Source organism: Furipterus horrens, unplaced genomic scaffold, assembly GCF_987537825.1.
Source record: "Furipterus horrens unplaced genomic scaffold, mFurHor1.1.pri manual_scaffold_10, whole genome shotgun sequence".
Taxonomy (NCBI): Eukaryota; Metazoa; Chordata; class Mammalia; order Chiroptera; family Furipteridae; genus Furipterus; species Furipterus horrens.
The window spans coordinates 63103296-63174647 of NW_028327180.1; the positions used below are offsets into that span (position 1 = coordinate 63103296).

Consider the following 71352-nt stretch of genomic DNA (forward strand, 5'->3'; position numbering starts at 1 on the left):
ATGTTGGATAAATATATTGCTAAACTTAATTTTCCCTGTGTTAAACGTAGCTACTTGAGTAGTTACAATTACATGTGGCTCACATTATATTTTGATTGGACAGCATTGCTCTAAAAGGCAAAATAAAAGACAGAGAAAAATTGAAAGAAGAGGGCAAGCCAATAATTGATGACATTTTCCATACTCTTCTTGAATTTATCAAAAAAAATCTTCAGTTTCTCCCAAGACTGTCTTCTTCCATGGCACAGGAGGCCATGAGGATTCTGCCTGGCAGCTGCTCAGGGAGCTGAAGAGTAGCTTGCAACTATGGCTGAATGACAGAGTAATTTTCCTAAAACCTGAGTTAGTGATCACTATTTTTAAATGGGGAGATTTCACAGGCATATCCAAATTTGTAGGTGCTATCTAAAAATGAGAAGTTCTTACAATACTGGTCTTACAGGGAAGCCATCAGCTGCAGCTAAAAGCAGAAACCCCCTTTGAACAGGAAAGGGATTTTCAAGTTCGCCATTTTGTATGCCCTGCAGTGAGACAAATTCCTACAGTGGAGTGAAAAAAAAAAAAAGTAAAATATGTCTTGGAACTATGTCTTTACTAAAAGAAGAAAACAGAAATGTAGACCAAGAAGGTGTATCTATGCAGAAGTGAAAAACATCCAGTGGTGTTTACTATAATGAAGATGTTGAAAAAGTACACCTTAGTGGAGCGCGGAAGTCATGGCCAGCCATATCGTGCTCTCCAACGGCGCCAAGATGCCCCTCGTGGGCCTGGGCACCTGGAAGTCCCCTCCAGGCAAAGTGACGGAGGCTGTGAAGGCGGCCATTGGCCTTGGGTACCGCCACATTGACTGTGCGCACGTGTACCAGAATGAGAATGAGGTGGGGGTGGCCATCCAGGAGAAGCTCAAGGAGCAGGTGGTGAAGCGTGAGGACCTCTTCATTGTCAGCAAGCTGTGGTCCACGTACCACGAGAAAAACCTGGTGAAAGGAGCCTGCCAGAAGACGCTCAGCGACCTGAAGCTGAACTACCTGGACCTCTACCTTATTCACTGGCCCATCAGTTTCAAGCCAGGCAACGAATTTTTCCCGCTGGATGCGAAAGGCAACGTGATTCCCTCTGACGCCAACTTTTTGGACACGTGGGAGGTCATGGAAGAGCTGGTGGATGAAGGGCTTGTGAAAGCTATTGGAATCTCCAACTTCAACCACGTCCAAATCGAGAAGCTCTTAAACAAACCTGGCTTAAAATATAAGCCAGCAGTTAACCAGATCGAGTGCCACCCGTACCTCACTCAGGAGAAGCTGATCCAGTATTGCCACTCCAAGGGCATTGCGGTGACTGCCTACAGCCCCCTCGGCTCTCCTGACAGGCCCTGGGCCAATCCTGAGGACCCTTCCCTCCTGGAGGATCCCAGGATCAAAGCCATAGCTGACAGGTACAACAAAACCACAGCGCAGGTGCTGATCCGGTTCCCCATGCAGAGGAACTTGGTCGTGATCCCCAAGTCTGTGACACCTGAACGTATCGCCGAGAACTTTCAGGTCTTCGACTTTGAATTGAGCAGTGAGGATATGGCGACCTTACTCAGCTACAACAGGAACTGGAGGGTCTGTGCCTTGGTGAGCTGTGTCTCCCACAAGGATTATCCCTTCCATGAAGAGTTCTGAAGCTGCGGGTGCCTGCTCTTCACCAGAGACCTGCAGCCGTCCCCCCTTCCTCCTCCTCCCCGTGTGTAGTGTAGTGTGGCCCGTGGCCCGTGGCCCTCAGCGGCCGCGCAGCCACCTGCAGAGGATCCGGCGAGGGCCTGGCCGGCCTGGCCGTGGTGCCAAAGAACAGTCTGAGTAGACGTCTCTTTCAGTTTCCTTTGCCCTTCTTGTCCAGCGGGACTACCACCTCGATATCCTTTCCTAAGTTGAATTTACAAAGTGAAAAGATAGGGCCACTAACAATTGGGTTTTGGCTGCTTGGAACTAATCCTTGCAGCCAGGCTTCTCCTTGCCTCAAATATCAAGTACTTTTGTGAGCTTGAAAAAAAAAAAAAAAAAAAAGAAAAAGTACACCTTAAATCAGAATGGCGCAACAACCGCAGAGGGCATCTGACTTTGCCCTGCCTCACCTGGTTTGTCTGAGTCCAACATCATTGGATATGTTGAACAGTAACACGTCTCCCCTGAGCTTTGAGTCGATGTAATAAATTATTTTAAGTCACAGTTATTTACTTCCAATTTTACCTGAAAGGTGTAAGAAAAGTTTCAGGACATTGTTGTGAAGTTTGTACAGACCTGGTAATGAAACCAGAAAAGCTGGTGGTCATGCTGCCTGTCAACTTCCAGACCCAATAAGCAGAGACAGGGATTGAATCTTTATGGGCACTTTATTCAGATGGTTGGTGATCTGAGAAGACAGTGGGTTTGTACCCTAACAGACTGTCTCAAATTCCATTATAAATGGACCTTTTTTATAAGGAGAAGAAAAGTGTAGGTAAGGGGTTTGAAAGGCAGGGAAAAGGTTAATCAGATAAAAGCTGCAGCATTCCTTCATCTGTGTCCTGGGCAGTGGTCCTTGTGCCCTGGGTGGTGGTCGTCTCACCCTGGAGTACAATGGCTCAGATACCATCTTGATTGCCTGCAGTCCTCCTGAGCCACAAAGGTGGAACTGCTTATGGTCTCCTGGAGTGAAGGTGGGTCATACCTCCAGTTCCTGAAACGGTAGCTTTTTACAAACACTGATTACGAAGTTTATTATCTGTTACATGAAACTAAAATTTTCCATTTTAGGAAACTAAAATTTGAATCCCCCATCAGTAAGACCTGATACAGGCCTGAAAGGAAGAAGTAGCCCTAATGGAAATCCTTCCGTTCCTTAATGTACTTCTAACAGGATTTCAGCTTTCAAAGTACCTTCTGTCCTGTTTCATTCACCTGGTCACCCCTGTGAGGTGGGCATGTTACAGAGCAGGGTCCCCCAAAATCCCCAGAGCCTGTGGTTGGGGGATGGGGCAGGGAACAGCTTTCAAGATGAGTTTGCATATCTATGGCTGGTAGCTAGCATCTTAGTTATGCAAATGGTTTGGTTCTCCCAAGGCCCCAAGGAGATGGGAGGGGTTTTGACTATGTAATGGTTAGCAAAGATTGTACAGGGCCTGTGCAATCTGAATGGTCAGAACCGGTTACCACGCCCACTGTGTCATAGGCCATGGTCAGGGATTTAAAAATAAGGTGGCAGCCATTTTGAGAGAGGAGAGTTCCACACGGTTTACAAGGAGATAAATAGGGAGAACCACACAGTTTGCAAGGAGGTAGGAGATCCATGTGGCTTTGAAAGGGCAAAGAGAGAACCAGTGCAACAACGGCACATGTTTTCCTGGACTGTTGTATGGAGACTGATGACATCATACCCCAGATCCTGAAAGACAGAGCTGACAGATAAGGGATGGGGAACTTCTGGGAATGTTTTTGGCTTCTAGCCTTTTGGGGAGCAAGGGAAGTGCTGGGTCCTGTGGGAGAACAGGGCTCTGAGCTGAAGTGCTCACTGCCCTCCCAGGTTGGAATACTGTAAATAAAGACCTGTTTCCTCAACACTAGTTGTTGGGTTTTACACCAAGGCGCCACGTGAAAGAACCCCCTTTAGCTCTGTAACAGGCAGTGGTGGGATTCTGCAGAATGGGACAACACCGGGGCGTTGCTAGAAGAGTCACACGGGGAGTCTACGGAAGTGTGCACCAGAACCTGACCCCTCTGCCTCGCCAAGGTGGGGAGGTATCAGAGGACAGTGGCCAGAGGAGGCAGATGGAAGAAGACAAGACGTGGAAATGCAGAAAGGAGCTCTAAAGAGAGATAGCAGGTTGGAAGGAACAAGGACAGTGCAGAGGAAGGCAGACATTGACAGGTGGGGTTAAGGCCTCGCAAAGGGTTAAGGTCTGCATCCAATGAGAATGCACTGAGGCCGTATGTCAGGGCTACCAGGGAACTTGATTCCACCAATGGCAAAACGGAACCCAGAGAGAAGTCGGTTTGCCCTAGGATGTTCACTTCACCAGGTGGGCACTAGCACCTGAACGGGCCCCAGTCTTCTGATCTCAGTCCACGGATCTTCCCTTCAGTGGCCCAGTGGGCAGAAGACTGGAGGCTTAAGGCAGCAGGAGCTGAGTCACATGGGGTTGGACAGAAAGCTCTGCCCAAGGCTGGTAGCGCCATTAAACATCCAAGACCCTGGGAGCCAAGTCCAAACAATCCTAGCAAGCGACTTCAAAATGGATTTTCCCGTGGCCACAGCCTTCTGCAGCTTCCGGCTCGAAGGTTGCGTCCTAACGGCCCGACCAGTATTCGGAGACTTCAGGAACCTCTGAGGGATGGCCAGGATCTTTTGCAAATGTCAAAGCAGGAATCAAACATCAAACCGCCAATATTCCGTAAAGGCCACAATTTCCTAAGAAACATTCGGGAATATTATAGATCACCAGTGCAGGGTTAGGACACAGCGGAAAACAGCCGAGACGCTTTCGGGAATTTCTGGAGCTTCTCGATAGAATTCGGGACTGCTCGGCTCTTTGCGATCTCTTCAGTAGTCTTAGCTTCCTAGCAGATCCGTTCTTTGCCGAAATTGTCAGGCCGACTGGTACCTACAGGCCCTCGGCAATTTCCGAAAGTGTTCGGGACCTGCCCGAGAGTGGCGCCCTCTGGCGGCGCAAACAATCACCACTACCACCGACACTACTACAACCACCACCCCTGGCGGGGCCAGCACGCGCAGACGCAGTTGCGCGCCGGCGGCCGCTCCAACCGGATGTAGTAGCTGCTGAGATCAGTTCCGGCGGGTGACGGTGCGGACGGGTCAGGAGCGTACAGGCGGCGGCAAAATGGCGGCGCCGGAGGAACGGGATCTAACCCAGGAGCAGACAGAGAAGCTGCTGCAGTTTCAGGTAGCAGCGAGTACTCGGTGCAGCAAGTGCCTCCGCGGGCTGGGAAGTGGGCCCCCAGAGGACCACAGAACTCTCCTGAGATTGGGCCCAGGGTTCTCCTCAGACCATCCGGCGGCCCCCTCCCCCTCTCCCCCAGACGCCAACTGCCCTGCTGCCCCCGAGCTTGTCTGTCTCTGGCCTTTCGGTGGTGGCTGCTGCCAGACCCGCTTCCCCCTTTTCCGTCAGCGGTTCAGTCTCCCTGGTGTCCCTATGGGCACCCGTCTTCAGGCCTCCTTCCCAGGTCGGACCCTCCTCGCCCAGCGACTCTGGATTTTAAGTTCCCACCGCGGAGTTGGCTCATTCCGGGTCCCTGGAAAACCTATCAGCATCCCATGCCATTTCCATAAACATTTACTCAGGGCACCTTGAATGCCAGGTCTTGTGTTGGACGATCTGGTAAGAGAGGGCAGGCCTGGCCCCCGCCCTAAAGGCGTGGGAGGACACTCCACATAAGGAACCAAATGCAACATGATAAATGTCATCAGTGGCTTCTGGCGGGGTTTACGACCCTGGGCTTATTCCTGGACTCACGTGCTAGAGGAGGGTGGTGGTAACTTGCAGGAATCTCCAAGTAGGGTTAAGAACTTGAGGGATAAGCACTTATCTCTAGCTGGAGAATTGGGTAGGGGAGGCCACTAGGATGGGTAACCTTGACTCTTTGTTACCCTGATGGATACCAATTTCCTTATTTCTAAAATACGTATTTTTGAAATGTTTACCCCCTCTCCCCCCCAGGATACTGTGGAGATCAACTGAGTTTATGGATGGTCGAAGGGCTTTGTGAAATGTAAAATGCCCCGACAGTATTGCTGCTTATTAACTTCAGAGAGAATTAAACTTAGTGATACACTTATTTTCTAGTATAAAATATACTAATTATTAATTTCAGCAGTTATTTACCAAGAACTTTAGTGGTCAGGCACTCCTAGTTGATGTAAGTACTTTGCTAAACACATAGCATACATTATCATGTTTAATACAGCGCTGTGAGATACAGATGAAGGATATGAGGCTTAAGAAGTAAGGTGTTTAGGTTACACAGTGGTGGTGTCAGATTTAAAGCTGAGTCCATTGACTTGTATGCTATACAACCTGTGGATCTCTATGAGAGTGGAGTCCAAATGCTGTGATTTGTCTTGTTTTAGCAAGTTCTTGCTTTTCCATAATTTTCTTTATTAGATTTCACTGTAATTAATATTGGAGGGTCTTTTTCCTCTTAAATTTAGCAGTGTCACACCTGAAACGAATAGGCTCTTGTATGTTAAAAAAAATTGAGCAGTGGGTTGTAAGTGTTTAAAATGGAAAAATATTATATTAGAAGTTAGTTGACATTTGATTGGAGTTTTGAGTAGATAATTTGATGATACAGCAAATTAGAATCAGAATGAATGAACAGCTTCCACTTCTTGGTAGACCACTAATGTCAGAGTTTTGTTTAACTTTGACAGACCATTTTACCCCCTACAGCTCTTAAGGCTTTTACCGTGTTGTTGTTGTTGTTTTAAAATATACTTTATTGATTATGCTGTTACAGTTGTCCCAATTTCTTTCTCCTTTGTTCTCCTCCACCCAGTGACATCCTCGCCTCCGGTTGTCCCCCCCCCTAGTCCATGGCCATTGGTTGTGAATATAGTTCTTTTCAACATCTTCCTATCTACTCCACTCCCTCCTACTATGCTTCTTAATTCCTGCATCATTTCCCTCCCTTTTCCCCTTCCCCCTCCCACCTGACCTCCCCCCATAATGTTCCCCATACCTATAATTCTTTTCCCACTCTCATTGCCTACTTAGTTTGCCTTTGTTTCAGTTCCCTAGCTTTTGTTGTTGGTTGTTGTGATACAGTTTTCATTTTAATGTTCATAGTTTTGAACCTCTTTCTCCTAAACAAGTCCCTTCAACATCTCATATAACAGTGGTTTGAGTCTGATGAACTCCTTCAGTTTTACTTTTTCCTGGAAGCACTTTCTCTGCCCCTCTATTCTGCATATCCAGACTGCTTGATAGAGTAATCGTGGTCGTAGGTTTTTGCTTTTCATTACTTCGAATATTTCTTGCAAGACCCTTCTTGCCTGAAGAGTTTCCCCTGAGAAATCAGCTGACAGTCTTATTGGGACCCCCTTGGATGTAATTCTCTTCTTCTCTCTTGCTGCTTTTAAGATTCTCTCTTTATCCTTAATTTTTGACATTTTGATTATAATGTGTCTTGGTATGGTTCTCCCTGGGTCTAGTTGTTTTGGAACTCTCTGTGCTTCCTGGACCTGTAAGTCTTTCCTTCCCCAAGTTAGGGAAGTTCTGCTTCATTATTTTTTCACATAATTTTTCAATTTCTAATTCTTCTTCTTCACCTTCTGGCAACCCTATGATTCAGATGTTGGCCCGCTTATAGCTGTCCCATAGGTTTCTGAGCCTCTCCTCATTTTCCTCACTTTTCATTTCCTCTTTCTGCACTGGTTGACTATTCCTTCCCTATGTTCCAATTTGTTCATTTGATCCCTGGTTTTCTTTCCCTCACCACTAGTTTCATATGTGTTTTCGTTTATTTCAGCAGGACTAGCCTTCATTTTTCCCCATCTTGTTTAAGATCTGCTGTTAGGTCTGTAAGCTCCTGGTATCTCAGTGGAGAGTGAATGGCAGGAATCCATCTTGGACCCCCACCCCCACAGAGAAGGCCACAACTTGGTGAGAAGGGTCACCAGTTGTGACGAGTTCACGGGGCTCCACCCCCTATAGCGTAGGAGGTGTGACAGCCCCGCCCAGGAAGCAAAGGTAGACACGAAACTGTCAGGATGCCACAGATCGTGATAGAGATCCTGGTGACACAGCTGACCAGACAGCAAATATCTAATCTAACGAAGCAGCAGATAGGAAATCCATCTGAGGCACAGTTCAGAGCTTTGGTTATACGAATGCATAAGAACCCCTGTTTTTCTCTTTGTTGGACATCTATATCAGTAAGAGAGAAATGGCAGGTTAAAGTTGTATTAAGATCACTTTGTGAGATTGAATCAAATAGGGCAAATTAATTTTACATTGATGTGTTCTTTAAGCAGTTTCTGTATCAGGTTTATCATCCAGATTGCCATTATACATTCTTTGAACCTTACTGGGTGTCAAGTATTATGCCAGGTATTTAATGTACATGAACCCTTTTAAACTTCTTAATGATACTATGAGATGTTAACCTCCATTCAATTTATTAGTGGATAAACAGGTTCTGAGAGATCAAGTAAGATGCACAAGTAGTATATGGCCGAGATTTAGAAATACGTAACCATACCATCTTGTCTGTAATCTAATACACAGATGAATGAGTGTCCCACAGTTTGTTAGTACTCATAGTGTGGTATGGTATAAACCAAGTGCTATGGGAATTTAGGGGAGGAGAGGAGAGAGGGGAGAGGAATGCTAAGTAGTTACCATGAAGTATACTATGCCTTTTGCATGGTGCTAGTTTATAACCGTTATGTTTAATACTTGCAGTAGTAGCCTCACAGGGTGCCATAGGTAGTGTGCCTGCTCCTAGGTGAATAAAAATATCTATTGAAGTATTTGCATAAGTTCATGAAGCTGTTAAGTAGTGGAGATGGAATTAGAGTTAGAAACCAGTGGGTCTGGATCTGGACTTTCCAACTGGGCTCATTCCACTGTGCTTTGCTGCTTTGAAGAAGGAATAGAATTTCAACAGGTGGTGGGCAGGAGGGTGTTCAAAGCTGAGGAAATAGCTCAAGCAAGGGATGGAGTGTGGCATATGTGTTGTGGTGGATCTAGAGAACTGGAAGTGGAAAACAAGACTAGAAAGATAAATTAGAGCCAGGGCCTCCCAAAGCCTTTAAAAGCTGTGCACAGTATTTGAAATTTTAATCTGTAGGCATGGGGAGCCATCACAAGTTTTTTTTTCAACTAGGGGGTGACACAACACAAGGTTTCAGGTTTGCTGCACTGACCAACAGTATGGAGCATGTGCTGGAACTTCCACAGGGGTCAGGACAGAACAGGATAACACTGCTGGAGCTAGTTTTTTCCCCCTGCCTCAGGGGGAAATAGCACAGGAGGACACCAGCTTCATGCAGACAGCCAGCCCAGGGGCACACCAGTCCTTCTGTCCTCACATGACAGACGGAGGCCTTGATTGTGGATCCTTCGTGGGGGCCTGGGCACCTTTGGGAGCCTGAGCTGCAGCTGCAGCCTGTAACTTGGCTTGAGAGTTGGCCTTGGCCTTTTGCCAGCAAAGCCGGAAACCCTTGGTGATGCAGGCATGAGCTTGTTTCCCAAGCTTGGGATGAGTGATGTAGGCAAGTACGCTGAGCTTGCAGCTGCCAACCTTTGGGATCTTGGGCTTGACGTCTTTGGGCGTTATGAGGGCCTGAGAGCCTCAGCACAAGCGCTCATGGCGGTGGTGGTGTTGGCCTGCATCTTATTCAGGCCCTTCTTGTCGTGCTTCTTGGCAAAGTGCACGTTCCATGAGAACTTGGGGTTTACCCCCTTAAGAGATTCGTATCTTTGTGATCAGCGTTTCTTGATGCCATTTCTGTGCCATTTTCGCGACTAGTTGTGTGTGGTGGGGTTCTGGGACGTGGCCATCTCTGCACCCACCCCATGGCTCCTGAAGCACCTGGGACTGGAGGAGAAAGAGTGGAGCTGGTTCTCAGTATGTTGCTTTATTTGCTATGTTGAAATTAGCAGAAGTAAAATATTTAGAAATCTCAGGTTTTCTCTATTTCACTTTTTGTGACATGATTTGATTGGAACACACTAGCTGTATTTATCATGCTTCCTAGTCTGTTCACTGTCTTCTATAATTTTTGTAGTTATTCTTTCCTCCTATTTATTTTGGAGCCCACTGAGTTATGAATAACTAATACAGATATTTGCTTCAAGTTGTGTCAAATGAGCTAGAATAGGTTTTAAGAAGAGCTAATGTGGGTATGGGGAAAGGTTTCTTTTATTGAAGTCCAGTTTCCCAAATTTCCAAATATAGCAGGCTCCCCTAGGACCTTGGTTTGCTTCCTTTAGGTTGCTGTTTGGACACTTAGAGAAGGCTGACATGACAGAGAGAAGGGACTAAAGGAGCTCTATGTGTGGCCAGTGGAGGAAGAAATGATCTTTCTACTTGCACAGAAGAAAGAAATTTCTTTCCTTTTAAATGGATATTATGGTCTGACCTTTGTTCTCTTAAATTATAGAAAATTAAGCCTGAACTCCAGCCTGTAGAGTCAAACTCATTTCAAAAAATCTTACCTCTTGGCTTCATCACTCTTTATTACCTAAAGGAAAAAATACATGATGCTTTTTGTTCATGTGTATTTTTTTTAATGATTTTATTTTATTTATTTTTAGAGAGAAGGGAAGGGAGGGAGAAAGAGAGGCAGAGACATATCAATGCGCAAGAGATACATCAGTCAGCTTGCCTCTCGCGTGCCCCCATCCAGGCCCTGGCCCGCATCTAGGCATGTGCCCTGACCAGGAATTGAACTGGCAAACTTTTGGTTCTCAGGCCAGCACTCAGTCCACTGAGCCACACCAGCCAGAGTTGTTGATGTACTTTCTATCCTTTCTTTCTTTAAAAACTTTTTTAAATTTTATTTTATTGATTATGCTATTACAGTTATCCCAATTCTTCCCCTTTTGCCCTCTTTCACCCAGCAACTGCCACTCCCTCAGGCAGTCCTCTCACCATTGTTCATGTCCAGGGATCATGCATATAAATTCTTTGGCTGCTCCTTTTGGTATGCTGTGCTTTACGTCCCCATGGCTATTCTGTAACTACCTGTTTGTACTTCTTAGTCCCTTCACCTTTTCACCCATTCCCCCTTATCCTGCTACACGTCTGGCAACGATCAGAACACTCTGTATACATGAGTCTGTCTCTATTCTTGTTTGCTTAGTTTGTTTTTTAGATTCTGTTATTGATAAGTATTTTTTGCCATTTTATTGTTCATAGTTTTGATCTTTTTCTTAAATAAGTCCCTTTAACATTTCATATAATGAAGGCTTGATGATGATGAACTCCTTTTAGTTTTTTTCTTGTCTGGGAAGCACTTCATCTGCCCTGTTATTCTAAATGATAGCTTTGCTGGGCAGAGCAGTCTTGGCTATAGGTCCCTGCTGTTCATGACTTTGAATATTTCTTGCCAATCCCTTCTAGCCTGTAAAGTTTCTTTTGGGAAATAAGCTGACAGTCTATGGAAACTTCCCTGTAGGTAACTAACTTCTTTTCTCTTGCTGCTTTTAAGATTTTTATCTTTAACCTTTGGCATTTTAATCATGATGTGGGCCTCTTTACATCCATCTTGTTTGGAACTCTGTGCTTCTGGACTTGCATGTCTTATTTCCTTTGTCAAATTAGGGAAGTTTTCTTTCCTTATTTTTTTTTTCAAATAGATTTCCAATTTCTTGCTCTTTCTCTTTTCCTGACACCTCTATGGTGCGAATTTTGGACCTCTTGAAGTTGTCCCAGAGGCTGCTTATGCTATATTCTTTTCTTTATTTTTTTTATTTTTATTCTTTTATCTTTTTGTTGTTTTGATTGGTTGTTCTATTTGCTTTCTTATGTTCCAAGTCATTGATTTGATTCTTGGCTTCATCCACTCTAACGTTTTTCTGTAAACTGTTCTTTTTTTCAATTAGTGTACCCTTCATTTTTGACTGAATCTTTTTTATGCTGTTGAGGTCTTTACTAAGTTCCTTGAGGATCCTTATAACCCGTGTTTTGAACTCTGCGTCTGATAGGTTGCTTATCTCCATTTTGATTAGCTTTTTTTTAAAGACTATTTATTTTTAGAGAGGGGAAAGGAGAGAGAGGGAGAGAAATATCAATGTGTGTTTGCCTCTTGGGCACCCCGAACTGGTGACATGGCCCGCAATCCAGACATGTGCCCTGACTGGGAATCGAACCAGCAACCCTTTGGTTCACAGGCTGGCGCTCAATCCACTAAGCCACACCAGCCAAGGCTGAGTAACACTTTTTCTGGAGTTTTGAACTGTTTCATTTGGGCCATGTTTCTTTGTCTCCTCATTTTGGGCAGCCTTCCTGTGTTTATTTCTGTGTATTAGTAGAGCTGCTTTGACTCCCTGTCTCAGTAGCGTGGCCTAATGTCGTAGGTGTCCTGGAGGGTCCAGTAGCACAACCTCCCCTATCACCCGCACTAGTACTCCAGGTGCACCCTTCCTGTGTAGTTGAGCCTTCGTTGCTGTTGGCAGATCAATGGGAGGGATTTACCCAGGCCAGTCAGCTGCAAGGATCCTTCATGGAGGATCAGCTGTGCCAGGGCAGTGGGGAGGTGCTTCCACTGGGTGTGCTGGCCCTGGGGTTGCCCAGGGCCACCCTGCCTGAGCTATAAAGCAATCTGAGATGGCTGCTGCTAGTGCTGGGCCTGGGGCTCACTGACACCAGCTGTTGCTTGTTCGAGAGGATTTAGGAAGTTGTGTAGCATGAGCCAAGAGCAACCATGCATATGGAAAAGCAGCTTGGGTGGGCCGGTGAGTTGGGTGGGGCAGAGTCTCTGGGGATCTCCAAGACAGGTCAGACAGCTTTAGCCAGGTTGATGGAATGTCAGATGTGGTGCTAGCTTGCTGGCTCTGTTGGGGGAAGGTTTAGAAAAGAGACAATTGCCTCTGCTCACCTTGTTGCCAGACTCTTCAGTTCCTCCCTATATACCACTCGTGCCTTTCAAGCTGCTACCCTGGTGCTGGAGCTCAGAGGGAGTGAGTCTGAGTAGGTGAGTTCATGTGTGGGTTCTTTAAGATAAACTGTTTGGGGCTCCAGCAGTTTTTTCCACTGACTCAATACCCACTGGTTTTTGCAGCCAGAAGTGGTGGGGACTTATCTTCCCGGCACTGGAACCCTGGGCTGGGGGCCTGGTGTGGGGCTGGGACTCCTTGCTCCCGAGACATCCCTCTCAAATTTTTATGCACTATGCGTGGGTGAGAGACCAGCTCATCTGCATCTGCACCCCTCCTACCAGTCTGGATGGATATGATTTCTTTAATTCCGTAGTTGTCAGACTTCCATTCAACTCGATTTCTGATGGTTGTGAGTGATGGTTCTGTATTTAAGTTATAAGTTTGATGTGGTTGTGCAAGGAGGCAAACTGTGTTTACCTATGTTGCCATCTTGATCGAAGTCCTCTGAAATTTTTTGAATTGAGAATATATTGAAAATTTTGTTTTCTTTTTTTTAAATATGCTTTATTGATTATGCTGTTACAGTTGTTCCAATTATTTTTCCCTCTACTCCCCTCCATCCAGTTACCCCTCCCTCCAGATGTCCCCCCCCTTTTAGTCCATGTCCATTGGTTGTGCATATAGTTCTTGACCTCTTCCTGTCTGCTCCATTCCCTCCTACTATGTTTCTTTATTCCTGCATCATCTCCCTCCTTTCTCCCCTTTCCCCCTCCCCACTGACTTCCCCCCAATATGTTCCCCATACCTATAATTCTTTTTCCACTCTCATTGCCTACTTAGTTTGCCTTGTTTCGATTCCCTAGCTTCTGTTGTTGGTGGTTGCAATACAGTTTTCATTTTAATGTTCATAGTTTTGATCCTTCTTCTAAATCAGTCCCTTTAACATCTCATATAACAGTGGTTTGGATCTAATGAACTCCTTCAGTTTTACTTTGTCCTGGAAGCACTTTCTCTGCCCTTTTATTCTGAATGACAGTTTCGCTGAATAGAGTATTCGTGGCTGTAGGTTTTTGATTTTCATTACTTTGAATATTTCTGCCAGTCCCTTCTTGCCTTCAGAGTCTCCTTTGAGAAATCAGCTGATAGTATAATTGGGACCCCTTTGTACATGATTCTCTTCTTCTCTCTTGCTGCTTTTAAGATTCTCTCTTTATCTTTAATTTTTGACATTTTGATTATAATGTGTCTTGATGTGGTTCTCCCTGAGTCCAGTTTTTTTGGAACTTTCTGTGCTTCCTGGACCTGTAAGTCTATTTCCTTCCCCAAGTTAGGGAAGTTCTGCTTCATTATCTTTTCACATAATTTTTCAATTTCTAGTTCTTCACCTTCTGGCAACCCTATAATTTGAATATTCATTTGCTTATAGCTGTCCCAGAGGTTTCTGAGCCTCCTCATATTCCTCACTTTTTGTTTCCTCTTTCTGTACTGGTTGACTGTTTGTTCCTTCCCTATATTCTGATTTGTTTATTTGATCTCTGGATTTTATTTCCTCACCACTTGTCTCCTATGTATTTTTGTTCATTTCAGCAGGAGTAGCCTTCGTTCCTTTCCTGTCTTGATTAAGTCCCGCTGTTAGATCTGTAAGCTGCCTTTTGACTATAGCTCTGAACTGAGCTTCGGAAAGGTTTTCTATTTGTTCATTGCTTAGGTCCCGTATTTGCTGTTTGGTGAGCTGCATCACTGGGATCTCAATCACGATTGTGTCATTCTGACAGTTTGTGTTTACCTTTGCTTCCTGAGTGGGGCTGTCACACCTCCTACGCTATAGGAGGCAGAACCCGGTACACTTGTCATTGCCTGGCAACCCTTTTCATCTCACTGTGGCGCTTTGTGTGGGGGCAGGGATCCAAGATGGATTCCTGCCATTACTCTCCGCTGAGAGACTGGGATCCTCTTCCTCCGTCCCTGCGCCCTCTGGGCCTCACAGTCCCAGGCAGTGGGGGGTCTGCCTTCCTAAGCGTTGGAATCGCGAGCTGACTGGTCTCAACTGCTGCTGGGAGTGCTCCCCTGGCGTTTCCCACAGTCCCCGCCGCTGTCCCCGCTGCTGCCACCCACAGCACAGCCCTACCTCTCCGGTCCGATTTTGCCCCTCCTCCCCATCTGGAGGAGCACCACTGGTTTATAACTTCATACATTGGACTTCCATGTAATTTTATTTTCTGGAACCTCTGTTTGTTTTTAGTTTTGAGGTAGTTGTAGTCCTTCTTAGTTGTGGAGGGAAACAGCGTGTCAGTCTAAGCCTCCATTTTGGCCGAAAGTCCCGAAAACTTTGTTTTCTAATGTGAATTAATCAAATAACAACACAATATGGTGTGGTAGAGAAGGAGACAGCCTGGACTTTGGAGGTAGTATTCTAGGTTTCAGTGTCCATTATACCACTCATTATTCTAGACAGAGACATTCTTAGACAAAGTAGAAAACCTCTTGATTCCTTGGCTTTCTTTGTGGTGAAAATGAAGGCTTTATGGCTTACAGCAGCTATTACATAATAATGGTTGTTTAATGAACAGAAGCTGATAGTATTATATTGGTAAGTCTAGGAATTAAATGTGACTAGTTAAGATCTGAGTGTAAGAGTTTTAGTTACAAATCAGATCCTAGGTGTGACCCCTTGGCTTCCTGAAGGGACTTGAGATTTCATTTCTCTGCTAGTCCAGAGAGGGGGTGCTGCCTATTGCATAAAGCAGGCTACCTGCGTGGTGGGAAGGAGCAAGAAAAGATCCCTGGTTTTGCCAACTTTCTCTCTGGGAATAACTGAAAACAAGTTACAATATGCATTCTCAACAAGCTGGAGTCAACAAACCAGGTGGAACTTAGAGATTACTTAGATTTCAACTGATATTTCACAGCAAACTTCTACCGTGTTAGTGTAAATAGATGAGATGTGGAAGGAGAAACACTCCTTAGGAAAGCAGTTTAGTAATCACTTGAGTTATCACTTGAGCAGTTTAGTAATCACTTGAGTGAGTTACTCACTCTAAAGAGTTGAGTGAGACATCTGGTTTAAACATTATATCATTTATCATTTGTGACACCTTCCTTGAATCATACTCTAGCAACAGATCAATGGCAGGTGGCCAAATGGTGTGATATCCTCTGGTCATCTAACTTGGCAGAGGAGGCAATCAGACCAAGACTGGGGAGGGTATAGATAAGGTCATACATTTCTGCATTTCTCCCCTGTACATTTCACTAGTTAGAGATTGACTAGGATTCAGGCTGTTTTTTTGCCCTTAAGATAACTACTGCCCTTCTGCTAATGCTAGCAGTTACACTTTTGTGTTCATTGCTATAACTAAAGGCAGTATTATCCTAACCTCTCGGGAGAGCAGTTCATGGAAGATGAGTTAGCTCTGAGGGGAGAAGGAGGAGGGGAAGGATTATCTTAGAGCAAGTGATATTTCTCAGTACGACAGACCTGGATGGATGTGCCCAACAAGAGATTCACTAGTCTTGAGAGATTAGAGGAAGGAGGAGGTGCCGAAGTTCACCTTTCTGTCCATTGCAGCTATTTTGTGTAGTGCGATCTCAAGTGACCTCAGTGTCAGTAGACCTGAATGTAAAGGAGAGTTCCGAAGATCAAGCCAGATAAGAAAGATGGCAGTTTTAGCTAACCTTTATTGAGCACTTCCTGTGTGTTTCTGAACTGGTGTGGGGTCTTCCACAAAATTCTTTTTAAAGAGTTGCGATATTCTCCATTAATAATGGGTATCGTAGCATGTTCTCAGGATTGTTGGGGAAAAGGTGGTGAAGACAGCCAGCATAGTTCCTGACACAAAATAGGAATAAGGGCGTGATAATGAGAAGAACAGTGCTTAAAAACTAGAGTGTTAAAGAAACAAACATTTGTTCATTGGTGTGAGGTAGGACTCATTCATTTATTCAAACATTTTTTTAAAGATTTTATTTATGTAATTTTAGAGAGAGAAGGAGGGAGGGAGAAAGAAAGGGAGCGAAACATCAATGTGTGGTTGCCTCTCACGCGTCCCCAACTGGGGACCCAGCCCATAACCGAGGCATGTGCCCTGACTGGGAATCGAACCAGTGACCCTTTGGTTTGCAGGCCAGTGCTCTTATTGACTGAACCACATCGGCAGGGCAAACATTTTTCTATGGTATGCTAAGGCACTGCACTGGGTCTTGGGGATATAGAGATAAATGGGTCTCTCCTCAGAAGAAATGCCCTTTTAAAAGAGAATTAGCCCTGGCTGGTTAATATGTTATTGCTGAGGGAAAATTGGTAACAGAGCTAATGCAGTATCTCCAGCCAAAACTGCAATCTTCCTCTTGAACAAAACTGGCATTGCAAAACTCATTGGCACTGAGGTGGGAGTGGATATTGAGACATAATTCAACTTCTGAGTCACATTGAAACCAGCCCTATCCAGTATAAATTAGAATAGTCTTTTGAAGTACATTTTCTCAATGTGTATCAAGAACCAACTTATTGGCTCATAATTTTAAGTGGATCCTGAGTAGGAAAAATCCTAAATACAGAGAAATTTTATAAACAGAAATGTTCATCAAAGTGACATTTCAGTATGGGAAAATCAGAAGCAATTGTAACATATATAAATTGTTTTAGCCAATTGGAATATTATATAACCAGTAAGATGCTTATAAAGAACCAGTGTATAAGGGAATACTTGATATACTAAGAATGCTCAAAACTGTACATGTCCAGGAGAGAGGAGTCTCAGAAAAAATAAAGAAAGCTCCCCAAACTTTGACTCTGTAGTGATGTGGAGAGATGGGTTCCCAAGCTAGGACAGAAAACACCAGGAGAGTCCCACAAAGGCCTTGTCACAAACATAAAAAAGCAAAGGTAAATGGACCTGTAAGTCTTATTTCCTTCCCCAAGTTAGGGAAGTTCTGCTTTATTATCTCTTCACATAATTTTTCAATTTCTAGTTCTTCTTTACCTTCTGGCAGCCCTGTGATTCAGATGTTGGCCTGCTTATATCTGTCCGATAAGTTTCTGAGCCTCTCCTTATTTTCCTCAATTCTTGTTTCCTCTTTCTGCACTGGTTGACTGTTTGTTCCTTCTATATGTTCCGATTTGTTGATTTGATCTCTGATTTTCTTTCCCTCACCACAAGTTTCGTATGTGTTTTTGTTCATTTCAGGAGGACTAGCCTTCATTCCTTCCCGGTCTTGTTTAAGATCTGCTGTTAGGTCTGTAAGCATTTTTATAACCAAAGCTCTGAACTGAGCCTCAGAAAGATTTCCTATCTGCTGCTTTGTTAGATTAGATATTTGCTGTCTGGTCAGCTGTGTCACTGGGATCTCTATCATGGTCTGTGCCATTCTGACCATTTTGTGTTTACCTTTGCTTTCTGGGCAGGGCTGTCACACCTCCTATGCTATGGCGTGCAGAGCCCCATGTACTCGTCACAGTTGGGCTACCCGTCTTACCACGCTGTGGCATTTTCTGCGGGGGGGCGGGGTGTCCAAGATGGTTTCCTGCCGTTCACTCTCCGCAAAGAGACCAGGAGCCTACTCCTCCGTCCTCACCCACTCCGGGCCTCACAGTCCAAGGCAATGGGGGTCTGCCTTCCCTGGCTTTGGAATTGCAAGGTCTGGTCTGCAGCTAGGGGTTCTCCCCAGGCGCTTCTTGCCTCCCCCTAAATATGGGGGTGTCTGCTTATCACTGTCCTGCCTCGGTTGCTCCTGCTGCCGCTGCCAGCACAGCTTAAACTCTGCTCCCCTGCTTCGCCTCTCCTACCCTCTGGACGAGCACCACTTCTTCACAACTTCATACGCTGGACTTCCATTTATTTTCTGGAACTTCTGGTTATTGCTGGTTTTGCGGTAGTTGTATTCCTTCTTAGTTGTGGAGGGAGACGGAGTGTGTCAGTCTAGGCCAGAAGTCTCCTGTGTTTGTTTGCTTCTGTGTCCCAGGGAGAGCTGTTGCTCCTACTACGATGTAAGGGACGGAGCCTTAGGGATTCATCAGTAACGGGCGACCTGTTTCACCATGTTGTGGCACTGTCTGGATGAGTATTTGTTCTTTATAATTTGTTTGCTGGACTTCCATGTAGTTTGATTTTCTGGAACTTCTGGTTGTTTCTAGATTTGAGATAGTTGTATTCCTTCTTAGTTGTGGATGGAGACGCAGCATGTCTGTCTACCCCTCCATCTTGGCTGGAAGTCTGGAAAGAAGGTTTAATCCATACCCTAAATCCTTTTCTTGGAGTGTGGTGAGCGAGAAGGAAATACACTAAAATGTAAACCAGTTGGATTGGATAGGCCAAAAAGTCCATTTAATTTTTTCCATAAAATAAAAGACACATTTTCATTCTCACCATTAACTTTATTGATATGGGTATTTTGAGTACGTCAATAATCTATAACATTGATTGTTTTCAATTAATGTCTTGATTTGATCTCTCTCAACTTCAACTGGTCTACATGACTGCAGCATTGTCCAGCGAGAAATCTCTAGCATGAAACCTCGCAAACCTCTTTTGACACCTTCAACCAGTCACAGCATCTTTTCCACACACTGCACAAATCTTTTTTTGCGTTTCTGTTGTGTTTTTACCTTTCCTGAAATAATAAAGCTTAATGTGCTGAAAATGTGTATTTTCTTCCATCAATATTAAAGTGGCTGCACAAAAATTTACCAATTTTGGTAAGTTTATTTTAGTGCATGCTGATATGGACAGCTATCATAATACAATCTTAACAAAATTGTTTCGAATGAAGTTCAAGACAACTAAGCTTAGAAAAAAACCAAATGAAAATTTTGGCCAATCAGTAGTGTTTGGGACCACAGGGAAACCTCCCCTTTCCCCAGTCTTTCTGTTATATGTAAACTTTCTTTATCTAACTTATACTAGGTTTAAAAACAGAAAACGTAAAAATTTAAGAAAACCTAAGTAGACAGCCCTATCAAATTGAATGAGTGCAGCTCTTTTGAGACAGTGCCAAACGAGTTAAGTATGTTTTTCATTTGACCCTTTGATGAATCACTGGACATCCTGCTGGCTGGCATCAAGGTCAGGGAGCCCATTCCCACTCGTGCACACACACACACACACACACACACAATCTTTTAAAATCCTTTCTTTTACCAGAAATAAAATTTTCTCACGGAGATAAGCAAAATTATTTCAACAGTTTTTCTCATCCCATTTGCTTAAGCCCATGAGTCCATCATCATATTTCTCTTCCGCCCCCACATATTTAATTTGTCATCTGGTCCTGTTGACTCTCCTTTTAGAGTACACCCCAGATCTATCCTCGCCTTTCCCTTCCTCCCTGCTATCATCCTTCTCTACCACCATTCTCTTTCCCTTGCACTTCTGTGTAGTTCCCTTGCTCATGTCTTCCTCTCTTTCCTGCTAATTCTTCACACAGCAGCCACACTGACTTTTTAAAAAATCTCATCATGACATCTGTAATAGTGTCAAGGATAAAAATAAAGTAAAAACATAGGTAAAATAAAGTAAAACTGAAATGTGCACCAAAAAAAAAAAAAAAAAGTGCCATGATTGTGACACTTATGCTGAACTTAGAATTAAGGCTCTGGGTTAGTGAGTCTCAGTCCTGCCTGTACATTAGAGTATCTGGAAGCTCCCCATCCCCTAGGAGAAAATGACCTATGCCTACCCTGCATATTCAGAGAATTTGATTAAATTTCTTAGGGTGAGGGTCTAGACAGCTGTAGATTCCCTTCAGGTGGTTCTGATACACAATTAAGGTTGACAAACACTGTCCTCAGTAGACGTTTTCTTCCTTGCCTGCTGCTCAGCCTCATCGGTCAACTTGCCAAGCTTGTTCTCTCTCAGAAGTAGCTCCCCTCCCTCAAAGTTGTTTTTTTTTGTTTGTTTGTTTTTGTTTTTTTAAGATTTTATTTATTTGTTTTTAGAGAGAGGGGAAGTGAGGGGGAAAGAGAGGGAGAGAAACATCAATGTGTGGTTGCCTCTCCCATGTCCCCAACTGGGGACCTGGCCTGCAACCCAGGCATGTGCCCTGACTAGGAATTGAACTGGTGACCTTTTGGTTCGAGGCTGGGGCTCAATCCATCAAGCCACCCCAGCCAGGGCTTTTTTTTTTTTTTTTTTTGAGCAGCAAAGGGAGGCATTTTTTCACGAGTGCAGAGTTGGGTGCACAGCCAGCCAGGGCATGGGCTCACAAAGTAGACAAAGAAACCTGGTTTCTTCCCTCGAAGTTTTGTTTTCACTTTTTACGTAAACTTGTTATTTTAGAATAGATTCAGATTTACAGAAAAGTTATAAAAACAGTACACAGACTTCTCATAGACCCTGCACTCTGTTTCCTATTGACATATTACATTATTAGTTTGGTGCATTTGTCACAGTTAGTGAACCGGTATTACATTATTATTAACTAAAATTCATACTTTATTCAGATTTCCTTTGTGTTTACCTAGTGTCCTTTCTGTTCCAGGACACCAGATTGCTCTTTAGTTAGTCAAGTCTCCTTAGGCCTCCAGGTTATGACAGTTTCTTAGACCTTCTTTCCGAAGACCTCGATTCAGGAGAACAGGCCAGGGGTTTGTAGCATGCCCCTCAGCTGGGATTTGTGTAATGCTTTTCTCATGATTAGGCTGGGGTTACGGTTTTTGGGGAAGAGGACCTCAGAGGTAAATGCTTTTACATCTTATCGAAGAAGGGTACCTACCATCAGCATGATTTGTCACTGTTAATGTTGACTTGGGTCACTTGGCTGAGGTGTTTGTTAGGTCTCTGCACTATGAAGTTATATCACTATGGACCCATGGATGTTTGTTTTGTACTTTGGATTATTATTACTACCCTATTACTGTGGGGGTTTTTGAGCATTTTCTTACTTTTTGGCACTACAGGCTTCTCCACTCTCATCTTGTATAGTTCCTGCCCTCGTGCTACTTCTCCCAGGAACCTGGCTGCTTTTTTTTGGACAATGATATTAAAAACTGAGATCTAGGAATTATACAGGTTTGCTATGGGGTGCATGTTGTTTTATAAGCCCTCTCAAACAACAGAGCAAGGACAGAGGTGTTCATATACTAAGCTCACTAGTTTTGTATGTAACCTTTTATATTAAGCTAAACGTATTAATTCAGATGTCTCCAGCCCTAATCCATTATTACATGGATTGTTCTAGCCTTCTCCCCTTGGTTATCTGTAACTTCCCACAGTGAGAAAACTGGCCCCCACTATCTGTTTAATTGTTCAATTCTAGTAAATAGATAGATATTTACAGTGGCTTGCAAATTAGCACATGGGAAACAAATTTACAACTAGAGAACCGTGCTTATGTGGAGGTCCTTTGGCTTATAGTCTTAGCAACTCCACTCATTTCCAAAGTTTCTTGAGTCAGCAACCCCCCCTTTCCCCCGGGCCTTCAGTGAGTTTCTTTCTTGTGTTTGTAATATAATTAGTCTTTTGTAACAGCCTGCCTGGGGTCATATGAGTTCCCAAATGCTTTTTTTAATTTATGTACTTTAAAGTTCACTCTGCTCTCAGGTTCTGTGGGTTTTAACAAATGAATGGTGTTATATATCCATTTGCCTAGAGTCTTTGCATTTTTGTCCTGTCTAAAATATTCTTCCTGTATATTTTCCTGTGGCTGGACTCTTGTCTTTCATCAGCTAGATTTCTGCTGAAATGTTTTCTCCTTGGAGAGGCCTTCCTTGGGGCCCTGATCCAAAGGAATTTCTTAGCCTAAAATTTTGTTCATTTATTTGCTCCTGGGTGTGTGGTTTATTTTGGTCAGTCTCTCTCTAGTAGGATACAAACTTAATGAGAGCAGGGATTATATCTGTATCCTGGATATGTAGAATACTGGGTCAATGAATATTTGTTGATATATTTCTAGTGCATATTTTTAATAGTCCTTGGCCATGACTAAAAGCAGCCTTGTCCATTTGGGCTTCCAGCTCACCCTGATTCACTGCTTACAGCAGGGTTTTGCTTTCAAATTCAGGTAAGTATCTCAGTATATTGAAGATGTGCAGTTATCCTGATCTCTCCTACAATGTCTACAACTATTATTATTATTATTATTATTATTATTATTTGTAAAATAAGTGACTTATAATCTCTGGTCCTACTTAAAATTGTACAATACCATGGATTTCCCAGCCTGGTTGTACATTAAAATTAGCTGTGAAGCTTAAAATCAAAACAAAACACTAATTCCCCAGCTCCATCCCTGACTTACTGATTTCCAGGAAGATTGTGTAAACTTGTAATGTTTTTCATTTTTATTACATTTATTGGGCTGATTGATTAATAAATTTATATAGGTTTTCAGGTAGACAACTCTGTAATGCATCCTCTGTATATTGCATTGTGTGTTCACCACCCAAAGGCAATTCTTCCTTCACCATGTATTTGATTCACTTCACCCTTTACCACCCTACTCCCCTGCTTCCCTCTGGTAACCAACATACTGTTGTCTGTGTCTATCAGGTGTTTTTTTTTTTTTTAATAAACTTTTAAAAAAGATTTATATTTATTTTTAGAGAAGGGGAAGGGAGGGAGAAAGGGAGGGATAGAAACATCAATGTGTGGTTGCCTCTTGTGCGCTTGCAACTGGGGAGCTGGTACGCAACCCAGGCATGTGCCCTGACTGGGAATCGAACTGGCTACACTTCGGTTAGCAGGCTGGCGCTCAATCCACTGAGCCACATTAGGTTGGGCTCTGTCTATCAGTGTTTGTTTGTCTTGTTTGTTCATTTGCTACTTTTAGTTTTATATCCCACATATGGGTGAAGTCCTATGATTCTTGACTTTTTCTTTCTGGCTTATTTGGCTTAGCATGATGATCTCAAGATCCATCTATGTTGTCTCAAATGGCAGCATAGTGCTGAGTGGGATTCCATTGTGTGTGTGTGTGTGTGTGTGTGTGTACACACACACACACACCATATCTTTATCCAACCATTTTCAAAGGACACTATGGTTGTTTCAATGTCTTGGCCACTGTGAATAATGCTGCAGTGAACATATGGGTGCATATATCTTTGCAAATAAGTTGTTTTCAAATTTTGGGGGTAGATATCCAGAAGAGGGGTTGCTGGGTCATATGTTAACTGTTAATTATGGTAATTCTTAATTTTTTTGAGGAACCTCCATAGTGGCTGTACCAGTTTATATTCCCACCAGTAGTGAATGAGGGTTAATTTTAATTTATCTCAACAGCCTCTCCAACACTTGTTATTACCTCTTTTGTTGATAATAGTCATTCTAACAGGTGTGAGATGGTATCTCATTGTAGTTTTGATTTACGTTTCTCTGATAGCTAGTAAAATTGAGCATCTTTTCATATATCTGTTGGCCATTTGTATGTTTTCTTGGGAATAGTGTCTCTTCAGGTCCCCTGCCCATTTTTTAATTGGATTGTTTGGGGGGTTTTGTTGTTGAGGTGTATGAGTTCTTTATATATTTTGGATATTAACTCCTTATTGGAGGTATTGTTTGCAAACATTTTCTTCCATGAGGTTGGTTGCCTTTTTGTTTTGCTAACGGCTCTTTATTTGTCCGCGCCCCCCCCCCCCCCCAAGCTTTTTAGTTTGATATAGATCCATTCATTTATTTTTGCTTTTACTTCACTTGCCTTTAAGGTCAAATCCACAAAATCCTCTCTAAGATCAAGGTCTATAAGTTTAGTACTTATGTTTTCTTCTTACCAATTTTATTATTTCAGGTCTTATATTTAGGTCTTTGATCCATTTTGAGTTATTTTTCGTATATGGTGACAAATAGCAATCTAGTTTCATTTTTTTGCATGTGGCTTTCCAATTTTCCCAGCATCATTTATTGAAGAGGCTTTTTCCCCCATTGCATCTTTTTGGCTCCTTTGTCAAAAATTATTTGCCCATATACATGTGGGTTTATTTCTGGGTTCTCAGTTCTGTTCCATTGGTCTATGTGTGTGTTTTTCTGCCAATACCATGTTGTTTTGATTATTGATGCTTTGTAGCATAATTTGAAGTCAGGGAGTGTGATAGCTCTGTCTTCGTTCTGTTTTCTCAGGATTGCTTTGGCTATTAGCAGAGAGAGAGTGAGAGAGAGAGAGAGAGAGAGAGAGAGAGAGAGAGAGAGAGAGAGAGAGAGAGAGGGAGAGAGAGTGTGTGTGTGTGTGTGTGTGTGTGTGTGTGTGTGTGTGAAATTTGTTTTTAAGAACCAGCTTAGCATTAGTCATGGTATTAAATACAATGAGATTTGGTGAGAATGCCTTGAGGATTTCAGTTTATAGCTACAACATTTGAGGCTTGTACAGAAAAGTATATTTAACTTGGACTAACTTTTTGTGCAACTTTTTAAGCCCTTACTGTGTGCCAGGTTCTGGGGAGCATTATGTGGACAAGGCACAGACACTGCTCTCCAGGAGCCTGTGTCCTCTGTCTGGGAAGGCAGCAGAATGAGGCTAACAATCTTAGTAGAAGGTAGAAAATAATAGGTGCATAAGAAAGGTAGAAAACGATTTTGGTATTTAAAGACAGAATGCTTATTCACACTCTGAGAAGGTAAAAGTAGAGTCCAGTTCTTAAAGAGTGTTCAGACATCCAGTCCTCTGCAGTGGGCTGAAAGGAAATGGAAGTTAGGGGGAGCCCATTGCAAGCCAGAGGCAACAACCAAACTAGTAAGAGGCCTGGACTGTCAGAGCTAGCAAAGCTAGTGGTTCTCTTAACAGAGCTTGAGGGTTCTTTTTTTTTTTAAAGATTTTATTTATTTATTTTTAGAGAGAAGGGAAGAAAGAGAGAGAAACATCAATGTGTGGCTGCCTTTTGCACAGCCCCAGCTGGCAACCTGGCCCACAACCCAGGCATATGCCCTGACTGGGAATCAAACGGGCAACCTTCCGGTTCACAGGCTGACATTCAGTCCACTGAGCCACACCAGCCATGGCTTGAGGGTTCTTAACAGAACTTTGCAATTTCAGTATGAAATTTTTATAACATTTTAAACAACAACAAAAAATTATTAGCCAAGTTTATTAGCTCTGGTGTGATTTTAAAAAATAAACAATTGCATACCTAAGGAATTGAAACCTCAGTTTTTTGTTTTATTCTTTTAAGCTCTGGAAAGGATATCCAGTCCAAATTAAATTCCTCACGTTGCATGTAAGGGAAGCTAAAATCCAGAGGTTAACATGTCTGGTCCATGGTCACAGGCAAAAACCTCAGTCTACTGACTCCTCGGTGCATGTTGAAATCTTGTCAAGTTGAGATCAATTTCTTTCTCCTGTTGCTTCCTGGTTGTTAAGAGGAATTCTTGAGGATGGAGACTATTAGAGTATTCATCTCTAAGTCACTTGGACTCTAAGGAATAGACAATAGCAATAGACCTTGAAGGGAGGCAAGGATTTAGCTCTATGGAAATTCTGGTCATTTAGACATCAGCGTGAACTGTTAGATTGGACATCTAAAGGGAACTAGTGAGAAAATACATAATCTAGAAAGCTAGATTGGGACCACATTGTAGGAACACTTGAATGTCAACCTAAGGATTTTGGAATTTATTATTCATTCAACTGAGAAGTTTTGGGCAGAGGACTTGCACACACAAAAAAAAAACAAATAGGAGGAAGAGTTAGAAGGATGAAGAGAAATTAATTATTTTGACAATTCACTTGAGGTCTTACAAAAGTTGGATTAAAGATGCTGGCTTGTGCTGGCTGGTGTGGCTCAGTGGATTGAGTACCAGCCTATGAACTGAAAGGTCGCCGGTTTGATTCCCAGTCAGGGCACATGCCTGGGTTGCGGGCCAGGTCCCCAGTTGGGGGCGTGCGAGAGGCAACTTATAGATGTATGTCTTGCTCGTTGATCTTTTCCTCTCTTTCTCCTTTCTCCTCTTTCTAAAAATAAATAAATAAAAATTTTAGCCCTGGCTGGTGTGGCCCAGTGGATTGAGCGTCGGCCTGCGAACCAAGTGTCGCTGGTCCAATTCCCAGTCAGGGCACATGCCTAGGTTGCACGCCAGGTCCCCAGTTGGGGGCATGTGAGAGGCAACAACACATTTATGTTTCTCTCCATCTCTTTCTCCTTTTCCCTCTCTCTAAAAACAAATAAAATAAAATAATTATTTTTTAAAATTTTGTTTAAAAGATTGTGGCTGTGGGAATGAAAATGAGGTTACAGATGTACTGCAGAAAACTGTCCCAACTTGATAACTGAGGAAGTGTGGAGTTCAAGGGATAGAACTCAAAAGATGAGGCTGAGATTCCACATGTCATCCTAGCCTATATATTTGGGAGGGTGGTTGTGTGTTACCACACATAGTGGTTTTAATGATACATGTGAGGTACTGATGCCACATTTGGTGGAAATATTGAATAGGCTACTGGAAAAGTGCTTCTAAACTTCAGAAAAGACGGTGGGTCCAGGCATTAAGTTAGGAGTCATCTGAGCAGAAAGGGTGGTTAAAGGCTGAGGATTAAATGAGATTGCCAGGGAGAGGGGTATATGGAGCCAAAAACCAAGGACACAACCTTAGAGAACTTTCTATGACTGGGATGCAGGAAGAGGAGGAGCCAGAGAAGGAACTTTGGTCAGAGACAAAGGGAAACCTGAGAACAGTCCAAGGAGAAGGAAGTGGAGAAAATACTTATTGTAGGAAAACATCTGAATTATTCTTTCTAATAAAAAGTTGTATGCAGTTTGTATTGTAAGCTAAATTATATTCTAGTAGGTAAAACAATGCAAGTTAATTCAAGTCACTCTTATTTTGCAGGAAGCCTGCATTATATGATTATGTATTATAAACCCAATAGGTGCTTAGCATTGAAGGATATTTTGCTGGACCTGAGGTTAAAGAAATTAATTTTTTTAATATGAATTTGAGAGGAGAATATTAATTTTAATATGTTTTGAAAGACAAGGAATTTTCATTTTTTTTGTTATGTGGATGTAATCTCTTGAAATTGAATGGATAAATTCTGAATAGTGAAGTTTTACCACACTTCACCAGCTACACTTTTCAGTGTCTTTTTCTTAGACATTTTCATAAGTATTCTATTAGGGAGAAAAATATCTACAAATGTACTGTTGGTTTTTCCCTCAGTAACTTTTTGTTTTTATCCTTTTCAGGATCTGACTGGCATAGAATCTATGGATCAATGTCGTCATACCTTGGAACAGCATAACTGGAACATAGAGGTAAAACAGGATTTATTCTGAGCTAATTTCTTTTTCCATGGTCTGATAATAATTCAAAGACATGTATTTTTCCACAGCAGGAATCTTTTCTCTTAGTAGATTTGTTTTTCAAATGTACATCCCTTTAAGTCTTTAAAAATGAATATGTGGAAAAGGTGAAGGTTTATGATAAAAATCTATACAATAAAATCATAGAAAAGATAGTGACCAGATTCCTCACTGTAGTGCCTCTGTGTGTGGGTTTTTTTGTTTGTTTCTTTATCTGTTTTTAATGACTTTTTGGGGAAAACTCTTCACACCACACACACACACACACATATTTGATTTTAACCAGATACCTTAATGTAAACCTTTTTTTATTTTTTAACATATTTTATAGTGTATGCTTTTGGATTTTTTAGGTATTTGTGTCATCTGAAACTCAGTGATTTATTTATTTTTTTCAGTATATGGATCTTCTGTTTCTTTTTTTTTTTTTAACTGATTATGCCGTTATAGTTGTCCCAATTTCTCCTCCCTCTGCTCCCCTCCACGTGGTGGCCCCGCTCCCCCCAGTTGCCCCCCCACTTAGTCCATGTCCATTGGTTGTGCATATAGTTCTCCTCAACATCTTCCTATCTCCTCCACTCCCTCCTACTACTTAATTCCTGCATCATCTCCCTCCCTTTTCCCCTTTCTCCCTCCCCACTGACCTCCCCCCCAATATGTTCCCCATACCTATAATTCTTTTTCCACTCTCGTTGCCTACTTAGTTTGCCTTTGTTTCAATTCCCTAGCTTCTGTTGTTGGCTGTTGTGATACAGTTTTCGTTTTAATGTTCATAGTTTTGATCCTCCTTCTTCTAAACCAGTCCCTTTAACATCTCATATAACAGTGGTTTGGATCTAACAAACATCTTCAGTTTTACCTTGTCCTTGAAGCAGTTTCTCTGCCCTCCTATTCTGAATGACAGCTTCGCTGAATAGAGTAATCTAGGTTGTCGGTTTTTGATTTTCGTTACTTTGAATATTTCTTGCCAGTCCCTTCTTGCTTGTAAAGTCTGCTTTGAGAAATCCACTGATAGTCTAACTGGGACCCCTTTGTACATAATTCTTCTCTTCTCTCTTGCTGCTTTTAACATTCTCTCTTTAATGTTTGACATTTTGATTATAATGTGTCTTGGTGTGGTTTTCCCTGGGTCCAGTTTATCTGAAACTCTCTGTGCTTCCTGGACCTGTAAGTCCATTTCCTTCCCCGAGTTAGGGAAGTTCTGCTTCATTATTTTTTCATATCGTTTTTCAATTTCTAGTTCTTCTTCACCCTCTGGCAATCCAATAATTCGAATGTTTGTTCACTTATAGCTGTCCCAGAGGTTTGTGAGCCTCTCCTCATATTCCTCACTTTTTGTTTCCTCTTTCTGCACTGGTTCACTGTTTGTTCCCTCCCTGTGTTCTGATTTGTTGATTTGATCCATGGCTTTCCCTTCCTCACCACTTGTCTTGTATGTATTTTTGTTCATTTCAGCAGGACTAGCCTTCATTCCTATCCTGTCTTGATTAAGACCTGCTGTTAGGTCTGTAAACTGCCTTATGAATATAGCTCTGAACTGAGCCTCAGAAAGATTCTTATTTGTTCATCGGTCAGGTCCCTTATTTGCTTTTTGGTTAGCTGCGTGATTGGTATTTCAATCATTAATTCTGCCATTCTGACTATTTTGTTTATCTTTCCTTCTTGGGCAGGGCACTGTCATACCTCCTATGCTATATTGGGTGGAGCCCTGTGTACTCATCACAACCTGGCGATCTTTATTACCACACTGTGGCACTTTGCATGGGGGCAGGGGTCAAAGATGGATCCCTGCTGTTACTCTCAGGTGAGAGACCAGAATCCTCTTCCTCCATCCCCACACCTTCTGGGCCTCACAGTCCGAGAGAATGGGGGTCTGCCTTCCCCGTTGGAATTGCAAGCCCACAGGTCTGGTCTGCAGCCAGGGGTGGTCCCCAGGCGCTTCTCTCCTCCCCCCAAATAGAGGTGTCTGCTTACCGGGTCCCACTGCTTGTTGCAGCAGCTGCTGCTTCCAGCACAGCTAGATCTTTCAGCCACGGCTTCACCCCTCTTCTCATCCGGATGAGCACCACTTGTTTATGACTTCATACACTGGACTTCCATGTAGCTTTAATTTCTGGAACTTCTGGTTATTTCTCGTTTTGCAGTAGTTGTAGTCCTTCTTAGTTGTGGAGGGAGACAGAGTGTGTCAGTCTAGGCCTCCATCTTGGCCGGAAGTCGGATCTTCTGTTTGTTTTACTTGAATATTGACTAACTAGAAATTCAAAACAATGCAATAATGGTGATAGCGAACATCTTGTCCTCACTGTAATGTCTCATTTGTTTTATTGTCACTGTGATGTTGGTGGTTATTTTCAGATAGATCCACTAGAGTGAAAGCTTCATGCAAGCGGAGTATTATTTTTTTTGGTTTTGCTAACTGGTGTATTCCCAGCATCTAAATTAACTGCTCCTAGTACCTCATAAGCTCTCAATAAATAGCTGTTGACTGCTTGTTCTGTTTATTTGTGGCATATTAATAATTTATATCAAGAGTGTAAGTTGAATTTTATCAAATACCCATTGCTCTCTATTGAAATTACTGTTTCAATTTGGTATGTTACTTGAATAGGGTGCTGGATTTCTAAGTATATTTTATTGATTATGTTGTTACAGTAGTTCCAGTTTTTTTCCCCTTTGCTCCCCTCTGCCCAGTACACCCCTTCCCTCCAGCAATCTCACCCCTCTTAGTTCATGTCCATGGGTCATGCATATAAGTTCTTTGGCTTCACCCTTTCCTATATTATTCTTAATTTCCCCCTGTCTATTTTGTACCAATAGATTATGCTTCTTAATCTCTGCACCATATCCTCATTTCTCCTCCTTCCCCCTCCCAGCTGATAACCCTCCAAGTGATCCCCATACCTGTGATTCTGTTCCTATTCTGGTTTGCCTAGTTGGATTTTGCTTTTATATTTTTTAGATTCAGTTGTTGATAGTTGTGAGTTTGTTGTCATTTTAGTGTTCATAGTTTTGATCTTCTTCTTCTTAAGTCCCTTTGGCATTTCATATAATAATGGCTTCGTGATAATGAACTCCTTTAGCTTCACCTTGTCTGGAAAGCACTTCATCTGCCCTTCCATTCCAAATGATAGCCTTGCTGTGTAGAGTCGTCCTGGTTGCAGGTTGCCTTTCATCACATTGAATACTGTTTGCCAGTCCCTTCCTGCCTGCAAAGTGTCCTCTGAGAAATCATCTGATAGTCTTATAGGCACCCCCCTGTAGGCAACTCTCCACCTCTCTCTTGCTGCCCCCAGGACTCTCTTTATCTTTCACCTTTGGTATCTCAGTCATGATGCATCCTGGTGTGGTCCCCTCTGGGTCCAGCTCACTCGGGACCCTCCATGCTTCCCAGACCTGTATGTCCATCTCCTTCACAAAATTTGTGAAGTTTTCCTTATTTTTTTCAATTCTTACTTCCTCATTCTGTACTGGTTGACTTTTTTTCTTCCTTATGTTCCAAATCATTGATTTTAACCCGGATTGCCTTCTCTTCACCATTGGTTTTGTGTGGGTTTTCCATCGTTTCACTTAGCATAGTTTTCACTTCTTCTCTTATGCGTTTGCCATAGTCAAGCATATTTGTCAAGCCTGTAAGCATCTTTATCACCAGTGTTTTGAATTCTGCATCTGTTAGGTTGTTTATCCCCTCATCTGTGAGGGTGGCTATCTCCTTGTCGCTTAGTTCTCCCACTGGAACCTTGATCCATTCTTCCTTTGGGGCCATATTTCTCTGTCTCCTCATTCTGACAGGCTCCTGTGTTTGTTTGCCTCCACGTCTCAGGTAGAGCTGTCGCTCCTGTTACATTTTGAGCAGCAGAGTCTTAGGGATTCGGCAGCACAGGGCGACCTGTTTCACCATTGTTGTGGCGCTGTATGTGGGGGAGGGGTCTGAGAGGGAATACAGCCACTTCCCCAGCACTCGCCCCTTTTCCAGGCACCTCTCCCACTTCCGCACTGGACTGGCACCCCTCTAGCTGCTTCCCTCGCCATCATTCCCAGAGTGGGTGTGTGTGTGGACATTCTAGGACAGTGGGGGCCCTTTAAACAAGTGGACTCTGCTGAGAGACCAACAGTTTCTTCCTCCAACCCAACCCCCACTGGTCTGCACAGTCAGAAGCAATGAGGCTTGATTTTCCCCAGTGCTGGTGAGGAGCAGGGTGCGCTCCCTAGGTGTCCCTCCTGACTTTAAAACGTGTGACTGCACTTTCCATTGGCCTGCCGCTGCACCGCCACCGCTGCTGCCACCACCACACCGCGTCCTCTCTGCCTTAGCTCCGCCCCTCCTACCTATCTGGATGAGTATTTCTTCTTTATATCTTTGTTTGCTGGACTTCCATGCAGTTTGATTTTCTGGAACTTCTGGTTGTTTCTAGTTTTGAGGTAGTTGTATTCCTTCTCAGTTGTGGAGGGAGATGCAGCGTGTCTGTCTACACCTCCATCTTGGCTAGAAGTCGGAAATATATATTTCTAAGTGATATTTAGTTATTCAGCACCTGTTCTTGAGCAGTTGAATTTTAGGCTCTGGTATCATACCAACAAATGAGACTTAAGTCCCTACTCTTGTGGAACTCATTTCTAGATAATTTCAATTTATAATAAATGCCGTGCATAAAATGAGTGTAGGAAATGTAACAGGACCTGGGAAGTTGTTTTATTTATTTATTTATATTGATTTGAGAGAAAGAGAGATTGATTGGTTGTTCCACTTATTTGTGCATTCATTGGTTAATTCTTGCATGTCCCCTGGCCGGGAAATGTTGCATAGGGACAATGCTCTAACCAGTTGATATCCCTCCCGACCAGGGCCTGGAAAGTGCTTTTAAATAGGGTGGTCCAGTAAGGACTTTCTGAGGTTATATTTGAGCGGGTGCTTGAATGTGAAAATTTGGGGGAAATGCCTTATAGGCAGAGGAAATGATGTTGCACTGTATGATACTTCAGTGTTAGACTTTCATTTCAAGCACATGCTGACTTATAAAATGACTTGATAAAATTAGTTGAGACATGTAAATAGCATAGATTTGAAACAAAACACTTGAACACTTGTTCCTGTTTTTTCTTTGTTAACTTTTTCATGTTTTCCCTCATCATTCATAATCTGTTTTCTACATCTTCTTGATAAGCTTTCTTAGAAAATGCTTTCTTTTTAGAGGTTTGCAAGTTTCTTAGCATAGACTATATACAGTGTAGCATATCTTTTGCTTCTGTGTCTGTTCTCTCTCCTCCTCTTCTGTTTTTTTAATGTTTATTTTCCTTTTTTTAAAGTGAGACTTGCTGGAGACTGGTTTATTTTATTGTTTATTTGTTTTGTTTGTGGAAAAAACCTCATTTATCTGTTATTTTTTCTGTATTTTTACTTCTTAAGAAAAATCTATCTTTAATATATTTTCATCCTTTTGTAGGTTTATGGTTTTTTTAGCATCTTGATTTTTTACAACTTGGTTAATTATACCTTTCTTACATTTAAGACTGAAATTTCTTCTGAAAATACATTTTAAAAGTTTTGATATTTGCCCTGGCTTCATTGGGTTGGACTGTTGTCCCATATACCAGAGGGTTGTGGGTTCGATTCCTGGTCAGGGTGCATGTGGGAAGCAGCCAATCGATGTTTCTCTCTCATATTGATGTTTAAAAACAAAATTTTTTTTATTAAAAAAATAAGTAAATATGTTGATTTTTTTTCCCCCCTTTGGCCTAACACTTAGTCCTAGTAACTTCTTTTTTGTTTCTATTCATCCTATTTGTATTAACTTCTTATATTTCATATAGGTATCTATTAAGATCCTTGTAACTTAATAACATTCCATTAATATTAAATATGTACATATATTTTTAGTTACTTTTTATTTAATTCATTGGGGTGGCACTGGTTAACAAAATCATATGGGTTTCAGGTGCACAACTCCACAACACATCATCTGTACACCGTATCGTGTGTTCACCACTCCAAGTCAAGTCTCCTATCACCATTTATCCCCTCTGACTCTCCTCCACCTCCCTGACCCACCTTCCTCCCGCAGTCACCACACTGCTCTCTGTGTCTTCTCTTTTTTACTCAATCCCTGTACCACCCTCAACCCCCCTGACACACACACACAGCTGTCATCTGTTCTCTCTCTCTCTTGAGTCTGTCTCTAATTTGCTTGTTAGTTCAGTTTGTTCATTAGATTCCACATGAGTGAAATCATATGGTATTTGTCTTTCTCTGACTGGCTTATTTCACTTAGCATAATACTTACCACATCTGTCCATGCTGTCACAAAGAGTAAAATTTTCTTCCTTTTTACAGCTGAGTGATATTCCATTATGGGACAGGCCACAGCTTTAAAAAAAAAAAAAATTATATATTTATTTATGTTTAGAGAGAGGGGAAGGAGAAAGAGAGGGAGAGAAACATCACTGTGTGGTTGCCACTCACTCGAGCCCCCAACTGGGGACCTGACATACAACCTATTCATGTGCCCTGACTGGGAATCGAACCAGCGACACTTGGTTCGCAGGCTGACACTCAATCCACTGAGCCCCAGCAGCCAGGGGCCACAGCTTTTTTATCCACACATCTACTGCTGGGCACTTGGGCTGCTTCCAAATTTTTGCGATTGTAAATAACACTGCAATGGTTGTAGGGGTGGTTATATACTTTGAAAATAGTGTTTTGAGATTCTTTAGATACATTCCCAGAAGTAGAACCACTGGGTCATAAGGCATTTCCATTTTTAATTTTTTGAGGTAACTCCATACTGCTTTCCACAGTGGCTACACCAGTCTGCATTCCCACCAACAGTGCAAAAGGGTTCCCGTTTCTCCACATCCTCACCAACACTTGCTGTTTGTTGATATATTGATGTTAGCCATTCCCATTCTGACAGGTGTGAGGTGATATATTATTATGGCTTTAATTTGCATCATTTCTCTGATGATTAGTGACATTGAGTGTCTTTTCATATGTCTGTTGTCCATCTGTATGTCTTCTTTGGAGAAGTGTCTATTAGGATACTTTGCCCATTTTTAAATTGGATTGTTTGTTTTTTTTGGTGTTGAGTTTTATAAGTTCTATATAAATTTTGGATATTAACCCATTATCAGATGTATCACCAAAAATGTTCTCCCATTCAGTGCTTGTCTTTTCATTTGGTTGATGGTTTCCTTTGCTGTGAAAAAACTTTTTAGTTTGATATAGCCCCATTTATTTATTTATTTATTTATTTATGTTTCCCTTTCCCGAGGGATATATCAGAAAAAATAATGCTACAAATCGTACCCAAGATTTTACTGCCTATATTTTCTTGTAGGATTGTTATTGTTTCTAGTGTAACATTTATGTGTTTAATCCATTTTGAGTTTATTCTTGTATATGGTGTAAGAAGGTGGTCTAGTTTCTTTTCTTTCTTCCCTTTTTTTTGCATGTACATATAATTTTAATTAAATATTTCAGAGCCTTTGCCTGGTATATCTGTTGGCTGGAGTGTTGTCCCGAAACACCAAGGTTGTAGGCTGGATCCCCGGGCAGGACAAAGAGAGGAATCAACAAGTGAATACATAAATAAGTGGAACAACTGATCAATCTCTCCCTGTCCCTCCCTCCTTCCCTCTCTCTCTTTCTCTCTCTCTCTCTCTCTCTCTCTCTCTCTCTCTCTCTCTCTCTCTCATCTCTAAAATCAATAAATTAAAAAATTTATAAATATTTCACATTTAGATAAAACTATAGATATAGATATATAGGGAATGTCTACCATCCAGCTCCTGAAAGCCAGACGTTTTTTAATACTTGTTTTAAAATTCTTTTAAACAGATTGGACAAAATTGAAGCCCCATATGAGTGGCATAAATGTCATTTTTCACACCCCTCCCCTTCTTTTCCTTCTTTCCTAGAAGTATAGCCACTGTTAACAACTAGGTGTTTATATTCAATGACGCTTATTAAATGTCTGGTTAAAATGTGTTTTCTTTTTTTTTTTTAATTTACTTAGTGAGATGACATGATGAATTAGAATGTATTTTTCCAGATTTCTTTAATTTCCTATTGGTAATACCTTTTATATAAATATAGAAACAATGTCTGCAAAAATTTAAAATGGGGTTTATAAAGTTGAATATGAAACCTCTTGATAATCATACTTGAGATAACCACATTTGATGTTTTAATACATGTCTTTTCAATCTTATGTGTATAACTCTGCTTAGTGTGCTGATAATATGTGTATACTTTTCCAGTGTTAATAACAAATATATCAAAGAGAATGCTTTTTGTACATGCTGTAGAAGAGGCAGTACAGAATGCAAATAAAATACATTAATAGACTCGTATCTTTTTAGGGAAGAGACACTTTAAGTTTTATATACTTTATTTTATTTGACTCATAAAGACACATGCCTATTAGAACTTTCCTGTGGTAATATAATATTGCCCCCTGGTTTATTTATTTATTGGCTTATAATTATGATATATCAATTCTTTAACATGTAGTGACTTCCAGAAATACTAAAGGCATATGTATGTGCCTGCCCACACAGGCAAAGAATTCCAAAAAACATGAAGAAAAAAATGCTTGCCCTTAATCCCACCACTTCATGGATAGCTAGTGTTATTTTTTGTTTCTTCCCTTTTTTTTTGCTAGTGTTAAATTTTAGTGTATATTCTTTCAGACTTTTTATGTTTGTTTATATATAATTTTCTTCTACACAAGCAGGATTATGCTATATTTACTGTTTTTCACTTTATTAGTCTATTTTAGTAACTCAAAGATAATATTCAGTACATAAAATACATTAATTATAGGTGGGTTTCTTTTTAAGTTTGACTATTATGAAAAACATTTTATCTAGGAACACTTTCTAAGGCAGTATCTTGGGTTTCCATAAAAACATAAGTTTGTGTTTTATTTTTTAAAGATTTTATTTATTTATTTATTTATTTATTTATTTATTTATTTATGTATGTATGTCTTTAGAGGGGAAAGAAAGGAGAAAGGGAGAGAACCATCAGTGTGTGGTTGCCTCTTGCATTCCCCCAGCTGGGGACCAGGCCCACAACCCAGGCATGTGCCCTGCCCAGGGATCAAACCACTGACACTTGGTTTGCAGGCTGGTACTCAATCCACTGAACCAACAGCAGCGTGGGTAGAACTTTCTGTTTAAGAATAAGGAGTATCAGTAAGATATTCTAAGTTTGAATTTTAATTTAAAAAAGTTAAAACAAAGCCTAAGATGAAATGCGACTACCACTATTTCTCAGTCCTACCCCTACACCATCACAGTCTTTACAATTTCTTTTAATATTTTCAAGATATTTTTATGCCTGTTTAAAAAATGTGCATGTGTTTTTCCCTAAATAAACCAGAGGTTATTAAACTCCTGGGTGTCACTCTTTACACTTAAGAATTATCGAGCCCTGGCTGGTGTGGCTTAGTGGATTGAATGCCGGCCTGCAAACCAAAAGGTCACCAATTCAATTCCCAATCAGGGCACATGCCTACATTGTGGGTCAGGTCCCCAGTTGGGGGTGTGCAAGAAGGAACCACGCAATTGATGTTTCTCTCCTTCTCTCTCCCTTCCCTCAAAATAAAAAAAGAAATTATTGAGAACTTCCAAAAGCTTCTATTTATATGGATTATATATATATTGGTATTTATTACCATATTGAAAACTAAAATTGAAAACTTTCTTAAAATATGTTAATTTTTAAAATAATAAACTTACACTAACAGATTTTTGCAAATGTCTTTCATGTCTGGCTTAGTAGAAAAAAGCTGGATTTTCATATCTAACTCTGCCATTAATCTGTGGTGGTAGATAGTTTTAGTTGAAGTACGTGAAGAAAATTTGGCTTCACCCTCATACATAGTTTGAAATGGCAAGAGTATTTTAATGGCCTTTTCAGATAATTCTGGATAGATACTGTAATAGGTTTTTCTAAGTATATTTTATTGTTTATGCTGTTAGAGTTGTCCCAATTTCTTTTCCCTTTGCTCCCCTCTGCCCAGTACCCTTCCCTCCAGCAGTTCATGTCCATGGGTTGTGCATATAAGTTCATTGGCTTCATCCTTTCCTGTATTATTCAAACTTCCCCCAATTTGTTTTGTACCAACTAATTATGCTTCTTAATCCCTGAACCATTTCCCCACTTCTCTCCCTTCTTCCCAGCTGATAACCCTCCAAATGATCCCCATACCTATGATTCTGTTCCTATTCTGGTGGTTTGCTTAGTTTGTTTTGTTTTTATTTTTTTAGGTTCTGTTGCTGATAGTTGTGAGTTTGTTGTCATTTTAATGTTCATCGTTTTTATCCTCATTTTCTTAAATAGGTCCTTTTAACATTTCATATAATAAGGGCTTGGTGATGATGAACTCCTTTAGCTTTACTTTGTCTGGGAAGCACTTTCTCTGTCCTTCCATTCTAAATGATAGCTTTGCTGGATAGAGGAATCTTGGTTGTAGGTCCTTGCTTTTCATCACCTTGAATGCTTCTTGTCACTCCCCTCTTGCCTGCAAAGTTTCTTTTGAGAAATCAGCTGATAGTCTTATAGGAACCCCTTTATGTAGGTAACTCTTTTCTCTTACTGCTTTTAAGATTCTCTCTTTATCTTTCACCTTTGGCATTTTAATTATGATGTGTCTTGGTGTGGTCCTCTTTGGGTCTAGCTTGTTTGGGACTCTGTGCTTCCTGGACTTGTATGTCTTATTTCCTTTGCCAAATTAGGGAAGTTTTCCTTCATTATTTTTTCACAAAAGGTTTTAATTTCTTGCTCTTCTCCTTCTGGCACACCTATGATTTGGATGTTGGCATAAAGTTGTCCCAGATGCTCCTAAGCATTTCCTCAGGTTTTTTTTTTACAATTCTTGTTTCTTCATTCTGTACTGGTGGACTGTTTATTTCTTATGTTCCAAATCATTGATTTGAACTCCAGTTTCCTTCCCTTCACCATTGGTTTTGTGTGAATTTTCCTTTGTTTCACTTAACTTAACCTTTACTTCTTCCATTATGCATTTGCCATGTTCAAGGATGTCTGTCAAGTCTGAGCATCTTTATCAGCAGTGTTTTGAACTCTGTGTCTGTTAGGTTGGCTATCTCCTCATCTGTTAGGTTGGCTACATCCTCATTGCTTAGTTCTCCCACTGGAACCTTGATTCGTTCCCTCTTTTGGGCCATACTTTTCTGTCTCCTCAACTTGACAGGCTCTGTGTCTTAGGTAGAGGTGTTGTACCCATTACATTGTAAGGGGCGGAGCCTTAGGTATTCGTCAGTGCTGGGCAACCAGTTTTACCACCTTGTGGTTCTGTATGTGGGCGAGAGCCCTAAGAGGGAACAGTGCCACTTGTTCAGCACTTGCCCCTTTTCCAGGCACTTCTTCCACTTCTCATATGGGACTGGCACCTCTCTAGCTGTTGCCCTGGCCATGGTTCCCAGAGTGGGTGGGTCTGTGGATGTTCTAGGACCATGGGGGCCCTTTCAGCAAGCAGACTCTGCTGAGAGATCAGCAGTTTCTTCCTTCACCCCAACCCCCACTGGTTTTCACAGTGAGAAGCAATGAGACTTTATTTTCCCTGGCGCACTGTGAGCTGTGCGGTCTGGTCTGGGGCTAGGAGCACTCCCCAGGTGTCCCTCCCGGTTTTTATAACATGTGACTACACTTTCTGCTGGCCTGACACAGCTGCCGCTGCAGCTGCCACACTGCATCCTCTCTGCCCCAGCTCTACCCCTCCTACCTGTCTGGATGAGAATTTCTTCTTTATATCTTCGTTTGTTGGACTTCCATGAGGCTTGATTTTCTGGAACTTCTGGTTGTCTCCAGTTTCAAGGTAGTTGTATTCCTTCTTAGCTGTGAGGGGAGACACAATGTGTCTTAACTACACCTCCATCTTGGCCGGAAGTCCTGTAGTAGTTCTTAGTTGCAATTCGGAATATGAGACCATATCAAGGAACTTTTCATCATCTTTTATATTCAAGTCGGGTTGGTTTGTCTTGCACTCTGAAAGGATCTTTTACCAATGCATGGTTTTGTAATTTCATGCATTGGTTATTTGGAAAATAATGACTTGCTGAATTAATGCAGATCTTCCAAATGTTGATGCTTTTTACTGTATAATGTGATTCATTAATAGCACCACCAAACTCATCAGAGAAGCTTTTAAAGGCATTAGGAAATTGTCAAGTTTATATGGCAAGCTTTCTAAAATTCTTTAGGACTCAAATAAGTCGTAATTCTCTTTTAAGTATTTTTTTTTAAAGATTTTATTTATTTATTTTTAGAGAGAGGGGCAGAGAGGGAGAGAGACATCAATGTGTGGTTGCCTCTCACATGCCCCCAGCTGGAGACCTGGCCTGCAACCCAGGCATGTGCCTTGACTAGGACTCAAACCTTGACCCTTTGGTTCACAAGCTGGCCCTCCATCCACTGAGCCACACCAGCCAGGACAGATTTTTCTTTGTTTCGCTTAGTATAACTTTCATTTCTTCCCTTATGCATTTGCTATACTCAATGAGTTCTCTGAGTATCCTATCACCAGTGTTTTGAACTCTGCATCTGATAGGTTAGCTCTCTCTGTTTTGTTTAGTTTTTTTCCTGTGGTTTTGTTCTGTTCTTTCATTTGGGCCATATGTCTTTATCTTTGTCTCCTCAATTTGGCAGCCTCCCCGTGTTTGTTTCTGTGTATTAGGTAGAGCTGCTTTGACTCCCTGTCTAGTGCACCTTTTGAGTTGTATGGGGCGAAGCCTTAGGTATTTGCCAGGGAGAAGCAACGGGCTTCACCACTTTGTGGCTCTGTATGTGGGGGATGGGTTGGAGAGGGGACAGTGCCGCTGCCTGGCTGGTGGAAGCTTGCTCGGCGCTTGCCCTGTTTCCAGTCACTTCACCCCCTTCCTGTATGTGACTGGTGCCCTTCTAGCTGTTGCCCTGGTGGTGGTTTCCAGATGAATGGGTTTGCGTACTTTCTAGAACCATGTGGGCCCTTTCATCGGACTCTCTGATGAGAGACCAACAATTTATTTCACTACCCCAACCACTACTTGTTTTTTTGTTTTGTTTTGTTTTAATTTTTTTTTTTAATCTTTATGGGTGCTTTATTCAGAAGTTCCACCATCTGAAAAGATGGCAGGTTTGTACCCCAACAGATCATCTTCAATTCCATTATGAATGGACAGACCCTTTTAATAAGGAGAAGAAAAGTGTAGGCAAGGCATTTGGAATCCAAGGAAGAAGTTAATCGGGTAAAAGCTGCCGCATTCTTTCATTTGTGCCCTGGGCGGTGGTCACCCTGCAGTAAAATGGCTCAGATTCCGTCTTGATTGTTTGCAGTCCTCCTCCACCAGCCGGCAGGTCCCCGGAGCAAAGTGGATGGAGAGCTCCTTCTCCCGCCCCACCATGCCGGCCGGCCATCTTCTCGTCGCTGCTGTAGGGACCCGCCACTTCCTCCACCTCAGGATCGCACTGAGCTGCGGCTCTGTTGCCCTCGATCCGCCTGCCACCACTACTTGTTTTTACAGCCAGAAGCTATGAGATTTTATTTTCTTGGCACCAACCCCTGAGTTGTGTAATCTGGCCTCAGGCTGGGATCAGCGTGCTCCCCAGATGTCCCTCCCGACTTTTATCCCCAACACATGAATGTGGGACTTTCCATTCTGCCGGCCACCACCAACCACCGCATCCTCTGCCCTGGTTCTCCGGCACCACCCCTCCTACCCATCTAGATGAATGCAACTTCTTTAAATCCTTGGTCGTTGAACTTCCATACCGTTTGGTTTTCTGCAGTTCTGAGTGTTTTTGTTTTGAGGTTAGCTGTGATCCTTCTTATGATTGTGCGAGGGTGGGAATTTTGTCTACCTGAGCCTCCATTTTGACCTGAAGTCTCGTTCTTTCATTTTGCACATGAGGTAACAGGCTCATAAGCCAAGCAGCTTTTCTGAGTGGTGGACCTGCAATTCTGCTGAATCTCTACTCTAAAGCGAAGGCCTCTGTCACACAGCCCCAGTTGGGACTGTTCCAGTGCACAGCCCCAAGGGCACTGTCTACCTGTCTACATTGTTTCCTCTGTGGGTGGCTCTCCGCAGGCCCTACAGGGAAGCACCTGTATCCCAGCCACCCTCAGTAGCACATGCCATTGAATACAGGCAGTGTGCTTGCTGCATAAATGGAGTCTCCAGACAGGTTCCTTTTACTCCTGCTTTTGTGTGAATTCTGGAGCCATCAGCACACATTGCCTCTCTTCCATAGCAAGTTCAAGGTCCAAGAAGGTATACCTCTCCGGTCACTTGTTTCGTAACACCTAGCAACAGTTGCCTCATCTCTTTTTCTTAGTGGATTTGAGCATGACTGAAATTCTTTCTACTTTTTTTTCCTTCTCAGGCTGCTGTACAGGACAGATTGAATGAGCAGGAGGGCGTACCAAGTGTTTTCAATCCCCCTCCATCTCGACCCCTGCAGGTTAACACAGCTGACCACAGGATCTACAGCTATGTCGTCTCAAGACCACAGCCAAGGGCAAGTTATTTCATAACTGGAACGGCCTCATTTTATTTTTAAGTCCATTCACTTGGTTATATTAATCTCTCTATGAAAGGAGCAAAAGAAATACTGAGAATGTATAGCTTTACCTGGCACCATCGTAGATTTATTAGGTTTATTATTTTTCCTTGATTCTTCAATGAATTGATATGGCAACTACCTGTGTTTTGGGGAGTGGGGGGGGGTGTTCTTTGCCAGTTATTGAAGCATTTTCTGCACCTTTGTTTTTGTTTTCAGTACACAGTAGTTGTTTTTACATGTTTAAAAATGTTTGCTACTTGTTTATAAGACTTTCCACTTTTAAGTTAGAATGTTTACTGAGTTCTTTGTTGCTTCATTTTACTTAATTTTAAGCTAATTCTAGAGAAATAGTTGTAATTTTTGTTGGGAGCCTTAGGCATACCTTTGGAATTAGCCTTGAAAGGGCTAGGAGCAAGGAAGTGGTGCAGCTAAATTCGACAGGTATTTCAGAGCACGGCTGCTCACTGTACCTGGTGTTTGGCTGCTGGGGATCCAGAGATACATGGAGAGGGGCCCCTTCATATTGCTCACGGTATAATTAGGGACCTCAGATGTGCATACTGATAACGAGCTCCAGAGAACGTTTTGGTTTCTCTTAATTCTTGGGAGTTACACTAAACTCTTATATTTGGATTTAGAATCCCAAGAAAGCACTCCCTTTAACTTCACAACAGTTAGGATTTCCTTCATCATTATACCTTTTTGTGGAGTACTTAACAATGTTTTTAAGTAGAGTTTCTCAGTAGTCATTTTGGGGTATTCTGAAGTAGAAGGGCAGGGTCCTATAGCAATTTTATATGCCCAGTGTTTCCTCAGTTTGTTCTTGGCTTGTCTCGGAGTTTGGAGCCCTGATGTCATCCCTGAGGCTCCAGAGCTCCTGCTACAGACACAGGGAGGGGCTCAGGTTAACTCAATAGGATGTATAAGGAATGCTTTGTAAACTAGAGAGCTTTCTTCTTATATACTAGATAATAGCAGCAGCAGCAGTAATCAACATTGTTAAAATAATAATTAGCATTATCACTAAGATTGGCAGCTATGTGGAGATTTATAATTGTGGTTAATATAATTGTCAATTATATACAGAAGTCCAGGGAATAATAATGATTATCTTTCTTGCTGTTTCTGTATACCATATTTTAATGTATAAATCTGAAAAAAGGAAAGAATGAATAGTTTTGATTTGGGGAAGAAAATTTGTAATTGAGTTTGACAACTAATATAACTAGCTGCAGAAAAAGTGCTAAAGCAGATTTAATACAAAAATCGTGTGAGAAAAAAAAATAGGACAGTATTAGATGAAATGAGAGCAAAGGCGGTTGGTCATTAAGAAGGATGAGATGGCCAGGAAGAGGGAACTAGCCATTTTGTAAGGCTTAGGAAATGAGTAACTGGTATTTAACTTTGTTTTTGGAATTTCAGGGGCTGCTCGGATGGGGTTATTACTTGATAATGCTTCCATTCCGGTTTACCTATTACACAATACTTGATATATTTAGGTACGTACCTTTGTATTTATGTTAGTAGCAACAGGGTAGACTTTGGAGCTGAAACATAGACCAGAATAAGGTTTATGCTTTTATCAATTTTGACTCGCCAGTTTGTCATCTGATTGAGCACTCTTCCTAACCAGTTTTTTTATATAGCACAAAAATATTTTAAATTATCCAGACAGAAAAACAGATGTTCTAAACTGAAATTGTTTTCAAGTAGTCTTACATACCATTTTCAAGAATCAGTTCACGCGATTACCATCATCCTCCCTCCTCCCTCCTCCCTCCTCCCACCATGCTTGTTGCCTCGACATTCCCTAGGTAATCCTTACCCCCTTTCCTTTCTAACCACCATTATCTACTAGCTTCACACTCCTTGTGACTTTTACCCCGAACCACCTATAACTCTATCTGACTACTGATAATTCCAACACATTCTCCTGTTCTGAGGTTAGTCACGTCTCCAGATTCTTTCAAAGTTTAAGCTCTCGCTTCACACCAACACCTTTCTTCTCACTTCCTTCATGCACTGTGTAGAGAGCTCAGCACTGGAAGCTACAGAGGGGTCAAATTATCCAGGGGGTCCAAATTGCTGGCACATCAGGCTTGGGGTGTCTGGTCAAGTCTGGGTAGTAGATGAACCTACACCCAGGCTTTATGGGGACCTAAAATGTTTATGGGCATTCAGGCCAACAGATAGAGCTAGAACCTGTGGTCTGGGCCTTGCATACAGGGCAGCCTGTACCTCCCTCAAATGTGGGAGAGCCTTTGCCTGGCTCTGGGGAGCAGAGGCCTGAGGTGAGGGCCCAGCAGTGGCAGAAGTGCAGGGGTCAGAAGACACCTTTACCATGGCCATTTGGTGTTATAGGAGGCTGCTCGCTTAATGGCTTCCTTGCTTCAGCAAAGTTCTCACATGCCAGCAGTTAACCAATTAGTATGCTTTCCATCTCTGTTTTATTTTAAGAATGGGCACATAATGACCTATAAAATCATGAAGACAGAGTTAACGTCTCTTATTTTTTTTTGTAAAGCTGATTGTCCTAAATTATGTAGGCCATGGGAATGCTTTGTAAAGAGAAACAGAAAAGTTAAAGCGTTATCCATTCAATCATCAAAATGAAACTTAAAGACTAATGAGATATCCTAAAATGTTTACTTTCAAAGAAACTTATAAACATTTATCTTCTAAAGGATTTCTACCCACATACAAAGCTTCTTTTTTTAATTAGATTTATGGGGTGACATTGGTTAACAAGACTATAAAGTGTACCATTCTATAATACATTATCTGTATATTGCATTGTATGCTCACCACCCAAAATTTAGTCTCCTTTCCTCACCATTTATTGGACTCTACACAGCTTCTTACATTTGTTTTCAAATTACTCTGGAATGTTTGTGTTGATCCATTTGCTTTGATTAGTCAGGAGAAATTCCAAGTGAAATTGTACACATATACACACGGGGAATTTGAGGGGATAAGGAATTGGAATCAACTCAAGATTTGGTATGGCAAGTGTTACAGTTTAAGTCATCTCAAGTATATGAATATTGTTTGTTTCCTTGGGGGAAAAATGCATGGCATGTGTTACTAATTTTAATACAACTGTATCCTCCAGGCAACTTGTTTAATGGTAGGTAGCACAGTGACTTACTATGCCTCTGCTCCACTGCTTTCTGTGGAAATCCAAAGGATAGATAAACGGCACTATGCAAATATGTAAGATAGGCTCTTTAGAGACAGATGTGTGGTACCATCCTTAATCTTACAGTAGCTGCCAGGCCTCCAAATCCGCCAGTGCGCTCAGGGTCAGTGGCATAATTTCCTCCCTGGCTACCTTCAACCGTAAGTCATCAAGCAGAATTTACTTGCCTCTTTGACGAGCAAGGAAGTTATGACTACAAGTTCGAGTTTCAAGTTCCTGCCCATAATTCAAATAGCTTGGAAGTATATACTTAAAAATTCAAATTTCCAGGAGGAAGGAGAGGGAGAGGCAAGTAGGAAAATCAAAAAGAAACAGCTCTGTCCTAGACCAGCACTGTCCAGCAGAGCTTTCTGTGAGGGAGGGAACGTTCTGTCACTGCACTATCTGGTGTGGCAGTCACTAACCACGTGGGGCTCTTGGACACTTAACATGACTACAGTGACTGAATTTTTTATTGTATTTCATGTCATTAACTTAAATTTACATAGCCACATGGCTCCCATATTAGTGTCATTCTAGAGAGTCTGGGAACAGAGTACGGACTTTTTTCAGATACTATGTCTTCCCTTCCCAATTCTCCTAGCCCTAAATTTTTCTGCAAAAAGCACTTGGAATTTGTTTAGGCTGCTGTTGAAATGGATAATCCTCGTAGTTCGCATTCTTCTTGAATAGGAAATGGAACAGCACTTGCTGCTTGGCAGCTTTTGAGCCGGGCTGCCCTCTCAGGTGTGATGGTCCGTCCCAGACCGTCCACCTGCCTTTGCTGCCATGCCGGGACGGGAATCTACAGACTGGCCCGCTCCGTATGCACTACAGTAAGCCGATTCATGTGATATTTATTCCTTCCTCCCCAGGTTTGCTCTTCGCTTTATACGGCCTGACCCTCGCAGCCGGGTCACTGACCCTGTTGGGGACATTGTTTCATTTATGCACTCTTTTGAAGAGAAATATGGGAGGGCACACCCTGTCTTCTACCAGGGAACATACAGCCAGGTCAGTGCCACAAACGATACAGATGCCAATTTGTTGATATGATTCTGTCCACAAAGGAAAGGCTAGCCCAGTACTGATCATGCCATTCTTCCCCAAGAAACCCTCACTAGCGTTTCACTGCTTCCCAAGAAAAAGACCAGGCCTTTCAGCTAGGCCCTTCTGGCCTAATCCCAGCCTTCCTTGGAGATCCTCCCAGTACCCTAGGTGCCAGCTGAGCTGTTTCCAGAACAAATCCTGTACTTATCCCCTCTCTGCCTCTGCTCTGGCTGTTCTCCACCTGCGATGCTGCCCTCCCATGTTTGCTCATAGAGTTGCCCATCCCGCAGCCAGCTCACATCAACCCCTTCTTATGCCCTTTCCCAATTTTTGTGCCCCACCCTGGCCTACCTTGCAGGTTAAAATAGCAGTCTTCCCTTTTGTGCTTTCATAGTGTTGTTTTTACTCTTTCAGTAATTTCACATTCATCTCTGTATTTTAGTTGTTGTCTGTCTTCTCTCCTATACCAGACAATAGGACCCTTGAAGGCAAAGCCTGCAGTCTTCTTTGATCCACACAGAGCTGAATGGCCATAACCTCAAGGCAGCACATCTCATTAGCCCACGCCACACTAACCTTTGACCTGTTACCTCAGGGTGAAAATTAGAGTTTTTTGGATGTTAAGCTTGTCTCTAGTTTGTCAGAGAAAAAGTAGAAGTATCGTTGTGGGCACAGGCCCTAGGGTGGTTGTGTTCTGCAGCCACCAGGATTCCTGACTCTATTGAGAGAAAAAGAAAAGTACTACTCTTGTTTCCTGCTTTGATTCTTTCCCATATGCCTCTCCCTGTGGTCGCTCCCTGTCAGTGGCTGCTCCCCCCCACTCGACAAGCATGAAACACCTGCTCTGTGCTAGGCATTGTGCTCAGGGTTAGAGTTACTGAACGGGATGGGCACATCTCATGCATTGTCTCTGCTGTGATGCTAAGGGCAGACCACTGTTGGTCATTCAGGAAATCTTAATTGAATTGAAATGAGTTTAGGATTATGCAGATGCAAAAGCATACCCAGGAACCTTGGACATTATAGCCTTGTCTTTGATGATCTTTTAAACCCCACGCGCTTTAGAATGCCTTTGGGCCCCACCGTTCCTCATTCCTACTTGGTATGTGGCCTGGGAACGTCTTCATAGCACTTTTTACATTTACAAGGATGGCGAAGCTATAAGGTGGCAAAATTCTCACCTCCTTTTTCACGCGGTTTTTATCTTCCTTTAGACTGGGGACAGCTGACTTCTGTGGTTTCTTTGGGACCTTTATTTGTCAGCTTGTCAACTCTCATGTGCCTGCTGCAGTTTAAATCCTAACAATACTAAAATGTCTTCATTAAAGCTTGTTAAGTCTGGACTTTGCATAGGGAGATGAGCTGCAAGGGCAGGATAGGAAGGCGGGAGCCCAGCTGTGATTTCTTGCTCACCTTTTTTCCTCATCTTTCCTTTTGTTTCTAAGTGTACCCGTTAGAACCCTCAGCCTAATGGAAAGCTCAAGGCACAGGCATCGTCATAATTGGTGATCTTCTGTTTCCCACAGGCACTTAACGATGCCAAGCGGGAACTGCGCTTTCTTCTGGTATATCTTCATGGAGATGACCACCAGGACTCGGATGACTTCTGTCGGTAAGTGCAGGGGTCATGTCTTCTCTCTTCTGGCCTTATCTGCCAAGAGTTTGCAGTAAGCAAGTTCTTCTTGTGGCCTTCTCATCCCTCTCCACAGCAACACCCTGTGCGCCCCTGAAGTGATTTCCCTGATAAACACAAGGATGCTCTTCTGGGCATGCTCCACCAACAAGCCGGAGGGATACAGGGGTAAGTGCTGCTGCTGCCTCCTCATCGGGATTGTCAGGCTGTCTCTGGATCATCTGTGAAGACTTGCCATTTATTGCATGGTTATTCTGTGGCAGACACAGTGGTAGTTGCTGTTTACTCACGGTCTCATTTCCTCCTCTCAGCAGTCCTGGGAGGTCAGTGCTATTACCTCTGCTTTACGGTGTAGGCCGTGGGTTCAGAAAGTTTAAGCCTGGCCCCATATCACACAGTTAGCAAGTTCTGTAGCCAGCTCAGGTCTTTCAGGCTCTAGCCCATTGTTTTTATTTATTTATTTTTTTAATGAAAAATTTTTTCAATTACAGCTGACATTTAATATTATATTAGCTTTAGGTATACAGTATAGTGGTTAGACACTTATGTAATTATGAAGTAATCCCCCCAATAAGCCTAGTTCCACCTGGCACCATGCATAGTTATTATAATTGATTATGTTCCCTGTGCTGTATTTTACATCCCTATGACTGTTTTATAACTGCAATTTGTACTTCTTGATCCCTTCACTTTTTTTCACCTAGTCCCCCAAACTAGCTCATTCTTTATACTTAACCATTGCCAGAGCCTGTTTTATTCTTTAAAACACCCAGTCCTGGCCAGCAGCTCGCCTTTAATGTTAATGGGCTTCTTACTGAGGGTTTATTCTCATCATCAGTTGTTTTAATAGTGCTTCTTGCACAATGAGTTAGCTGTTTGAGTACCTTGGGTGCTGATAGGGATTCAGAAAGTTCAGCTCTTTGCAACAATAACTCTTTAACTGGAGATAAGCAGTTTCAGAAATCAGTATGAGATGCAAAGTCTTCCCATGAAGAAAAATGTAGTTACTTTGCAGCTACTTCAGCAGCTCTTGAGTGTGTACCAGCATACCAGCCACTGTGCTAGACCCTGAGAGCTGAAGAGGCAGCAGATGATGTGCCTCCAGCTCAGTTCCTACAGCGTGCGTTTGCCGTTCTGGTACGGCTTTGGGGGTGGTAGATGGCGAGTAGGAGGCGGCTCAGGATATTCTTTATAGACATCTATGAAATCCCTTCTTTCAAACTAAGAAAATCATAGATAAAACATTATTGTGGTAAAGTCTTTTGAAACATAAAAACTTGCTCTTTTTTTGTGGAGCAAGAGAAGACCAGTGGAGGTGGTGGGGGAGATCGGCTTTAGTGGCACAGGGTGGGACTTGGCAGCCTTGCTCCCTTTCAGCTGGACCCTTCCACAGGGAAGTTCTGCTAGGCAGCAGCTGGAGTTTTACAGATTCTTTCCTCCCCGTCAAATAAACATTGTCCTTGAATTCGCAGCCTTCCCTGGCAGCATCATGACGGCCACACCCCCACCAGAGAAGCCTCTCTTAGTCTAATGAATTACCTGGGAGAAGGGACAACAACAACAACAACAACAGATTAGGAAACTAAGAGGGAGAAGAGGCAGAGAAGGAATGACACCTCTCTTCTTCGCTAGCCGGGATTAAAGCAGTTCTCTCTAGCTTGTTGTGGAACATCTAAGAATTGATCTGTTTTTTTTTCCCCAAGTCCTGCCCTTAACTATAAGGTCTTTTCCCTGTCAGTTTCGCAGGCTTTACGAGAGAACACCTACCCATTCCTGGCCATGATCATGCTGAAGGATCGGAGGATGACTGTGGTGGGCCGACTAGAAGGCCTCATTCAACCTGAGGACCTCATCAACCAGCTGACATTTATTATGGATGCAAACCAGACATACCTGGTGTCAGAGCGCCTGGAAAGGTACTGGGGAATTCCTCTCCCTTAGGCAGTTTGAAAAGCTTTGTTTATATAATGTTAGAATATTATATATTTTGACATAAAGACTCCATCAGATCATCTGTTCTTAGCAATATGAAGCAAATACGGGTGGGGCTCTGTGCTCAAGAATACATATTGTGTTATTTAGAATAGCAGAGCCTTAATACAAAGAGCTTAAATGTAAAAAATGAGAAATGGTTGTAATTCTTCTCCCCACTACATAAGTAATGTACATTAATTGTAGAAAATTTGGAAAACACAGAAAAGCACCAAGAAGAAATTTAAAATCACCCATAATCCTACCACCACTTTTAACATTCTCTTATATTTTCTTTTAATTATATAGACATGCCTTGTCCATGTGGCTTAGTTGATTGGAGCGTCACCCCATACACTGAAAGGCTGCAGGTTCAATTCCCAGTCAGGGCACATGCTTAGGTTGCGAGTTCAATCCCCAGATAGGGCACCTATGGGAGGTAACTGATTGATGTTTCTCTCTCACATCTCTGTTTCTCGCTCTCTCAAATCAATAAACATATCCTTAGGTGAGGATTAAAAAATGATGAAAAATAAAATAAAAATGTAAGCTCTTTAAAAATGATAATAATTATATAGACACACACACACACACATCTGTGTAACGTACACAGTTTTTTGGAGAGAAAATAGGAAATACACCAGAATGTTACAGTGTTTTCTCTTTGGTTGGTAGAACTCTGAATAAGATGTTTCTATGTTTTTTCAGATCTTCTAAGATGTGTGTATGTGGGTTTTTTTTGTTTTTTTTTTGTTTTTTTTTTTTATGAAAGCAGCATACACAAAAATGTAGTAGCCCAAAGGGTTATTTTTCTGTAAAATAGGATCTGATAATCATTTTATAACAGTAATACTGTTACTTTTGTTAGAATTTGGAAAAAAAGTTTAATTTTAACAATGAAGTTAGAAGGGAAGGGACAATCTGGGCATTTCTTTTTCTGCCAAATTAAACTGGGAGAAGAGACGACATGTTTCTATCCTGCCGTCTGCTTTGGAGCCCTTGTAAAGGTAGTGGGAGCTGGTCCTCTGTCGAGGTTGTCGACCTCTTACTCCCATGTGTCAGCGTGGGAAACCCAGGGCTTGGTAAGACCACACTTTTCTTCTGTGCTTCTGATCTATCCGTAGGGAAGAGCGGAACCAGACCCAGGTGCTGAGGCAGCAGCAGGACGAGGCCTACCTGGCCTCTCTCAGAGCTGACCAGGAGAAGGAAAGAAAGAAGCGGGAGGAGCGTGAGCAGAAGCGGCGGAAGGAGGAGGAGGTGAAACAGCAGAAGCTGGCAGAGGAGAGACGGCGGCGGGTAATGCACCTGTCTACTCCTGATGACTCCCAAACTGGTCCTTTCTTTTCTTTCTTTCCTTTCTTTCCTTTCTTCCTTCATTCCTCCCTCACCTGAGATTATGTTTATTGATTTTAGAGAGAGGAAGGGGGTTGGAGAGAAACATGGGCGTGGGAGAAACATTGGTTCCCTCCCGAACCTGCAACCTTTTGGGGTACAGGTCGACACTCCAGCTGATGGAGCCACCCAACCAGGGCCCAAAGCAGTCCTTACTTAAGTGTGAAAGGAAAAAACTGGAAGATGATGGGATTGTGGGTGATTTAAATTTTCTTTGCCATTTTTATATTTACAACATTTTCTTTCTTTCTTTTTAGGGCGGGGAGGGGAGGGAGAAAGGGAGAGAGACATTGATGCTAGAAACATCGATTAGTTGTCTTCTGTACATGGCCTGACTAGGGACTGACCCTGCAACCCAGGCATGTGCCCTAACTGGGAATTGGACCAGTGACCTTTTGGTTTATAGGACAATGCCCAACCAACTGAGCCACATCAGCCAGCTAAATTTACTACATTTTCATAAATATTTTTAAATTTGTAAAAATTTTAATTAAAAAATTACAACAGTGAGTAAAAGGCAAAACAGGTCTGTTCCATGAAAAGTAAATAGGGGTAATAAACAGTTCACAGTGCTGTTTATTCACAGCAGTCATTTCTGAATATCAGTATTGGCTCAGTTGACATTTCATTCATGGTCTTGTTTCATTTTGTATTACCACTTCATTATAGCCAGTGTCCTCTAGTCATTCCCTTTATTTCCAACAGTTAAACACCTCAATACAGTCAATACATAGTACATGTGACGCAGCAGTACTTGGAATTCGGTTGTTTCTGACTCTTGCCAACAAATTTTTCTCATGATTATTAGTTTGTTAGTTACTAATGTTTTCTTAACTACACAATAGGCCTACATGGTGATTGCATTTCCTGTTTCCCTGTTGGAGCCACAGCCTCACCTTTGCTTTATGTTTCTACAGAATTTGCAGGAGGAAAAGGAAAGGAAGTTGGAGTGCCTGCCTCCTGAGCCTTCCCCTGATGACCCTGAAAGTGTCAAGATTGTTTTCAAATTACCTAACGATTCTCGCGTTGAGAGGCGATTCCACTTTTCACAGTCTTTAACAGTAAGGACCGCCCAAGTTGCGTGGGTGTGGGGGTAAAGTCTGGCCTGTAGGCTTGAAGGCTTCTAAGAATTGCTAGTGTGTTGCTGGTGTATCTGTTCCTCTAATGAACCAGGAGGAAGAGGGTAGAGAGGCAGGAGGAGCACAGGGAACTGCCTCAGACACCGCCAGCTCTAGCTGCCTGCTCAAAGCAGTACTAAGGGTTCCTTTCATCATGTTGGAGCTCAGCTAAGAAAAAATGTACCTTACCAAGAAGTCCCACAAAATACTGTGTGTTTGAGGTGAGAGGCTCACAGCAGAACCCATTGCTGTGTAGGGAAAGCTCTGTCTCTGCTGACCCAGGCGTTCTGGAATTGTGCATCTGAGTGTAAAAGCACGTGCCCTCAGCATGCAGTTGTCACTGTCCCTTTCTACCCACATAGGCCATGGGAAGCCCCCCTCATGGGGCGCCCTTGTAAATCTGGCATCTGTAGGTGAATAGTGTTTGTCTTTCCACAGGAAGTACTTGAAAGTAGGCACTCCTATTAATATATACCTCACAGAATGAAGATCAAATTCTCACTCTCCAGGGTTACTAGAGGTGTTTCTTTGGCCATTTGTCTTCATCGGTAAGCCTCAGTTTCTTCATCTATAGCACAGGTGTGATAAGCACTCTGTAATAAGATGATTGCTGGGATTAAATTCGTATGTAAAATGTTCAACGTGTGCCTGGCTCATCCTAACTCAAACACTAACTTAATTTTGGTATTTATAACCAAAAAGAAGTTTCTGTTTATATTGAAAGTTCATTTTCCAAATTTGTAAGTGCAGTAGATCTGCCATTTCCCCATCACTGGAAATAGTCAGGAGTAATTGCGTACTGGAAATGAGGATGCACCATAGTCAAGTGAGGCTTGAGCAGATCCAGTATGTCTCCTGGTTGAACTGGAGAACTGGATGCATGTGTCGTGGAGTCTTTTACAGGGTCTCCCATAGCCCATCTGGTAAAAGGAACTCCAGTTGGCCTTCTGGTAACTTGAAACTGAAGGTGTCAGGCACGCCTTGGTACTCACTCTAGGGATTATGCTGATGAGTGAGATGTTCTGGAATTCATGGAACTTACTGGCCAGTCAGGAATGTAAGACTCAAAGGGCTAATATAAAGAAATAGTTATGAGCCGTCCTGGTGAGTGAGAAGCAAATAGCTTCCTCTTTTTATCTCTCATTTATGTATATGGGGGAAGGTGCTCACATCTCTTAACTTTGGGTTTTTTTAAATTAGGATAAAGCAAATGAGCATCACACAGTACCTACCATGTAGTAGGTGGTTGCTAAGTGGCATCCTTCCCCTGGTTTGCTGGTAGCCATGTTCACTAACAGTTTCATTAACTATTTAATTTTTAGCAGCTTTTAAATAAGTTCTCAGTAAGAGTTATTTAAAGAACAGAAAACAAACCCCAGACTGAGAACTACTTGGTTGTAAATGGGGATAAGGCTCAGGGATAGGAAAGAAGTGGTGTGTAGGGGCGGTTCCAGCCTCATCTCACATTCATGGAGTTAATAACATGCAGCAGAATAACTTGGTTTTTAGTGCCCTGGGAGACTTTATGTCCTCCTATGATCTCCACACTTCATCAGTAATCTCAAGGAGTGAATGTTCAGTGAAATAGTTTGCACATCATGCCCCTCTCTTGATAGTGGTAAAATGCTGAGATAACAAAGGATAAACTGTGGAAAAGTCTCTAGGCCTCATGAGTGGTCAGAAAAGTGGCAGCTGACTTTCTCTTATATGATGTATGTAGGGGGGATCCAAATTGTACTCGGCCCAGAGCTCATTTTCCTGTCCTCCACAGACCGAAAGGGACTTTTTGAGGTGTTGTCATCTGTTTCCTGTTGCCCCATCAGTGGGAACAAAAATGCCAATTTTGTACCAAGGTTGAGAACTGTGGTCCCCCCTTATCTGTGGTTTCAGTTACCCGCGATCAACTGTGGTCCGAAACATTAAATAGAAAATTTCAGAAAAAAAACATTTATAAGATTTAAGTCACATGCTGTTCCTAGTAGCGTGACCAGGACGTGACTCTTCCCATTGTCCAGCGCACCCATGCTGTGTACGCTCTGCCCGTTCCTGGTTGTCAGAGAGAGACCACATTCATGTAGCTTTTATTTCAGTATGTTGTCATAACTATTCTATTTTATTGTTGTTGTTAATCTCTTACTATGCTTAATTTATTCATTAAACTTTATCATATGTATAGGAAAAAGCATAGCTTGTATAATGTGTAGAGGGGGTTCAGTATCTACTATCCACAGTTACATGCATCCACTGGGGGTCTTAGAACATATCCCCACAGATAACAGGGGACTGCTGTATTCTCAAGCAATGATTGAAAAGAAAATGAAATATTATATCACTGTTACATAAAACCCATGTTGGAGTCATACCCAGAATACTTGGTGCAAGTCTAATTGATGCATCTCAAGAAAAGAAAAGGAGAGTGAAATGTTAGGAGCTAAAATCATGAATGAATTAGATAAGAGGGCCATGGATTTACTCCTTACATCCTGGGAGTGTAGCCCCTCACATGCTCTAAGGAAGTAAGTTTAGGACAAGTGAAGGAAGGACTGCTTCACACAGAGGAGAGTAAGCTTAGAGGTGGAACAAAAAACAAATTGACTCCCTCAGAAAGTAAAGCTCACTGGAACGGTGTGCTCCTGGGCTTTGGGATTGACCTGAAAGGGGCCAGCAACGCTGTCACAGTGTGTCCCTTCGGGGCTTTGTCAGACACCGAATGCCAGATAAAGGGCCCGTAGAGCAGACCCAGGTGCCTGTCCTCAGTGTGTGGCATTAAGAGACGAAGACAAGAATGTCCTGGTCCGTACGTGTCTCGCATTCCAAGTTTCAGCAGTGTGAGTTTTCTTGAGGTTGCCTTACTTCTGGTTAAGTTTACCTGTGCCTTGTCGGAGCCAGAGCAAGGTGAGAAGGGCATTCCCACAGAAGAGAGGTTGGTGTCTCCATGACGAGGGCAGCCAGTGCAGAGAAGTCAAGAGTCCCAGTGGCCTATGGTGGGTTGGGATGTTAAAGCCAGAATTGGGTAAGGAGGGGGGAAGAACTTATTGCGTTCGTGTATGTATATAGCAGTCTGACGTGTATAATAGATACAAACAGGTATGTACTTAACAGTCTCCAGCTTTCTCCACAGGTGGTGCTGGGAGCAGCAGCCCCTAAGAGCAGTGAACATACCTAGCACCCAGAGGGGTGGCTTTTCATCCCATTGTTCATTAAGGAAAACCAAGGATCCTTGGAGCAGAGGCCGATTCCAGGGCTGGGCAGGGACAACACAAGTGAATAGGAGCAGCTTGTGCCCAGAAGCTTGTGATTGTTCAGAGAAAAGGGGGCTGTGTCAGAAGGACACAGAAGGCCGCTTGAGTGGGCTCCTTCCGACTCCATCTGGAGTAGTTTGAACACTAAACTAAATAATGATTATAACATTGTAACCTACCTAATAAAATAGGAAATCATGACTCTAGAAATATAAATAAATAAATAGCAAGTTTGAGGAGTTGGCTGTCCGTAATTTCAAAGTGCCTCCCCACAAAGTGCTCATTAATGACAAAGGGGATTGAATAACTTCAGTGATCAAAGTAGATATCGTTAAGTCAGAACCAGTAGACAGAGCTGCGCCTGCATGGGATGCACTGAGTGGAGTGCACAGCGTTTCTGTAACAAACACTCCTGCCAAAGAGGCATAACAACGCCCAAGAAAGTCACGAAAGACTGAGTATTTGCTGCAGCCTGGGGGAGATAGATGTGACAACTAAATATAACACGCAGCTCTAAAGGGCATAATTTTGCTATAAAAGGCACTGGCAAAAGTTGAATGGGGCCTGAATGACAGCTGAATCAGCTGACTAGCCTGCCCCTGTGGGCTGTGGTGTGGTTATCTAGGGGAGTGTCCCGTGCGTCCCTGCCTGAGGCGTGTGGAGACACTCCAGAGTGATGGGACATCGGCTGGCAGCTCACTCGCAGCTCATGCAAAGACAGGGGAAACCTCTGTGTCCTGCGTTTTTCTGTAACTCAGATTATTTCTGAGTAACAATTTTTTAGATTTATATCAGACAAGTCATCAAAGGAGAAACAGATGAATCAATTCAGAGTAGGACTAGCTTTGGGTTGCGTAATAAATATCTTCAACAAACTACCCTACAAATTTGCTCTTTGACACAAAACCTTGAAGTAGAATTCCAGTATGATGTGATGACTTCATGTTTCAAGGGATATTTGATTTCATGGTGGGGATTGTGTGTCTGTCTTTTTCTCACTGCCTTTCATTTTCTGTATCACCTCTGCAGGTAATCCACGACTTCTTATTTTCCTTGAAAGAAAGCCCTGAGAAGTTTCAGATCGAAGCCAACTTTCCCCGGCGGGTGCTGCCCTGCACCCCTTCGGAGGAGTGGCCCAACCCCCCCACGCTGCAGGAGGCTGGACTCAGCCACACAGAAGTTCTCTTTGTTCAGGACCTCACAGACGAATGACACTTTTTCTTCCTTGCCCTCCCACCCCAATTCCTAAAAGAAATGGGGGGGGGATAAAAATTCATATTATTATTATTAAATACAATATTTTTTTTAATGACTGCTGCATCCTAAGGAAGGATCAGAAACCATGCTGCCTGCAGAGTCACCACCTGCGCGCGCGTGAGGGTAGCGGTGAGCGTCTGGCCAGCAGCCCACCTTCCTCTCCTGCCTCTGTACCACACACCTCCCCATAAGGGGAGGCTCTTCACCTCCAGCCCAGCCGTCGTCCCAGAGGGGAACAGGACATTCGTTCTTGCTCTTATGGAAAATAAAAGTGACAAACCTATGTCAAGCAGCTACTGCGACATCTCCTAAGGACTTGCTTCTCCTGCCTCTGGAGAAGAGGGAAGAGAAGGCACGGAGCAGAGATGTCCTTGAACTTCCCACAATTTATGCATAATTTTTAAATTTGTTTCTGTTGCTTTGTAATGACCAAAGGAATGAGGCTGAGATAGGTGTATTTTTTTCCTTCATTTGATAAAGAGCCAATTTTTAAACCCATGACATTATTTCATGCCCTTGGCTCCTTAGTCCACAGAGTGTAATAAAGGTGCCCCGGGCTGGCTTCTGTTTATTTCTGCCATTGCCCCTCTCAGGTTCCCAGAGGGGTCTTTATTTTTGGTCCAACTCTTGCTGTTCTTGTCACCTGCGCACTCCACCTGGAGCAGTGGGAGGAAATCTGGGTGTGTACCTCCTGCAAAGGTTGTGTACAGATGTACCTGTGTGTGCAGTGTGCACTCTGTGCATACTCACCTGTACACACAATGCAGTGCTCCTTAGAATGTGTACCAGATGGTTATTATGGGGTCTGAACCAAAGGATAGCAGCTCTTCATTCCTCTCCTGACATGCGCGTGCCATGCTGCCCAGCGCCGAGCTCTGCCGGATTGCCAGGCCTGGTGCCTTCCCAGAGGACTGGCAGGGCATGGTGGAGCCAGTGCGCCCACGTGCCAGTACCCTGCCTGTCTCGGGCATGAGCTGCTGGTGTATGCAGGGTACAAAGTCTAGAGGGCTTGAGAGGAGCCCAGATCACTCAGGCTTGTACACTGTTGCAAGGCAGATTTCCGTTTTCCGATGCAGCCACCTGCTGGAGCCAGTTTTTATCCTCTTCCTCTATTGCTGTGTTGAAGTAATAGGGTTTTTTAACCTCCGGGTGTCCTGTCAGTGATGGTTTATATAATGGGTACATGGGTCCAGCCATGTATTAACAGATGGCAGCGTGAGCTGACAAGTATTCCAAAGTGTTCTGTGGCTAGACAGGTGCAGACTTGTTTTAACACTGCAACCTACTGAAGTTCCTGTAGCTCCCAGCATGCCGTGAGGTCAAGGGGTTTGTGTCAAGATGAAGCATAATTTGCTGGCTTGGCTGTTGTCAAAGGCTTTCTCTGTTGCTTAACTAGAACCTGAGGCCCGCTCTTACAGCAGCCTGGCTACTGTTCTCTGCAGCCTCAGTGGGGACACGTGCAGGGCCAGGCAGGAGGTCCATGGCTGTCACCTACAATGGCCTTGACGCGGGTGTCTAGAACACTGGCTCTAGAACATTTAATTCTGCTCCTAGGGCTTTTTATTCCACTTTGTTTCCTGCTGTCCCAAGGCCACATGAACAGGAATTTGCTGTCCTCATAAAATATATCGAGTGAATACCAGGATGAACCGTGTTCTCCCTCCACTCAACCTTGTGTGAAGTCTGCTTCCTGCTGACAGCTATGCAAAGAGGACTGTCTCCCCTGCCCTCAGCCTCCCTCCCTGAGGATTGCTGCTAGCTCCCTGGCAGTCCTGGGCAGGGAGGGTGGACCTTTGCTGGGCCAGGTGCTGCCCGGCCCATACCTCTTTGAGAAGTTGTAAATTGTTTTCCTTAATAGTTCAATCTGCATCTTACTCTACAATGTGCACTTTACGCCTCTTGCCTTTTGCTATCTTATTCAGTGAAGGAAGTTAGATGCAGAATATTTAAAATGTTCTGTGTCTGTTGGTACAATTCTTGGTACAACTCCTGGGACAGCCTGTGCATTTAGGTTTCCAGAGGCTTTCAAAGCACACGCTCCTTCCCTAGTCCATGTGAAATAGCCCAGACCCAATCCTGTGTCCCTGCTGACCCTAGAGCTGCTGCCAAGTGCCATCTCCCTTCCTCCCCAAAGGATGCACATTTTGTTGATGCCAGTACAATCTGTATGTTCCCCCCAGGAACCTATGGGGACTCATGGCACCTGCCAGGGAGAAAATACCAAGAAGCAGTGACCTGCAAGCATTTGCTCTGGTTTCCAGGTCACCTCTGGGTGATACCAGCTGTTGTTTCCAAATGGCAAGTCATCAACTAAGGACAAACGATTGTTTTAAGTTTCCTTTGCACTCCTGAGACTGAAGCTGTAGATTCAGCTGCACAACCGTTGGAAAGGACCAAGTGAAGACACCCAGTTGGAGTTAGTTGAATTCCTGCAGCCTCAGTGGGGGCCCTTGTGTTTTCTACTGCAGAATTTCCTACAGCAAATATTTTTCTCCTTGCTTGCCTCCACTATGATGTTTGGATGAGATGGCATGGGGAGAATAGTTCTCTAAAAAAAAGAAGGCTATAAAGAACTGAGCAGTTATGAAAATTGGTAATGGTGCCAAGGCCAAGGAAAGAATTTCAGAAAAGATGGGAAGGAATGGCAACCCCCAGGATGGAAAACCAGGAGTGTGTTTCTAGTGCTTGAGCAAGAAGCTCCACTTTACGGCCGGTTTTTTAGGACTTGGGAGGAACGCAGCAACAGGAAATCCATCCGCAAAGGATGCAGTGCCCCAGCTTGAACTGCACCAGAATAGTTATGTGTAATTGACTGAAGAAATCTAGTGTACTTTAAATTTTTTCATAAAAGTTTACATTGTATTGTAGGTTAACATTAAATGTTTTATAACAAAAACTTTGTAACAACTTGTGGGTCCTTCTATCTGGGGCAGAGGTGGTAGATATTTTTCTGTATGTGATGGAGTGGTTGGAAAACATTGAGGAGGGAGCAGGGCAACGTGTTACCAAGAAGCCTGGGAGAACCAGAGCTCAGACTTCAAGGAGATTCGTGCGTTCCTGTGGAGGACAGCAGCTCTGGCATTGTGGTGTAGACAGAGCAACAGATCTGGGTTCAAGTTTGGGCCCTGTCCTCTGTCAGCTTGGCACCTCAGGCAATTTCTTGAGCTCCCCTGAGCTTTAATTTCCTGAAGGTCAATGAAGGTGATACCATCCTGCTCAGCATAGGTCTGTAGAATTAAAGAAATGTACATGAAGCACCTGTCAAAGGTGTCCCTGAGTGAGTGTTCCTATCTCCATGCGAGGGTATTCTGAAGGGAGGTTTTTCTTGCAGTAATAACTGTCAGATCTGTAAGGAGTGTCACTTCTGCCTGAGCAGACATCCGTGTCCCTGCAGAGGAGTGACTAGAGGAGAGTCACTTTCAATCTAACACATCCTGGACTAATGGAGCTCCCCTTGTAAGGTGTTTGTGTGTATATTGTCGTTTCTGAGGAAATGTAAGCCTCTGTTCTTTGCCTTTTCTCTTCCCCATTGTCCTGTGAGTCAGATTCTTGTCACTGTCACAGTCTGCCCTGTTACTTAACCCAAAATGTGAGGCCTTCAGTTTTTAATGTGCATCTTAAGTATGAACAGTAACGTCTTCTGCTCAGCCTCAGAAGTGTGCAAGAGTTTATTCATCTTAGGTCAGAATCCACTAAGAATGAACATTTTACAATTTATTTTGAAGCTTATGTATAAAAATGTGGCCATCAGTTCACAGCCAGGGAACATTCAAACTCTGATGCCAAATACACCTGCACCCAAATCCTGCCTGTGGCCCTGATCTTAGCCAAGTGACCTCAGTTCTGGGCTTCAGTGTCATCTGTAAACCAGGGCTGATGGTAGCACAGCTGTGGTGAGGGGCAAGAAATGTAAAGCGTCTGGGAAATAATACCAAGTGGTTCGCCCTACACAAGGTTAGGTGTAGGAGAGAGGAAGGGGATGGGCTTCAGCTGAGGCTTTGCTTGGGAGCAGGTTATGCCAACACTTGTTGACATGCCTCTGGTGCGGCAGTTGAGACTCCTTGTGTGTTTTTTCCCTGATGGTGCCACCCCTTCCACAGCCTGTGAGCTCAGCTAGCGCAGTGCTGAACCTCTCCCCAACCCTCCCTGTCTGCCTCCCCTTACTGATTCAGAATGGTGTCCAGAATTCCCAGGTTTCTTCCTCTTAAACTGAAACTTGGTTTTCCCCTAAGACACCACTTCCAAAAACACCTAAGCACTCATTTTTCCATTAATCTTGGCACCAGGAGTCAGGATCTGTATTGTCTTCTGCCACCTTGATGCTCTGTCCTCCTGGAGCATGTGCCATCTGCTGGGACTATCCCATTCTGGTTGCTACTGGCCATTGCCCGGATGTTGGCAACTGACACTCCACCACGTCCTGGGTGACTCGTCTCCACTTGTGGATCCTCTAAACTGGTCCTACAGGTCCTGCGGTGAGTTGCAGCCGAGGATGATGGGAAGAGGCTTTGGAGTCAAATCTGGCTTTGAAACTGCTCAGCTGATTGCTCACTGATGAGGGCAAGTTTCATCACCTGTGAGCGCCGTGGCACCACACACTTGCACAGTTAGGCACCCCTGAGTGGGCTGGTATCTGAAGTGCCTGGCAGTAGGAGGCTGGTGGTGCCTCCTTCCCTCCTGTTGCTCCCAGCAGTGCCAGGCTTGGAGTGAGGCCTACAGTTGGAACTGGTTCACCCTCAGGACCTCAGAACCAGCCGTTCGCTGACCACAGCCATGATCATTCCAACTCCACTGTCCCTTCTCTGCCTTCAAAAAGCCTTTCTGTCCCTCCTTGTTGGTTTTAGTTCTCCCCGCTGGAATTGTCTTGGCTTCCAACCTCCACTACAAGCCAGTACTCAGACACAATTCCTGATGTCAACCCAGCCATCACGCTGCATATGCCTAGAACCCATCAGCACGAACTGAAGAGCCCTGGGTGGCTCCCATCCACACCTTTGATTCAGCTCCAGGGACCTCCCAGGGCATTTCTCACATTGACACCGCTCCATTGTGTCCCCCTTTCTCAGGCCCGGGCCACCTGCATCCTTCTACAAGCCCGTTACCACACCAGCCTACTTCCTGAGAAAACTGAGGTCTTGTCACAGAACTCCTTTTGCACCCCCAGATTGTTCTGTGATATCACCTGCTTCCTCTTTCCCTTGTCTTGTGGGTGCATTTTCTTTTTTTTGAAGATTTTATTTTTAGAGAGAGGAGAGGGGAGGGAGAAAGAGGGAGAGAAACATCCATGTGTAGTTGCTTTTCACATGCCCCTAACCGGGGACCCACCCTGCAACCTAGGCATGTGCCCTGACCAGGAATAAAACTGGTGACCCCTTGGTTTGCAGGTCGACACTCAATCCACTGAACCACACCAGCCAGGGCTGCATTTTCTTTTAAAAGCATAACTTATACACAGTAAAATGCCCAGATCTTAAATCTACAGCTTGATAAAATTTTACCTGTGTGTACCCCCAAACCAAGATGCTGAATACTTCCTCACCCCAGAAAGTTCCCTCATACATCTTTCTGGTCACTAGCCCCTCAGAGAGCCACTATTCAGACTTCTTTCACCGTAGAAGGTTTGCCTATTCTTGAACTTCATGTAAGTGGACTTGTGTGTATGTGATTTTATAAATTGTTTCCCTGATTCAAGTATTTTCCTATTTATGTCAGGAAAATTAAATTTCATAATACCAGGCCCTGGCCAGGTAGCTCAGTTGGTTGGAGTGCTATCCTGCTACACCAAGGTTGTGGGTTCCATCCTCGGTCAGGGCACATACAATGAATACAAGAATAAGTGGAAGAGCCAATTGATGTTCCTTTCACTCTCTGCCTATCTCTAAAATCAATAAATTTTAAAAATTCATAAAAATAAATTTTTAAAAACATTAATACCACACTGTCCAGAGATGTCCATTGTTAATATTCTTCCCAGACTTTACGTATAAAAAATTTTTAACAGAAATGGGATAATATTGAAAATATTGTATTATCTATATTTCATGCATTTCTTTTACATATTTTTAATGGCTATGCAGCATTTCACTGAATGGATGTACCATAAATTTGTAATTTAGGTTATCAGTTATCTTGTGACATTTAGGTTGTTAAAACTTTTTTTTTACTTTTCTATATAGCAGGTTGATAACCTTGAAGTTAAATGTGCACATCCATGCTTATTTTTTCAGGAAAAAAAGAAGTCCTAGATGGAAAGTTACGGAGTCAAAATAGAAATGGGAATTTTTACTTTTTTAAATGTTTTATCCCCAAATTGTAGTATAGAAAATTATACTCCTGCCAGCAGTGCTCAGTCTCCTGTTCAGGTCACCGCTGCCAAACCTTGACCAACAGCTATCAGCTCCCTTTCTGTCACCTAGACCTCTTTATCTTCCACCCAACAAGGCTTGCCGTCTCTTCCTTATAAAGCCTGAACCTTGCAGTGCCTACAGGCCACCCAGCGCCCCATCTCCTCCCCGACAGGGTGGTTTGCGCAGCCAGCTCCCATTCCCTTCTTGTTCATTTCATCTCCACTGACCACCTCTCACAGGCACCTGTGACCTAATCACCATTTTCCTTGGTCTCTTTCAAGACCTTTCTGACGGTAGTTTCCCAACTGGTACCTGACGTAGAGTAAGTGTCACCCTGTTTCTGTTCCCACAGGCCAGGGGTCAGGTTACATGAACTAGATTAAGAAATTTTCACTTTATCCTAAGGGCCACTGGCAGCTTTAAGCAAGGCAGACACATAAGATTTGGGTTTCTGCAAGCTGATTCTGTCACCATGGAGACTGGATGGGAGGGGCAAGATAGTAAGCAAGACTAAGGTGACACGGTGGGGTCTTGAGTTAGGAGTCACAGCGATGGAGAGAAGCTAGTGGAGGACTCGAGCATACGGACCAGGCCTGGAGGCAGACCAGGTATGGACCGGGAAGGAGAAGGAACTTGGGTGATGCCCAGGCTTCAAACAACTGGATTTAGGAACAAAGACTGACTGATGACGTCGACAGGTGCATTTCAGTGGAGTGCAGTGTCAGAAGGCAGACAGAATAAGAGGAAGGGGACATGGGAAGATTGAATATGGCAGCTCTCCCAAAGTCTGCCAGGGAAAGCTAGGGGCACATGGGACAAGCCAGAGAGGAGCCTGGCCTGAGGTAGGAGAAACTTCATTAGGTTTAATGGCTAAAAGCAATCAAGTTTTAGAGGAAGAAGTTGAAGGTGCACAAAGAAAGATGTCACTGGGGTGGAGGGAGGGGCAAGGAAGGATGGAAGAAGTCACTGCTTTTGCAGGTTTGAAGGCATAAGTGGAGGGCGTCCCCGAGCGATGGCCTCTGTTCTCTGTCAGGTTCAGGGGAGAGGACCAGTTCGGAGGTCTAAGAAGACTGAGGAAGGTTTGAAATAGCTGTTTCATCAGAAGTGTAGGATGTCTTAGAAGGCTTTCTGGGCAAATCGAGGGCCCGGGGAGACGGACTGGGACACACGGTGGGAGTAGGCATCCACTCGTCAGCCATGTGTCCCCATCTACCTTCCTCACAGCCACCAATTTCCTTCTGAAAACAGGTCACACACGGCGGGCACTCAGAAGTTCTCAGTGCCTCCTTTGTCCAGCTCTGGGGCCCCTGGGAGCTGTGTAACTTCATTTGTCTCTGTCCCTCCACATGTTAAACTCATTGACTACCCAGATCTCTTGGCTGTTCCCTAGACACACCTCAAACTTTCCCACCTAACGTGAGGCTGGGACTACTGTACTCAAAGAAATGGTTTAAAGGATGTGCTGTCAGTTTTTCAAACCCTCTGATGGCCAGAGAGGCAAGCCCCTAGGCAGCATGATCCCAGTCTTCCAGAACCACATATAAGAAAGACTCAGTCACAACCCACGTTCCAGCAGGTAGCGTGGTACCGTCACTATGGGAGGCACACTGATGCGCACAAAGCCCGCACACCCTCCTGTTCTCATGCAGTGCCGGCCTTTGGGTGCCTTTATCAGAGGGGCTTAGTTGGCAAGCAACAATCAGGAAAGCCACTCTAGCTAATTTAAGGGGGAGAATGGATGTGTTGGAAGAGCGGGCAGGTCCCAGATGGGAAAGCCGAACCTCCGGAAGGGTGGGTTGAGGGCCGTTGTGGGCAGGGGTGTCAGAGGTGGAGGACAGCTTGGGATGTCATCAGGGTCCCCACCTTTGGGAGAGGGGAGCACAAGTTGCAAGCAAGTCAGCGCTTCTGTGCTCAGTTGCACCCCATTCAATGAGTTTTTCTATTAAAAAACTGCAAAAAAGTAGAAAGAAAACATTATTCACATTCCCACCACCCAAAATGATTACTATTTTACATATTTGCTTCCAGCTTTTTTTCTCCGGACACACTTTGGTTAAAATCACATAAAATGCTTATACATTTGCTAAAATAACGCCCTTTATGCTCAGCACAGGTGGCTGACTGGCGGCTGAGTCGGACTCAGCGCCCACCCTCAGGCGACCGGCCTGCGTGGTGCTGAGCTCTGGGCTGCGGAGGGGCACGCTTCCCCAGCTCGTGAGCTCTGCGGAGGAGCGGGGCGGGGCCGCCCGCAGTCCTCATCACACGAATGAATGAATGACTGGGAATGAGATCGGTCACCGTGGACAGCACTCTGCTGGACACGGAACGAAAGAGCGCAGGCACGTGGGCCGGGGGCTGGGTCAGCAGAGACCCGGGCAACCGGCAGCCCAGTCCTAACGGGGGAGACGCGCGGAGAAGGGCGGCGTAGCGTGTGCCCTGGGAGACCAGTGGACGTGTGGCCGGCTCTGCTTGAGGGAGGGGGCTGGGGAAGTTTACATGAAAGTATGGGAGGCAACACAGGTTGATTCAGGGGCAAGGGAGTGCGGGGCAGACGCGCCTGGGCCTGATCCCACTCTGCTGTGTGCTGTCCCTGAGATCTGGGGAAGCCCACTCCCCTCTCTGAGCCTCAGGCCGCGCCCTCAGCCAGACGACAGAGGTCTGTGGGGGGCCGGGCGCCGCAGGCGGCCGCGTCGGGGACGACAGGGGTCTTCCGCAGGGGGGACGGCACGCGCTATGCGGGTGGAAACTGCAAGAACCCAGCCTGGTTGGGGGGCCGAGGGTCGGGGCCGACAAGAGCGAGCCCAGCTGGGGATCCTGGTTCTTGTGCTGTCTCCCGCCCCTCGCTCAGGGAAGCCGGAGAAAACAGCGCTGGGGAGAAGCAAACTCCGAAACCCATTTCTCTGACATCATCAGCCTTCCTCTGAAAGGACAAAGGAGGGTTATTTTCGGGGCTGAACTCGGTCTGGCTTCAGGCTCTCCATTCATCAAAGCGAAAAAGACAAAAGAAGTGAAACGCCTTTTGTGGCTGCCAGCCCCCCAAGAACCCCTGAAAGGGGCAAAGGACTTCCACTGCTTCTTGTGCCCAGGAAGTTTGTGGTACGGGGTGGGGCAGCTGGAAGAGAGGGACAAAGAGACTAAAGGGAAGCCTCCTTAGGACTTCTCAAAAGTGGTGTGGCTCAGTGGGTTGGTTGGGCTTAGTCCTGCAAAGCGACAGGTTAATCCCCAGTCAGAGCACATGCCTGGGCTGCGGGCCAGGTCCCCAGTTCGGGGCGCGCAAGAGGCAACCCATTGATGTTTCCCTCACATATCACATCGTTGTTTTTCTCCCTCTCTTTCTCCCTTCCTTCCCCTTTCTCTAAAAATAGATAGATGGATAGATGGATAGACAGATAGATAAATTTTAAAAAGTGGACTCACTGACTTGGAGAACGCATGGGTGGTCCGATTCTCTCATCTTCCACCTGGGCCTAGATTGCAGCCTCTTCTAGCTTCCGTTCCTCCAAATGGAAGCCAAAGATACAGACCTCGACTCAGGAGGTTGAGCAGCAAAAGAAACACTGGTTTATAAGGCCCCCTGGGACGTGGCCTCTACCCTCCTCTCCAGCTTCACCCTGTGCTCTTGCTCAAACTCGTTCTTTATTATTATTATGGTTATTGATTTTGTAACAGAACCTCTGGGCTGCTCCGATTGAAGCAGAACCCACAGGTCGTTTAGTTAGGGACCCGATTGCCCGCCGCCAGAATTACAACTCTCAGTACTAGAGTTTAGTGAAAAGAAAAGGAACTGTTTATTTAAACAGTTAAATAGATTTAGATTATTTGCAGATTTCTGCTGTTGAGTCCTATGTTCTTTAAAATACCCACAAACACATAGTTCTGCCTCCCCCTACCAAACCAGGCCAGCCTTAGAAAAGTCGGAAACACCGTTTCCCTACTTCCTAGGCACAGTTCAGCTTTACAAGTAGCTGCCAATCACTCAAATCTGATTGGGGAGGTCCTTTCTGCGGCGCGGTGCCCTCCAGCTTTTAATGCAGAACCGCGTAGATTCTCAGCCTCCTTGTAAACTGCCTTCTTCCTGCAAACCGAGTAGATCTGATCTCCTTCTCAAAACTGCATGGCGAGAGCCTCTTAAAGCAGCCTGGAGAGCCCTCCCATGGAGAACTCAGCTTATTTAATCAGCATGGAGAAGGCCCCTTCATCAAGCTGCATGGGGCAGGGGGTGGGAGACAGAGAGAGAGAGAGAGAGAGAAATAGAGTGAGAGAGCCCAAGAGAGCGTGAGACCTCCGCTAAAATGTCCACAGCTGCTTATATATCCCTGACTGCGTCCTCTGAGGCAGTGGGTGTTGCAACCAGTTCTTACCATGCACAGAACCCTCCGCAGGCTTTGTAGGCTCCTTCCATACCATCCCACAGTTCAAGACTCCTCCCATCTTCTTGGGCCTTGGAAGTATCAAAGCCATTTTGCATAACAAAGATACTAGCAACTAGCCCCAGGCAAGCAAAGGCGTCTTTAAAGCTTCCTTTTCTCCATCCCCCAGCCGCAAACTCTGGGGTTTGTTTTTGGACACCCCTGTTTCTGTAACAATTTGAGAGATGAGAGAGAGAAATATCAAGTTGTTTCACTTACTGATGCGTTCATTGGGTGATTTTTGTATGTGCCCTGATGGGAGATCAAACCCACAACCTTTGCTTATGCGAATGACTCTGTAAGAAACAAGGACATAGTGACTCCCAAACCAGTAGAAAGTCATTAGTAACAACGGGGAAATGTATTTAAAGGGTCTCCAGGACAAATGTAATTAGAGGATCTCTAAGAAGGGAGTTGACAGCATTAGCATATTTAAAATCACAATAGGGGCATTTAGAGGATCGCCTTGGATTGTAACTCCAGAGTAACCAGTAGTGGAGAAACGGGGAAGAAGGAAAGGGGTGGAGGAGCTAATCAATTTCACTTTAGAGTGGCAATTTCACTTTAGGGTGAGGCACTTTACTATAAAACCAGCTTTCTTTGTTCTCCTGGCTGAGGGTGCGCCGGACTCTGCAGACTCGTGAATAAATGCCTTGCTTTGCTGCTAAAGTCCTGTGTCCCAGTTTTTATTGTGAGCGTTTCTCACAACTCTAACCAACTGAGCTACCTGGTCAGGGCCTCAAATTCATCCTTGCCTCTGGGCCTTTGACTATTCTGTTCCGTCTGGAATACTTTTCTCCTGGCTAGCATTGTCAGGTCTCCCTAATATCAACGTTGCCTCCTCTGAAAGACCACTGCCCTTGTTATAATTTGAAAGTGCTGTTCATCCGTGTCTGTCTCTCCTTCCAGGTGCCAGCTTCCTGGATGCAGGGACATCATCTCATTCAACACAGCTGCCACAGTGCCAGACCAGTGTCTGACTTTAGGCAGAGGCCCTCAGCCAGGTCTTTTTCCTCACTGTGTTTTAAAGATTTGTCCTGGCTGGTTTGGCTCAGTGGATTGAGCGTCGGCCTGCGAGCTAAGTGTCGCTGGTTCGATCTTCCAGTCAGGGCACATCAGAGAAGGAAAACTCTGATTCCAAAAAACCTCCGCTGCCTTGCGGCATACCTCTTCAGGGGAAAGGCTAAGGGAGTAAACCCCGACAGAAAATCCGGAGCCGGAGTCCCTAAGGCGGTTTGACGTTGTAGTCAACACCGGCAACTCCTGCGGCGCACCTGAAGCCAAGCTGTATTGACTCCGTCTTTCCCTTGGACCCTTCAGCTGCGAAGAGAGGGGGGGTCTGCTGCATGGGCAACAGCAGACCCTCCATATCACCCTGCCCAGGCTCTGTAGCTTCAGCTTCACTGGAGAGGACACTCCAGCGTCATCGCAAGATGTCGATTCAACACGGGAGGAAACAGATACCGTGTCACTCCCGAGTCGGACTGCACAGCCATTCTTGGTGGTGCAGATAGACTCTTAAGAAGCTACACCATCGTCTCTCGAGACGGACGGCTGCCGAGAGAGGGTTTTAAAGATTTTATTTATTTATTTTTAGAGAGAGGGAAAGGGAGGAAAAGAGGCAGAGAAACATCAATGTGTGGTTGTCTCTTGCACATCCCCAATCAGGGACCTGGCCTGCAACCCAGGCATGTGCCTTGATTGGGAATCGAACCAGTGATCCTTTGGTTTGCAGGCTAACGCTCAATCCACTGAGCCACACAGCCAGGGCTCAGCCAGTTTTTTTGAATGAATTTATTTAGCACAAATGACATGCCAAGCACCCGACCAGGCCCTGAGGGTCAGTGGCACTCACACAGAGGGCTGTCACACCTTCTGTGCCTAGGGAACACAGTGTCCTCCCTGGCAGTACCCAGGCTGAGCTTGAAGGACCCTGAAGGCAGAAATGGTGAGAAAGCACCTGGCCCTGACACTCTCTCCTCCTTCCTCCAAGAAAAGCTTGTGCTGTGCACTTTTTGGAAAGACATTGATCGGGCCACCTGACAGTTAATAAAGACACACCACTTTACTGCCAATCCATCTGTTCTTCAGAGAGTGGCCTCCATAGGCCAGGCACTGGAGACGCTGGCAGGCAGAGCCCCTAATAGAAGCAGGTAAGGAGAATGCTCACGGTCGACCCTGGCCACACCTGAGAATAATGGAACTTGGACCCACACAGGATAGGATTTTAATCTGATTCATAAAGCTTGGACTTGATCCAATTTCCCCATGGGCTTTTTTATTTACTATTTTGAAATAAATACAGATTTATAGGAAGCTGCAAAAATATTACAAAAAAGTTTTATGAACGCTTCGTTTTCCTTAATGATAAGCTCTTTTCTGAAACCAGAAACTTGACATTGGCATGGATTTAATCAGTTTTACATGTACCCATCTGTTTGTGTGTGTGTGGGGGGGGGGTTCTGTCTGTTTCCTCGCCTGTGTAAATTCATGTAGCCACACCATAATCAAGATACAGAACAGCTCTATTGCCCAAAGATCTTCCTCCTGCTACCCACCCCCCCCACTCTGTTTTCCCGTCTCTAACCCTGGCAACCACAAATTGGTCATTTTGATAGTTATATAAATGGAATTACATGTTCCCTTATGTTAGGTCCAGCGAGAGTGAGAGAAGAAACGACAGGAGAACAGGCCATGAGTCTAAAAGATTTATTTGACCAGCTGCACAAGAAGGCTGAGACCAAGAAGGCGGGAAGGTGTCAGCAGCCCCGAGTAAAACAAAGGCTGGGGTTGTTAAAGGGGTAAGGGAAGGGGGAAGGGAGTTGAAGGGACTCTCTCTGTTGATGGCTTTGGGGGAGTTGGCTCTGAGAACCGAGAACTTTACTAAAACAGAAAAGTTACTACACTCTTGCTGGCAAGTTACGATATCCTTGGAGGACATAGGCCTTGCCAGCAGGCTAAGATATCTTTGAAGGATACAGTTACTGTGGGGGCAGCAGAAGTATTGGGGGTTAGGCAGTCCCTGTAACCAGCAGTTACTGCAGGGACTTGCTAAAACCAGACCTGCATTCCCAGAACCCGGGTCTTATGCCTAAGACCTTGGTGACTGGCTTTTTCCACTCAGCATAATTCCCTTGAGATCCATCTAAGTTGTCATATGTATCTGTAGTCAGTTCCTTTTCACTACTGAGTAGTATTCCAGGATGTAGAAGCACTACATTTGTCTAACCATTTCTTCATTGAAGATAATTGGGTTATTCCCTGTTTGGGGTTATTATGAAAGAAGCAGCTGGTGAACATCAGTGTTTGTGTTTTTTGTGTGGACATGTTGTTTTTCTGGGATCGACGGCCAGTAGTGAAGTTGCTGGGTCATGTGGTCAATGTGGGGT

The 71352-nt window shown here is 43.7% G+C and overlaps 1 protein-coding gene and 2 pseudogenes across 2 annotated transcripts; 2 read left to right on the forward strand and 1 right to left on the reverse strand.

Annotated features, from left to right (window-relative positions):
- Positions 1 to 704: 704 nt before the first annotated feature.
- On the forward strand, positions 705 to 1957 carry LOC150000472 (aldo-keto reductase family 1 member B1 pseudogene; annotated as a pseudogene).
- Positions 1958 to 4817: 2860 nt separating this feature from the next.
- On the forward strand, positions 4818 to 57778 carry FAF2 (Fas associated factor family member 2). Of its 2 annotated transcripts, none has more exons than XM_090287922.1 (11): positions 4818 to 4921; positions 27690 to 27758; positions 42187 to 42321; positions 43789 to 43865; positions 46420 to 46558; positions 48121 to 48206; positions 48304 to 48395; positions 49966 to 50143; positions 51323 to 51494; positions 52508 to 52651; positions 56980 to 57778. In XM_090287922.1, exons 1-11 carry the CDS (start codon positions 4859 to 4861, stop codon positions 57160 to 57162), a joined length of 1338 nt encoding a protein of 445 aa, XP_090144048.1. In that variant the 5' UTR covers positions 4818 to 4858; the 3' UTR covers positions 57163 to 57778. The 2 variants fall into 2 exon arrangements, with proteins under 2 accessions (XP_090144048.1, XP_090144049.1); XM_090287923.1 differs by lacking the exon at positions 4818 to 4921 and adding an exon at positions 12563 to 12678.
- LOC150000474 (large ribosomal subunit protein eL29 pseudogene) lies at positions 9066 to 9541 on the reverse strand (annotated as a pseudogene).
- Positions 57779 to 71352: the final 13574 nt, after the last annotated feature.

Excerpts from the sequence above, each read along its gene's own strand:
- FAF2 (XM_090287922.1), top strand. The coding sequence starts at position 4,859 with ATGGCGGCGCCGGAGGAACGGGATCTAACCCAGGAGCAGACAGAGAAG. Across the intron at positions 48,396-49,965 it reads CAAGCCGGAGGGATACAGGG|TTTCGCAGGCTTTACGAGAG; the intron begins GTAAGTGCTGCT and ends TTTCCCTGTCAG. Across the intron at positions 50,144-51,322 it reads GTGTCAGAGCGCCTGGAAAG|GGAAGAGCGGAACCAGACCC; the intron begins GTACTGGGGAAT and ends ATCTATCCGTAG.